At 44.8% G+C, this 72089-nt stretch overlaps 2 protein-coding genes across 3 annotated transcripts; one reads left to right on the top strand and one right to left on the bottom strand.

Annotated features, from left to right (window-relative positions):
* Positions 1 to 22219: 22219 nt before the first annotated feature.
* WDR54 (WD repeat domain 54) lies at positions 22220 to 47488 on the bottom strand. The gene is made up of 9 exons (XM_032950513.2): positions 47105 to 47488; positions 43646 to 43708; positions 43457 to 43523; positions 41665 to 41721; positions 40139 to 40266; positions 29266 to 29366; positions 26808 to 26970; positions 26041 to 26115; positions 22220 to 24522 (listed from the first exon to the last, which is right to left on the bottom strand). The coding sequence occupies exons 1-9, from the start codon at positions 47411 to 47413 to the stop codon at positions 24388 to 24390; spliced, it is 1098 nt and encodes a 365-aa protein (XP_032806404.1). The 5' UTR covers positions 47414 to 47488; the 3' UTR covers positions 22220 to 24387.
* Positions 47489 to 47580: 92 nt separating this feature from the next.
* Positions 47581 to 51508, top strand: C9H2orf81 (chromosome 9 C2orf81 homolog). Of its 2 annotated transcripts, none has more exons than XM_032950511.2 (4): positions 47581 to 47856; positions 48708 to 48950; positions 49345 to 49560; positions 49816 to 51508. In XM_032950511.2, the coding sequence occupies exons 2-4, from the start codon at positions 48711 to 48713 to the stop codon at positions 50986 to 50988; spliced, it is 1629 nt and encodes a 542-aa protein (XP_032806402.1). In that variant the 5' UTR covers positions 47581 to 47856; positions 48708 to 48710; the 3' UTR covers positions 50989 to 51508. The 2 variants fall into 2 exon arrangements, with proteins under 2 accessions (XP_032806402.1, XP_032806403.1); XM_032950512.2 differs by lacking the exon at positions 47581 to 47856 and adding an exon at positions 47895 to 48214.
* Positions 51509 to 72089: the final 20581 nt, after the last annotated feature.

The following is a 72089-nucleotide window of genomic DNA, read 5'->3' as shown; positions in this document are numbered from 1 at the left end:
GTGGAGCGACACAATCAGTGAACCAGTGCCCTTGACCGTGTCAGGCTACCACGTGGTCTGCTGGTAACAACCTCGCGCTGTCCTTTGCTCGCAGACATTACGTTTCTCAAAAATGTAAAAAAAAGCATTCAACGAAGTGATGAATTAATTCATTTGTTGATCAAATCAAATAATTCATGAATGTGTAAAATTGTATTAACCCCCAAGCCCCAGAGCCAGAAGTGCTGCAATCCCGAGTTGTAAATTTGTTTTCAGTCACATGGTGAATACCACACTCTCAAGCGTGGCTAGTGGGTGGTGTCAGTTTGGTTTTCACTTTATTTAGCTCTGAGAACTAAAAATATCGGTTTGATCGTGATGCAATAATTTTTTTGCTCTGTAGCAGAGTCACCCAAGTGTGTCGATGAGAAATAGGGCCCCTTGTAGGGATCCCAGAAGCGGTTCTATCACAGCTCCTTCCGCAGACCACCATTCTCTCTAATGCGTATAAAGCGCGACGCACGGCGAGGCGAAAGCTTTCCGCAAAAGACAAGCTAACATCTTGACCACATCGACGCCGATAGCCACATTTGTCATAAAATTAGAGGGCGGGAGGGGGGTGGGGAATTACCAAAAGCAAAATACATTTCCCAAGGAGGTAACGGAGAATTGCTGGACCGGTCTTCACGTGCGCACTGCACTCTCTCTCTCCCCTGTTGCTCTACGCATGTGCGGGCCTGGCGAGCGAATCGTTTACCGTGTTCGTCCCTCTTGGCTTCGGCTGCCGGCCACTGAAACGGCCCTCCGCCTGTGCTTTGCTTGGAGCGGCGCCAGTCGGCAGGGCACAGCAGAACCTCGTTGCAGCAACAAGAATGCACCAGAAATGTGCAGAAAATATGTACGCGGTCCTTTCTGTGCATAGTTGAGGCAAACGTCTGCGGAAAGAGCTTCACTTGAAAAAAAAGTCTGTATATATATGAAACGTTTGCTTTCAAGCATTTGGTTGATAAAGAGCATCCCGGCAAAATTGCGAACTGAGTAGATCTCACTGATGTATAAACAAGCAGTGGGGAAAATAACGGTAGCTCTCCGGGACTCTGTCCAACACAACGTTGCCGCGGGAGGTCTGTAACACAGACTCACCGAACAATCCCAACTCTTCGTCGTAGCCAAACCTGTCTGGAAATATTACCCGCAAATACTAAATATACGTACACAGCGCGATGGGGCTTGCTTGGCTCCATGGGATCGCACATCCGTGCCAGAGCGGTGAGTCGGCATGGCTGAGATCTTAGGTTCCAATCTGGGCAGCCACGTGTGACTAAATAAGATTCTCGAGTACTGTGCAGTGAGGGATGGCCTCAGCCTGGTCGCTGATCCATCTATTAAAATTGATGATGATGCTCATGATGCATGCATCGAATCGCGCATGCAATAAATGCTTATTGAGAATGTATGCGCGTACCTTTCTATTGTTTCACGACAATGGAAAGGAGACACTACAATTTTGAAGAAAAAAAGTATACATTCTCGAGTCAAATTTAAACAAGTCATATACCCATTGACGGGGCTTTGTGATGCAACAATAGTTTCATGTCGAGATATATCAATGCTATTGAGATTGCATAGCAAAACATGAACTAAAACGAAACAAATGTTTATTTTGCCATGTATAGTGACATATAATGGGTCACTACGGCGCCTAGCGCCATCTACCAACAGAGAGAGGAATTGCGTGTGTAGTAGCCCCCTCTGCCAGCAGAGTACACGATGTCATGGAAGAGGTCTCTCGGGGAGCATGGTTCTGGGGGCTGGCAGAGTAGGGGGCATTTTAAGATGTAGTAGCCCGAGTGGCTGGCAAGGGCACGTGACAGGACAGGGTAAGGATGTGAGCCAAAGGCGACAGAACGGTCACGTGGTGCATGGGCCAGAATCTTTTGGGAAGATCCAGAAGGGGGCGTGGCCGAGGGCGGAGCCAGGCCATGCTAGGGGGCATAAAATGGAGGTCCCGGGGTCCCATCGGGGCTGTCTGCTGGAATGGAACCCGCCGGGCTGCGTCTTCTCCTCGGTCTCCGGTCTTCGTGCTCGGCATCGTGGGTCAGGCAGTGTGCCGACTGACCTGACCCGTTTATATAGTTACCCCGTGGTGATTACTGGTTATGTAGTTACCCCGTGGTGGTTACCGGTTATGTAGTTATCCCGTTGTGGTTACTGGTTATGTCGTTACCCCGTTGTGGCCGTAGAATAAACGTGTTGCCTGCTGAATTTGTGTCTCTCTCAAGTGAACCCACTACACATGTAAGGCCCACTGAGCTATATATTTCTTTTTGAGAAGCGACCTGGCCACAAATTCTAACAAAAACCAGAGGACCCGGTGAAAAATGTACGCAACCGCGGGGAGAACATGCAGACTCCAAATATACAGCCATCAGGATAGAACCCATGACCTCCTGCATAACAGGCGAGGTAATTAACATCTCGCCACTTACGCGTCCCATATTCGGGTATATAGACAAAGATCTCCCGTGTAGCCTTAACAGACTGTTGGGGCAAGTGCTGTTAGAGAGCACTAATAAAGGCCAGCACGGCACACGAGGGGGTGGGTGGCCAACACCACGCCCGGCCATCTTTGTCTCCCTAGTGGTGATGTTTACACATCGCACCAGGTACTCATTTGAGGCTGAGTCGACCTAGGGGAGGCCCAGGACCGGTTCAAGATAATCATCACTGGTGCTGGCCGTGAGCGGGAATTGAACCCAGGTCGCCAGGTTCGTAGCGCAGCGTGCTAACCGCTAACCGCTACAATACCGCTCCTCACAATATATATACACACAGACACCTACCGAGATGCACATGCCCCACTGTGTTCTGTACTCGAGATGCGGCTGCATGCTGACGCGATATAAATAATTCCACATGGTATTGCGTCCCCGATTGCGTGACAATCCATACACTCCCGCTACGGAAATCACAATCGAATGCCAATGTTGCGGGGGTTGGGAGGGTGAGGGAAATGATGAATGAAAAATAAAGAAGAAACCAAAATAAACTACCGAAGCTATAATTGTATTTATTTTTAAAACATGGGCCAGCAGTCAAATCATCCGCCCAATTAAGCAGCGTTGAAGGGGGGGGGGGGGGGGGGGGGCTCGCGAGTGCGTGGCGAGGCCGTGGATGGCGGGGTTGGCTGCTCCACCACAAGACAGGAGCCGGCGACTCCACGTGGGACACCAGAGGTGGCCACGTTCCAGGTCGCACACAACACCACGCTCGCTTTCTTTCAAGTGAACACCAACATGGCTGTATCCAGGGCTTCATGTCTCGCTGAGTGTCTGCTTGGTTTGCTGGTGGACTGGAGAACGACACGTTCACTGGCAGCCACAAACGTATTGGGAGGTGTACTGGATGTGGTGTGCTGGGAGCGGAAAGATTTTCCGGGTCACTGACACCAGAAAGGCCGGGATTCAAGCATTAAGCCCCGCATGTAAACCTTATGTGACGATTACACACGAGCAGCCGGAGAACATCGTTCTCTTTCAACAATAACATGTATGGTGGGGTGGACTGATGTTCGTGTGGTTTGTGCAACGTGCTATGAGTTCAGCGACCTGAGTTTATTCCCAGCCTTGGCAGACACCAGCGGCGAGGCCTGGGCCACTGAGACTTGCTCGATTCAACAACGCTCACTGACCAGCATGGTGAAGTATCATATACAACTCCCAAGAGAGAGCACGTCCGTCCTGGAGATGGAGTGATACAATCGGCTCGTGTGAGGAGCTGAATAGGTTGCCGCATCGGAAGAAGACCGTCAGAGGAGGCGATGGCTTGGGGAGCCCTCATGCAGCAGTGGATTAGCATATTACATTACAATAATGTACATGGGAAGATTTAATCAATACAAAAATACTCCCAAAACGAATGGTCTTTTGGAAAAAATGTAAAGGTATCAGATGTCAACCAAAGTGTTCTTTTGAAGGTGAACCCAAGTTGTAATTAAAGGACAATCAAAAACAAAGACGGAAACTTTATGATTTACACTAAAACATTCCTTAAAAAGCTGTGCAAGTTGTAATGTTACGGCTGATAGAAAAACACAATAATTGATGGAAAATGTATTATATGTTGTCGGGCAAGCGCTGAGCAATAACAATCGGATTCTTCCATTTATCCCCTGACCCCCGCAGCTCCCTCACATTCCCACAACACTTTCCCACCCTCCTTGCCATGTAAAAACACCCATTTGTACAGCCCTTTTATTAATCCACTGCTGGATGATCCCCCGACCCCCACCCTTCACTGCCACTCTCCACGCCGTGGCGAGTCGTGGGTGGGATGAGTTGACCACACTTCACCGCACACCGCTCGATGCGGGTTGTCGTTGAAGGCGAGGAGCCATATACGTGGGGACGAGAAGCACAGTACGACAATTTGTATTGCCGCTGCAGTGTCCCCTGCTGACCAACGCGTAGCACGCAGAACCACAGACCGCCCTTCTTGTCGGGTCCGAGATATGACGAGGCTGGTGCTCTCCGGATGATTTTGTCATCGGTAACACAAACTGATGGAACGATAACAAAGCCGCAGCCCCGCGCGTCTCGGCACTTGTTGCTGGCGGCTCCCACATTGGGACGTTGGCCAATTCCTTCCCTGTGTTTGGCACCTGCGAGACGTCATCAATAAAACTTTCTAAACTGAAAAAAATATGTAAACTGAAATATTATTTGGGTCGTTCGGTAAAGTCAGGTAGATAGGTTCAAATAAAAATAGTTTTTTGGTAATTTTCTTTGAACCTATCTACGTCGCTTGACCGAAAGACCCAACGAATTTGATTTCCTGCAGTCACGAAATCTTTAATTCTAGATTTATGTCAACTGAAATAATGAACTCATAACAAAGGGGGTGACGCTCAGCACTGCCATGGTCGTTCCACCTCGCAGGCCTGCGCCTGAACACACCTGGCAAGCCAACGACGGTGGTCACCCGTCCCAGTACTCATCGGGTTCTCAACCCTGCCCTAGCTTCAGAGGTGCGATGAGATCGCGAGCGTCTGGGCCACGCCAACGTCCGTGTTGTGGCCGGCCGCAGGCACCGGGGTGTAAAATGCACGCGAGGCTGCACCTGCTGTGCTTGATGAAAACAACACGAGAATGGCTCTTTACCCTTTCCGGTAATGAAATGGGAAGTCTTAATATATTCAGACGCCAAATAGATACATTTTGTTTTGCAGGGCATCAAGTCTGCATTGGACACACGTACTTGTGGCGAAACGTGCAAATAAACATGCTCTGATAATGAATATAATGGGCATTGTCTCCGAAACTGATTGGCCTACACCAAAGACAGCCTTCTTTATGGCCCAGTCTCACAAGTGTCAGACCAGAGAAGAACGTCAAAAGGCGAACAGCACAAAGAGAATGCAAGAATCAAAACACTCATGGCTCAGATCGAGCAGCTATTGTTCCAAATGTTGAAACATTCTCATTCAAACACAACGAACAAAAACGGTCAACACTTGAGTTATTATAACACTTACATAAGTTCACAAGCGAAGGCCTCATGAAACACACACCAGTTTCGTTCCGTTATTTAATGGGGCACACGTTGCGGTGTGATTCATATGCGACGCGGCGCAGGGAAATGTTTTGGGCAAAGGTGACTTGGTCGCGTCATAAAGAGACCTTTTAAAAACTCTCGCAATTATTTTTTTTATTTTTTTTACAAGCTACAAGCAAGTCGCTGACTTGCAAATCCGGGGTTCGTCGCACGAGGAGTGTGGCATGTGCTGAGTTCTTCAATCCCAGAGTGGCTCACGAGGCCAAGTCGACGCTGCTCAGGTTTTCAACTTACGCCCCCGTAGTTTGGGAGGTTCTGCCGCTCTGTTAACTAAACTATAACACGTGTCTATTTTAATGTGCCAGGTACGGCTCACTGAGCTGCATAAGCTCTTTTCCAGACGCGACCTGGCTATCACAAATGACAGCTCAACGAAGTGGCTTACAATGTGTGGATATTTACAGCAGCCATATATTCTAAAGGCCCTGGGTGATGTTGATTCTAAATGTGGAGGGGAAAGAGCGGAGGACCCGGAGAAAAATGCACGCGACCACGGGGAGAGAGACACGCAAGCTCCAAATATACATGTTTGAGGGTCGGGATGGAACTCACGACCTCCTGTACACCAGGCGAGGTAGTTAACATCTCGCCACCGTGGCACCAACTTCCTCTGTATCCCGGCCACTGTTGTCAGGTTCTACTTACAGTAGTGAGAGTGGTGTAGCTGTCGAGTGTGCAGGCCACAGCGCAACTCAACCGACTGGGGCTCACAGGCTACACGTGGAACTTCGTTCGCACCGTACGTGGCCAACCGTGCTAATCGGAGGTTCGAAGCGATCAATCCACACCACCACCCCTCACAATCCTGCAATGCAATCATCAGCCGATCACTTGCACGCGGTCTCATTTCCACGCGACCATAAACTTCCAATTTCTGGAGATTGTCTCGTGATTTGCAGTGCATGCATTCCTCTGCGACTCCCAAAAACCATTAAGGAAAGACGCTGCCTTCCGACAGTTGAGCCGAGAGATTACACCTCTCAAGACGATCGCGACGACGATGACCGATGGATGGTTACCCCCCCCCCGACCCCCCACGTGAGTTACGCCCCGTTGCGAACTTGCGGATCATTTTTAACCGGCAAAGCTTAATTCAAACAAATAGCGCAATCAATATCGCGGGATATGAACACAAGGGCAAGACGCTCGGCTGGCGCGCCCGCGCGGCTGTATTTGACTTCTAGCCGCTGCTCTTAATCCCTCTCACTTTGTCTGCTTCTCTTGCAGCTCACATCAAGCAAACGCTCGATTATTAACCGCGCAGGGCTGATTTCTGCATCCCCTCCCCACGCTGCTGCCAACCTGAGAAAGCCTCCTGATGATTGCGCCAGCGGCAGGCTCCACGGGGTTCAGGGAGCCGTACCGTGAAGAGGCGAGGGCATTGAGACAGGGGCTCCCCTTGCCCACCACGCCACGCGCCCTGCTCTCTACGTGAAGGGTCTCATGAATATCGTTATCACGCAAGGCGCGCGCTCTGAATTAGGTTGATATTTTTGGGCAGTGGTCCTAAATTAAAATGCAAGATTTTTTACTTAAATGAAAATGTAAGAAAACACAGTTTTCTCAAAGCACCGCAGCGTGAGGTGCGTGATCTCTAACTCCAGGCCATGAAATTGTTCTGCCCTCAATCCTCTCTGCTCTGAAGATGGGCCATTTCTTGAAACGTTGAAACATCTGCCGACGCAGTCCTTGAAAAGTTGTTGCCCTAGACAGAAGATGTATCATTCCACTAATTATATCAACGCTCAAATTCTGCCGAGCCAAAACTACGATATCTCCATCTCTCTGGACGCAGCCTTTTTTCCCTATGACTTCATTCTGATGCGATTGTCAGGATGCGATGTATACATCAGAGACATTCTGCATTACATTATAGAACACATTCAGTACGATACCACATTTACAAACATGCTTTGGCACATTCATCACCCGTGGCACTCAGGCATGTTTCAAACATTTCCTGCACCCCCCCCCCCCTTTCTCCATCACCTCCCACACCCTTCCTCGACCCCCCCCACCCGAACCGTCTCACTTTAATGACAACGATAAGCACGCGAGGTTTAAAAGCAACCAAAAAAAATGCGCCCGGCTGCGTCCTTCCGAGGGCTTCATACGCTCCAGATGTCCTCGGCTGGCGGCGTCGATGTGTTTAGTCTGCTTGTTGCTGCTGCTGCTGCTGCCACGCTCAGCGTAAGGGCTCTTGCGAGCGAGTGACCTCTCGCTTCTAATATCCTCCGCGCCGCTGCTGCTCAGATGGAGCATTGTCCGCCACGTCGGGCTCCAGGCGCGCGTGTTTCTCGAACTGGTGGCAGCCTCCGTACGTCTGTCTGTGACTCGCAACAAAAAAAGTTTACGAAATGTTTGAACATTCCCCTAACCTTGTGCTGTATTATTGTTCTCCCTCTCTCTCTCTCTGTCTCCTCTCAGTCCTCGTGTCGCTGCCTCTCCGCGGATAGTGATGGATGTTTCGCAGAATAATAACGGCACTCGTGACCACAGACCTATATGCCGGGTGCGTGTCTGTACAACTTGCGATTTGCGGCTATGAGTTAGAGATCGAGACGAAGGTGGTGCTTGCGATTATTGGGAGCAATCTTCAGGAGGCAGTTACAAGTTGTTGTTGGGGGGGGGGGGGGGAGAGGGGTAGGTAGGGGGCGGTCTGTGGCTTAAGGAGGAAACTGTACAGTAAGCAGAACATGTGGTAACTGTTCCATGCATTTTCTCCCAATAAAGTATTGGGAAAGGATCCAGGGTTGTGGACGCACGTTGTTTTCCCTGCCCCCCTTACATTCTCGAATTAAAAAAAATCTCCGAGCGACAAGGCGCAGTTGTCTTAATGAGCAGAGCCAAGACTCCCCACAACGAACCGGAGCTGAGCTGGGAATGCGAGCAAAGCAACTAAATAGCCAAAATTTTTTTTATCTCCTAGCAAAGATAAATTGCTTTAAAATAACAATAATTATTTATTATTATTATTTGCAGACATTTGTCAATCCCATTGCTGGATGAAGACCTCCCCGATAGTTGTGGCGGTCAAAAGGGGGGTGGGGCGGTGGGGGCTGTTCGGCTGTTGCTGCGTGACGTTGGGTCAGTGCTGAGTGGTGAACCAGGGGTCAGCACTGGAGCAGACACCGCTCGCTATTGATGTTAAGTTGAACTCGGGTCAGCGGGTTCACAGCGCAGTGCGCTAACCGCTGCACCACTTCTCCCCCTCCACCCTCCCCCAAAATGTACTTTTCTGTTCAACCAAAACAAAACTGTCGAGTCACATGGCTTTGCACTTTTAGTTTGAATAACATCTTCGTAAATTAATGTCCATCAGCAAACAGCTGTATAATACTCTATTACAGTGCCAATTTTTGCCGTTGTAGAGTTGTTATTAGTTTTTGTTTTACAATCGGGTCCTTTTTTTAAAAAGTTGGATTTGTTATCTCGGCGATTGTGACGATGCTGACAACAGCACACCCTACGCTTAGCTGTCGTCAATATCAGGGAACGACAGCTTTCATAATCACAGCCAGCAAGCAAGCAGAGCCAGGCAATCCGGATCTCACTCTGTTTTCAAACGGCAGCACATTGCCTTGGAAGGTCTGGTCAAGGAATCACTCCGGACAATGGATTTCCAAGCAACCCACTTCAAGTCGAGGAGAAAACCCCGTTGCAATGCAATGCAACAAAAAAAAATATCTCCCAAATGTATGTACGGTCGTAAAATAAAAATGAGCACGTAAAGTCAGTTGAATAAAAAAAAACATCCTCTAGAGACGATTCTGAGATCCGGAAAAGCAGTTCCACACATGCGGCAATTTCACAGTCAACATTTTCACAATCATCCCAATAATACAAACGTGGTGTTGTTTTGAAGGTAATTGTCCATAGTTTTGGGGAAATATGACTTACTTACGGACTAAGTCAATGTATGTATGTTAAACTTATTTCCCACCGTACGTAGCCAACCGCGCTAATCGTCGATTTGTGTGAGTACGCCCAACACAAAATCATTTATACCTGAACTTCAGTGGAAACTTTTTGGGCACATTTTTGCCACAGTGAAAGAAAGCCACTTCACAATCCAACTAATGATTACTCGCACCTTCAACACCGTCTGGAACGTACGCCCACGCTCGCTACCCGACAAACAATCGCGTGCCGCTTACAGTACACGCGCGCTGAACGTCACCGCGAGCCCCACGCGCGGCTGCCATCGATTGCGACCTGCCAAGAGAATCGGAATCTGTATTTATACTCGAGAAATCCGATGAGCTGTAAAGCTCTTTTTTTTTTACACAGAACGTTACAACAACAAACAATACAAAAACACGATAGGAGAGTGCAAAATGTAGAAAAGGTAAACAAATTACTTTTAAAATATATATATATACAAATGAAATTAAACAATATTTGTATCTTACCAGGTAGCGCCCACTGACTTGTCTAGCTCTTTTCCAGGAGCGACCTGGCCACAAATAATAGCTCAACGAAGTTGGCTTATGAATGCGGAAATGTACAGCGGCCAAATACTCTAAAGTAGCCAAGATGCGGCTTGACCTCACTGGCAGCGATGATGGCACACGAACAGCCCCTTCTGTCAATCCACTGCTGGGCGAGGCTATCCCCACGCCGTGCCCTCGCAGCACACAGGGAGAACACAAACACAGTCGGTTCCGTTTAACACGTGTCAGGCTTTCGCGACCAATATCATTCGTAATAGAGGTTTTTTTTGTGGGTTAGATCGCATGAATCTATAAATGTGTCGTTAAACCCGCCACCACCCCCTGACACAGCCAACTAGTAAGGGTTGTCACGTAAACAGAACGTGGCCAATTCGTCACTAGTACAGCACACCGGTGTGTTGGAGAGCCAAGCCACAACATTCACAATCTGAGTACGACGTTTCGCCAGTAATTACAACTAGCTTCATCAGGCAACAGCCAGATTTGTGGAGAAGTCCACCTGTTTCGTTCCTTAAATAGAGGCTTCAATGTAGTTGCGTTCCTGAATAACACGGCGTTTCACACGCGCGCCGACATCCCCTCTCAGATCGAGCCAACGCCGTCCGCCCTGAGCCTCACCTATCAAGTGTAAAGCCAAGGCCACATTGAAAGTTGACGCTACGACGTCAAAACAAAGCGGCGCCAAAAAAAGAAGGGGCCACTTCTGTTTTTCTTCGTCCGATGTTTTTTTTTCTCTCTCTCTCTGCCCTCCTCTCTCACTCTCTCCCCGCTCTCTCTCTCTGGCCACCCGTCCCCTGGAGACGAGTAACGCCGCTCTCACAAGCAGCTCTCCACGCTACAGACAAGACACATCTGCTGTGACCTGCACCATTCGTACCGTGTGTTCTTCACCGATTGAGAAATGATATTGTGTTTTTTTAACACAACCCCCCCCCCCCCCTTTCACTCTCCCGTTCCATTAAGAGCGAGGCCCCTCACTCCTGCTACGATACGCGGTTGATGCAAGCTCACGTCTGCAAGTGTCAAGTAAAATAAAATTAACATCACATTCCTCATTAGTGTTAAAGATTAATGTCCCGGCAGCACGCACTTCTAATGCTCCCCATGGGAAAACAACGTGAGCTCTGATCGGCAGCAACCGAACCTCGCAGTATTTGTTCAGTCGAGGATGCGTACGTGTAAGGGATGGAGTGGTGGCGCAGTGATTAGCGCACTGCGCTCTGAACCCGACGGCCCGGGTTCAATTCCAGGCCGTGGCTAACATCAGCGGAGAGTGATATCCGACCCCATCTTGACCTTCACTCCATTCACCAACTCACACTGAACAGCACAATAAAGTACGGCCAAACAACCTCTGTGACCAACGTGGCCGTGGGGAGACCTTCATCCAGCAGTGGATCGACAAAAGCCTGTAAAGTATATACGGTAAAGTTTTGTGCCAACATTTTTTGTTTAACAGCGTTTCAGGCCACGGCCATCTGCCGAGGCCATGACGAATGTAATCTATTGGTGCTTTTCAATGGCAGTGGTACTACGGCAAGACAATAGCCGCGGCTGAAAGGCTGCCCTATCGCTCGGGACAGACCCCGCTTCTGATGCCATGAAGCTTTTGCGGTGCCCCCTTTAGTTCCGCTTCACAGGGACAGGGCTCAACAATGAGCTTATCCAGGCGCGGATTGTCATTACGCCATGTAATGATGACGATGATGAAAAAAAATGTTGCCCTTTGGTTAATCAGCAAAGTCTCACCGAGGCTGCAGATTCGTTTTAAGGGGGTCGTATGCAAGTGTGCGTATCGGGAGAAGACACGTGTGCAACGCGCTTCCTGTGCTGCCATCTCCTGGCCACCTCCGAAGAGCACGGTTGGCGACCTACGGTGCTAAATAAGTTCTACATACATCCCATATCCTGGCGAGTTTGGGGTTTAAAACATATACATTGTGCGTGTGTGACCCACCAACGCTTGCCTGTAAAGTGTTTGGATCACAAACGTGCGCACACACACACCAGCGGGATAGCTGTCGAGCGTGAAGGCGGCGTGCGAATGAATGAAGGGGACCGAAGCGCCAGACGACAAAGAGGGGGAGACAAAGTGGACCGGGGACGGGGGGGGGGAGGCATCGTTTACTTCTCCGCACCGAAGCCGAATGCCATCCACGCCACGCCATCGGTTTGCATTCACCGTTGAGAGACGTAGGAGAAGAAATGCCCGCATTTATTTCCCTTTCGACAACGATTACACGGCTATGCCGGATTTTTCGCTCATCACCCGGTCACCCACCCACCCAGCCCACTTCAGTGCCAACGGACTGCCGGGCAGGATGAGCGTCTGGAACGAGTGGAAATCCTCACTCCGCCACCGCTGCCGCCGCCGCCGCAAATGTTTTTATTTAATTTTCTCCACTCGGGAGGTGGTGATGAGGCTAGGCCTTTTGACTGCAGATTCGTTCTCCCGGGGCAGCGAATAAAACCTAACATTGGTAAAGAAAGAAAAATGAGAGTGAAACGTTCCCAATGATTAACGTTCCAGGGAAATAATAAAATAATACGCCAGAACCAGAACCTTCATTTGCCAATCATAAACCAGCTAAATTGATGTCCCAGACAACTGTTTAAGGAAATTAATTATGCGCGAGTCTGTGCGTGTTTAATATCACGTTGAGGCGTTTTGACCACCCCTTTGCTCAGTGGGACGTTTCTACACTAACATTTCATGTGAACCACACAAAACATGTCGACATATTAAAGTGGCATGTAAGCAATAGATACTGCCACAAGTTCAGAGATCTGGGGCACCTGTCCAAGGAAAGGGAGCCAGCCGGCCGTGAAGCCACCCCCACCACCACACGCCGTGATTCTGGGAAAGCACGAACGAGGGCTGAGAGAAGGAATGCGCGCCAGCGTTGCAGCAAATCTCAGCCCCCTGCATGCGGGCGGCGCGCGCAAGTGGCTTGGCTTTGCAGGCCAGCGGGATATACGGCTGCCCAGGGGCTGACTGACATTCAAAGCTGGGGAAATGTTTCAACGTTGCGAGCCTCACGATTGTTTTTCGCGACGCCGTTACGCACGCAATTGGCGTTCGATCCCCCACCCCCCCCCCCCCCCCCAAAAAAAAAATCACTCCGTTATGACGAGCCCACGAGGCAATGCCTCGCAGGATAAACGTCGGCCATAAATGCTGGGCATCATCGTCAACAGCGACGGTCAATCCACTGCTGAATGAAGTCCTCCCCGTAGCCGTGTGCCACCGTCTCACGTTCTTGCGATGCAACAATTCACTCGACACCTGCACACGAACCGAGCTATCACTGCGTGCACTGCACCAAGTCTACTGAGCCTTGTTTGTACACCACATGGGCCTGGAACCTGCATTATAAGAGGGGGGGAGGGGGAGAGGGGCGGGGGAGTAGAAATAAGCAATCAGGGGTGGGACTGACGTCTGGAAAACATGTGAGAATGGTCTAGGGTGGGCGAATTTATGATTTTGCAAAGTGAAATAGGCTTACACAGACAGGGGCATCATTTGAGATGTACATTCATCCTATTGCTGTACAGCACTTGTGTAAAGACAGCAAACTAATTGACTTGGGAAATAAATGAAAACAATGCAAACTGACATGATGAACGGACACTAATAGCCTTGCCAAATGCGCCTTCCGACATGCCTTAAAGACATTCCAGTGAGATGTACTGCATCAGTGCAATTCCAAAGTCACATTCGACTCTGAAATTGCACATGCTGCTATAGCAAACTGCTACTCGTTGGCTGTTTTCTTTTGATATTCGTGTAACATACGACAAGAACAAACTTTACGGCTTTCACCCTGTGTCAAAATCTCGTAAAAATGTTAAGCACAAGTTCCCACATTGGCGCTCACTTGCAATTACATTTATACAACGATACGCGACCAGGTTCACGAAACAGATATCATAATTAATACATCAGTCCATTCATGCGACTTGCTTTCAATGGCAGTGCTGCATTCTGTGAAGTAGCCCAAGAGGGGTGACGCCTGGGGAGCGCTCCTACCACCGTGGAGATGGAGCGGCGAAATCAGCTTCGTGTGCGGAAACTAAACTAGGATGGACTGTCGCATCGCGAGACCGCGAGAGAGCCGGGTGGGGGGGGGACAGTACCGGGAGGCCTTCATTGAGCAGTGGGTAGATCGTGGCTGATGCTTTACAGGAGCCCGCACGGCAGCCAGTGCGGGAAGTCCTGCGTGGCGACGTCCGGTAGCACTCTCGGGTTTGGAGCCGTAATGTCGAAACCACATTGCCTCCTCCCGGTGCGTTTACTAATGCCAAGGCGCAGTGCGGATATTTGTGGCTAACGTAAGGCCCTCCAGGCACGCTGACCCCCCCCCCCCCCCCCCCATAGCTTTCTAGAGAGGCATTCCGAATCCAACAACTACAACAACAGTCTCAATCCACGCGGAGTCTAAATGCGCTCGAATCTCAAGGGGCTTTGCACAATTTAAAACTACATCAGACTTTGGGTGAGGAGTCTGTGCAAGGGAAAACGTGGCATCGAGGAGAGAGCGGCAATATTGCCGTACAGCCCGGGACAAAACAACGACGAGTCTCAGGGGGTAGCCAGGGCAACACCAACTAGTCCGAGGCCATACATGAGGGACTACGACCCATCCACCGACAAATCCCAGGGCATCCATGGCATCCGAGCCTTACTTCATAAGTGAGCTCAGAGGAGAAGCTGCAGGGGTTTGAATGTTGACGGAGCTCCGAACACGGCACGTTTCCGCTGGATAGCATGGGTCTCCGAAAGCCACGAGGCCAACTTGGCTTTCCAAACGTGGAGACGCAGGACGGAATTCTACCGATTTAGAGCGGGGGGGAGGGGAGGGGGGCGGACAATGAGCACGGCGTGTGTTGTGTTGCTTGTCGTGGCTTTACGGCGTCTTCTCTCCCAGCGAGCGGCGGGGCAGCTGGCCCTGACATTCATTCATCGGCAGGAAACCGCGGCACAATCACGTGGTGATGGCGAGACGACCGCCGCGCGTCACTTTCACGACTCCGAGCGGAAGAATGAGGACAATTAAGCGCGATGTATAATTAATGACACGCGATACGTGCGGTGGCAATGGGAGACAATTGATGCGATTATACGGCTTTGGGTAAAGAGACCTTTGTAAATCTAAGCTAAAAATGACTGGTATTACCATCAACAGTAATTCTAATGTACTAGATGTGAAAAAGCTGCATTGTAATGCGTTCCATCTGTACATGTCTTGGCTACCCCTTGAAATTAAACTGAAACACATTTACTCGTGAAGGAATAAAAGCACATTTTTAGGCAATAGATGTGTTTTTTCCTTTCGTTTTTAAAATATTTTCTCCAAATGTTATCCCAATTGGTGACGCATCACGAATGATACATTGGTTCGGATCTCCCGCAGAGTAGTGCAACCCTACTTACAGTGAGGGAAAAGGGTATTTGATCCCCTGCTGATATTGTACGTTTGCCTACTGACAAAGAAATGATCAGTCTATAATTTTAATGGTAGGTTTATTTGAAAGGTGAGAGACAGAATAACAACAACAAAATCCAGAAAAATGCATGTCAAAAATGTTATAAATTGATTTGCATTTTAATGAGGGAAATAAGTATTTGACCGCTCTGCAAAACATGACTTAGTACTTGGTGGCAAAACCGTTGCTGGCAATCACAGAGGTCAGACGTTTCTTGTAGTTGGCCACCAGGTTTGCACACATCTCAGGAGGGATTTTGTCCCACTCCTCTTTGCAGATCTTCTCCAAGTCATTAAGGTTTCGAGGCTGACGTTTGCAACTCGAACCTTCAGCTCCCTCCACAGATTTTCTATGGGATTAAGGTCTGGAGACTGGCTAGGCCGCTCCAGGACCTTGATGTGCTTCTTCTTGAGCCACTCCTTTGTTGCCTTGGCGGTGTGTTTTGGGTCATTGTCATGCTGGAATATCCATCCATGACCCATTCTCAATGCCCTGGCTGAGGGAAGGAGGTTCTCACCCAAGATTTGACGGTACATGGCCCCGTCCATCGTCCCTTTGATGCGGTGAAGTTGTCCTGTCCCCTTAGCAGAAAAACACCCCCAAAGCATAATGTTTCCACCTCCATGTTTGACGGTGGGGATGGTGTTCTTTGGGGTCATAGGCAGCATTCCTCCTCCTCCAAACATGGCGAGTTGAGTTGATGCCAAAGAGCTCCATTTTGGTCTCATCTGACCGCAACACTTTCACCCAGTTGTCCTCTGAATCATTTAGATGTTCATTGGCAAACTTCAGACGGGCATGTATATGTGCTTTCTTGAGCAGGGGGGCCTTGCTGGCGCTGCAGGATTTCAGTCCTTCACGGCGTAGTGTGTTACCAACTGTTTTTGGTGACTATGGTCCCAGCTGCCTTGAGATCATTGACAAGATCCTCCCGTGTAGTTCTGGGCTGATTCCTCACCGTTCTCATGATCATTGCAACTCCACGAGGTGAGATCTTGCATGGAGCCCCAGGCCGAGGGAGATTGACAGTTCTTTTGTGTTTCTTCCATTTGCGAATAATCGCACCAACTGTTGTCACATTCTCACCAAGCTGCTTGGCAATGGTCTTGTAGCCCATTCCAGCCTTGTGTAGGTCTACAATCTTGTCCCTGACATCCTTGCAGAGCTCTTTGGTCTTGGCCATGGTGGAGAGTTTGGAATCTGATTGATTGATTGCTTTTGTAGACAGGTGTCTTTTATACAGGTAACAAGCTGAGATTAGGAGCACTCCCTTTAAGAGTGTGCTCCTAATCTCAGCTCGTTACCTGTATAAAAGACACCTGGGAGCCAGAAATCTTTCTGATTGAGAGGGGGTCAAATACTTATTTCCCTCATTAAAATGCAAATCAATTTATAACATTTGTGACATGCATTTTTCTGGATTTTTGTTGTTGTTATTCTGTCTCTCACTGTTCAAATAAACCTACCATTAAAATTATAGACTGATAATTTCTTTGTCAGTGGGTAAACGTACAAAATCAGCAGGGGATAAAATACTTTTTTCCCTCACTGTATGTGTGAGAGAATAACCTATGTATGTACGTTGAAATTATTTCGCACCGGACGTAGCCAACTGTACTAATCGGAGGTGCGGAAGTATATACCACAGAGCTACATTTGAGATGCCTTCAAGTGACCTCCGGTCTACACAGCACTTTCTCTCTGACATTGAAAGTCGCATGACAGTCAAAGTAATAGTTTTAACTCTCAGAGCTGAAATGAAGCCAAATTGAAGTGCAGAAGGAAACTTAACGTGATGAGTACGTTCCTGTGCATTCATTGACGACCGCACTGAAACCATCAACTCTCTATTTGAGAACTCAGTTTAATCACAGGCAGTTGCCTAGAATCGAACCCACGATCTCAGCGGTGCCTGATTATTAGCATTCTAACCTCTAAGGTTGTCTGAAAAACAAATCTCTTTTTGTTTTACAATTGGTACCATGGATATTCTCCGTCACCGTTCTTTTATTCTCATTTGCATGAATTTCCTTTACAAAAAATGCAGTTGTTTTACAGTTTATACATTTCCTCTTATATATCACATTAGTGGTTTATATCATATGCACATATTCAAGTGTTTGAATGGCACATTATGGATTATTATGATACAATGGTAGCATTAGCTTTCGTCTACAGGTAACATTTATCATATACAATAACGTTTAAGATTGTTGGATGTTAGGAACCAATAAGGTTCTTGTAAAAGCATACTAGACTGAGTAAATGAAAAACATTTTCTATGAAGGATGTCTTCCACAGTTATTGATTCAAACATCTGTTATCTCTTACCATGAAAGGAAAGTATTGCAGTCGACAAAGGAAAGCGTCTCTTTCAGATTAATAAAATATGCCCATCGGCCGTTTTCCTAGGAGCGATGCTCCCCTCTGATGGCCTTTCGTAAAATTGCATGTAACTTACACGTGTGCATTATTGTGAGCATACAATGTTCACAATACTGCACATGACAGCGTTATGGTAACTTGAATTGTACTATTTCAAACTGAACATGTGTTTTATGGGCCCCATTAAAAATCCCTATTCTATACTTGTACACGATGGCACTCGGTTTAGGAGCTAATTGAGAATGTCGAGGACTGCTTGCCACGAGCAGGAGACATTTGTCTTGCTCTTCCTCCTCTATTGAACAAGCGCAGACTAAACGTGGCAATTTGTCCCCATTTTATTTGATCACACTTTGACTTCATGCCACTGCGTGCACTACTAGTGCTTTCCAATCATCAGCAACGTTCACGTGATTCAAGAAAACACCTTAATGTAAAATTAAAACAACCCTCCCAACAACTCCACAGAGCAGCTAGATTTATGATCATAGATAATGCATTATTTTACCAGAAACTTACAACAACAAAATCTGCCTGGACTTGCACTCTAGAAACTAGGTTTAATTCCCGGTCAAGGTGGTGGAAACCCTGTCCATGTTTCTCCACTTTGCATTTGTGTAGATATGCAAAATAGGTACGTTGTAGTGATTAAAATAATGCATTCAAATGGGTTAATGTATCCAAGAAGTCCTCACTGAATTAGATTTTTTAAAGAGAGCATTACATTAGTGTCTTGCACCAATTCCATATTAAACTGTTATTTTTTATTTTAATGCGGGAAGAGATTGGAGTACCCAGTTGAAAAACCCCGGTGGATGTAGAGGGAGATGACTCTAAAAGGTCCACACCGATGGGTTAATGAATCAACTTGACGTCCTGCCATCTCCTGATCAAATTACAGCCCCTCAGGTGCGTGAGTTTCACAAGCCTGTGGTGACCCCCTAAACCCTCACCTCCAAATCATTTGACCATAGATGTTGGCCACTATGTCCAAGCTCCACCTCGTGAGCCAAATCTAGCCAATGGAGAAACGCAGATGAAGTTTCTCAACGGTAAAAATCCTCCACGTGCAATGGTTGTGGAGGACGACACTGGGGCGATTTATATTTACACAACTGTAAAGAGTAGTCCGGTTCATGTGTGGGAGCATACACACAGTGCGGGCAGCTTCCACCCTCCCGGTACTAACCCCTTGGGTCCAGTGCCGTATGAAGCTAGTGCGGGGCCTGTAGCATATGTTATAAATGGGCCCTGCATTAAACAAAATATTGAAACACATTATTTTTTACTTGCATAGTAAAGTAATTGCTAACCTCAAACACCCAGTCGTTCATAAAAGTTTAAGGCAGTATAGAACTATAGTAATAGAGCAAGTGCAGAATCACTGAACCGGAATCGATAGCTTAAAAGCATTTAGCGCGGGGCCCTTGAAAGTGCGGGGCCCGTAGCATATGTAGCAACTTGTGCTACTAGAATAATCCGGCACTGCTAGGGTCCCTCCTGGCGAAGCTCCCAAGCGAGACACCTTCCCATCTCCGAGTCTCAACAGTCACGGTCCGCTGTGATGACGCAGCCACGAGCCAGTGGCTGATTTGCCGGGTCAACCAAGGGGAAGTGAGGAGCGACACATTGCCCCAAGTGCCACAAGTTGGCTTTCCCGTATCGTGCAGGTTGCAAGGCCTCATCCAGGGGCGGAGCCAGGATTTTGACTTGGGGGGGGGGGGCTGACTTCAATATTCTGAGATATCCAGTGTAATGTTTTCCAATGGGCGCCACAAATGTATAAAACACATTTTATGAGTTTGAATGCGGAGTTTATTAATAGGTCGGAGCCGCTGATGTGGCTAATAAGTTCGAAAGGCTGCCGCTCAAGCAGCCTGCAGGGCAGCACGAGGTGGCAGCCTGCAGCATTTTGCAGCGGCCGGATCTCCGGCTATCCCGATTACCGACTTTCCCAAAATTTCAGGGGGGGCTGAGCCCCCCCCAGCCCCCCCCCCCAGCCCCCCCTGTGGCTCCGCCCCTGGCCTCATCTTAGCTTTCCCGCAGTAACGAATGGTTGTAACACAAAGTCATCCCGTCAGTACCCCCAAGAATAGACGAAGAGAACTGGTACTTAAAGAGTCCAGTCTTGCCCCGCAACGATCCCCAGAGGGGTTCAAGTCTCAGCTCTACAGAGCAAGGCAACAGGCGCATGAACCTTGAAGACACAGAGCTCTGTGCTTCTAATGGCAACACCAGACACTATGGTGAAGCGATTCCATTACTCCATAGGCCACCAACAGTCATTTTGAGACTTGCCATTCCGAACCTCTGTTGCTCTGGATAACACTACCAAGGTGTGTGAATCTAGAAAATACCTCAACACTGTCACCACACATCCATGCAGACTGAGTTTTAACCAGGAGACCTGAAATCCCAATAGCTTCGTCTCCACATCTAGGACACCAAAAGCTACCCCAAGGACATTCAAGAAACTATAAAGAGAGCCATCGTCTGTTATTGGTGCTGCAAAGTCTAGTACGTTTTTGTTTATATATATGTTTATCAGTAGATGCAAGGGCCCAGAGAACCAAATGTCAATTATACAATTACATTATTTTACAGACAAAAGATTACAGATAAGCTTAAATAGACTTCTTAAACTTAAGCTTAGCATGACGAAGACCATTTTATTAAAATCAAAATCAGATTCTTATTTTGATAAGGCGATTTTTTATTCCAATAAAAACAACCCTATCTGATAAATGTTTTGAACAAATAATAAGCTGGGCATTAAATATCCGGTTACTCCTGCTGTTGAAGTAGCGTGCTCACCAGGCAATACACATTTGTAGGAAAAGAAAGCAGGTCGGACACCACATACAGACACTTCGCAAAGAGAGAGAATAAAAACCCCACTGTGGTTGTGAAAATATCGATGGAAACCAGAGCATGTAAACAACTATCTTCCTTACTAACGGCGTCTCTAAATCAAATCCGACAATTGTGTGAAATAGCTTATAACGAAACGCAGGAATAATATTTTTCTATCAAGACATCTGCGACGGCAATTGGTTCGCTTTTCCGCTGCAACTCGCGCCGCTTTGCTGGGCACCATCCGCAACTAAAAAAAACCCAACACACATCAAATTCTTCCCGCCCCTGTGAAGTCCGACCCAGCGACGACGAGGTCTGGGAGCCGCGAGCTCCTGCGGTTTCGCCCAGAGGTCCCCCCCCCCCCGCCCCCCGTCGGCATCCCCGCCGCTTTGCGGTCTCGCTCTCACACCCCCCGGACACGTCGAGGATGGTGGTGGTGGGGGGGGCAGTGGCGGCGGCCGCTGCTGCCTGTAATGCCGTGTTTACCGATGGGGAATTATGTAATGGTCCCAGAGTCCTGGTGGGGCGTCAGCGGATCCTGCCATTAGCGGATTAAGCGGGGAGGGAGGGAGGGTGGATGGGTTGGAGTAGTGGGGGGGGGGGGAGATTGTGGCCGCCGACTAGGACCGTGCCCAATTACCGCAACGAAGGGCAGCAGAGTGGAGGCGCCACGCCTCCCGTTAACGCTGGGCCCTTCGTCCCCCCCCCCCCCCCCACCGGGTTCTCGTTAATTAGGAGTCTGCGTGGCAAGTGGGATGCTTTCTGGAGCCCAGTGACGACGGAGCGATTTCTGGGGGGCTTAAAGACCACGCCGTTTGATGTCCCGGTCTTTGCATGAAAAGGCACGCCAATTAGCGTGCCCCGCGCGCACGTTAAATGTCTATTCACACTTCGCGGAGTGATATTTAAAAGTAATAAACACAATTTCACGTGTAAGTTTTCAAAAAATAAGTTTTCGGAATTACTTTTGGGGTGAAACGTAACCGTGGAGTGGACACGGAGATGACTCGGGATGGGAACGACCACGAATTGTAGAGCAAAACTGAGTACGGAAAATTCCAGGAATAAAAAAAAACTTAAAAAATAAAAGACGTAATAGTCACGACGAAATATATTTCCGTCTATTTTGTTATTTGAAAACTCTAAAAGGTATGTTTGTTTTTTTGAAAATCCCATACACATATCAAGTAACAGCAGTTACATAAAATAATAAAATATGCATTTATAAAATGAATAAAGCATGACCTAACTACTGCAGCATATGGGACCCTCGTCTCGATAAGAATCAATACAACTTTCTTATGTCCCTGCCTCTAAATGATTAATCACGCAGGCAAAAAGTGGTCATGCCAAAAGTATCATTATGAAGCCATTTTTCTCTCTGCGCTACAAACCTTGGTCACAGATCCATAGCGAGCACATGCGGCATGAAAGTCACACAGAGATCACATCACAAGTCATTTATTTATAAAAGAATATGCGAGCTAGAGCCCCCTCCAAGAGCACTGAGCAAAAACTGACAGCAGTCTACTTTAGTACGCTAACCAGATGAGATGCCGACCAGTTGCCATATCGTCAACAACATACTCGCGTCAAGGAGATACTGTGCAGGCTGGCCGGTACACACAGCAAACTTTCAAATACTATAACACACACCTTAAAAACTGCTTTTAAATGCAACATTTCCCAAGCGTGTCTAAATAAGCACCGTGCAAATTGTTAAATGTTGTGATTTCTAAGTAAAAAAAAAAGATTGAAAACAAATTAATAGATTATACAATGTGTTTGTGATAAAATATTATAATTCATATTTTTTTAGTCTTTCGGTAAAGCTAAGTAGATAGAAAAATAATAATTTACGTGGCTTCACCGAAAGACCCAAAGAATATGAATTCCTGCAGTCACAAAAGCTTTAAGTCAAGATTATGATTATTCATTTCATGGTTTTTACATTAACTGCTGTTCCAACAATTTTCTATATTTTCCTTCCTGCCTTTATCAGGCATCAAATCATTTGTGTTCACATTTACCCAGTTTCCAAAATGTACACTATGTCCGAGTGAATAAGAACTATAGAGATAAAGACCAAAAACGTGGATATTCTCTACGCAACTTTTAGTGGTGTGTAAATACAAATAAAAGGATATCTTCGAAATGACCAAGACTGCTTCCCAACGAGCATAAGCAGATTGAAAACTCATTTCTTTAGAACTGCTTTTTGTGTGTTAGTTTGTTTAGCACGGGTTGGCTACGTACGGTGCAAAAGAAGTTCAACATACATACAAATGTAACATTATCAGCCAGGCACACAGGAGTGACAGGACCGTCAACTACAACCACATCAAAAAACATTTATATTTTTCCGCTTAGGATTATGGGGGGGATTCAAGATGGTGGTCTCAAGTTGTGAACCTTTGAAGTAAAAGCCCTGGAGCTCCGTGCCCACCCAGACACCCCCACACTCGCCAGATCCATATCGGCGTGATCTTGCAGAGACAGTGTGAAACGCACAATCCACTGATTAGAGGATTCAAGTGCTAAAACGGGAGTGTTACAACCGGTTTAAACAAAAAAAAACACACGTACGTACGAGAGTTAACGAATGCCCAAAGAGAGAATCTGAGAGCTGCACGCTTGGTCGACACCACGCACGTCCACCGCGGTTGCACCTTTTCCACAAAGGAAAGAAGGGAAAGGTCAGGCTTTGAACGCGAAAGGACTGCAGTGCCCCTTAGTGGTAGCCCAGCACGCCTGCACTGCAATACAATGCAGCGAGACGCAAGTTGTGACCTCCAAAGTTGAAATATTTAAAAAATATGCTTTATTGTATGAAAAGAGAATGGACACTATCGCTAGAAGCCTTGTGTTTAACAAAGGAGAGAAACGTTGTGTTCAACAAAGGATGTAACAACACCTGAGTCATAATGTACAATATTATTTCCTCTTATCACTAATACATCCGTAAACTAGCTTTGTACATGGACAGGACCTTTTGCCATTCCACTGTTGGATGAGGGCCTCCCCATGCCATGCTGGTCATGGTGGTTATTGATCACACTGGGGAGCGTTAGCACACTGTGCTACGAATCCGGCGACCTGGGTTCGATTCCAGCTGACGGCCAACACCAGTGACGATTGTCTGAACCAGTCCCCTGGGCCTCCCCTTGGTCGACTCAGCCTCAAATGAGTACCTGGTGCAGTATGTAAACATCGCCACTCGGGAGACGAAGGCGGCTTGGCATGGTGTTGGCCACACACCCCCTCGCGTGCCGTGCCGAACAGCACTTGCCCCAAAAATGTAAGGCTATACGGGGGATCTTTGTATTTGACCACACTACAGCACGCTGGTCAGTGTGTGTTGGTAAAGGTGGGAAGCATAGACGTGGGAGCATAGAAGTTACAGTACAACAACATATTTTGCTGCACTGCCATTTCCTGCCCACCAAACAGTCCCCAATTAGTAACTGGTTCTATTAATGTAACAACAACAAAATCAAAACTGGGTGGCCGTGGCCACATCTCGATGGGAGGCAACGGCTTCACTCAACAGTGAAAGGATGGCGGACTAAACCAGCAGGGACCCGTTGAGCCGGCGGCGCCGAGCAGGCCTTGGTCAAGCCGCCAGCACGTAGCGTATGATCTCGCACAGGTCGTAGCCCGTGACGGCGAAGGTCCGTCCCTGCGCATCGCAGAACTTGGCACCGCTTATCTGGACATCAGTCACACACTCGCTGTGCCTGTGCTCAATCTGCAACAAAAAAGGGGGAAAAAAAAGCCACCGGTGTGATGTAACACCGTCACCTCCTTGGCCCACGTCTCTCCAACAACAATTCCTCCAGCGCCATTACAGTCCAGATTTCCTTGTTGAGGCGCTTGATGTGCACTTCACCTACAAATTAAATCACCATCATCTTTAAAGCGTTGAGACTCGGGTGATTTTTTCCCCAGGATAAATCAAACAATTATTACATCTAATCTAATAATTTTGGTAAATGCGTAGAAACTGGACTGTGGTGGAACATGAGTAAAATATTCTTAAACTGAGTTCACACAGTGCGTGGCATTTACCACAACTCATTGTTTTGCCATTTAAAACAATGCAACCATTACAAGATATAAAACATCTTTGGGCGGAAATAAACTATTCTTATGAACGCTAACATGAACAAATGTACCTGTATATCATTGACAATAGACAATACTGAAACATAAAGTCCATGTAAACAAATTACACAGTCACAGAAGTAAAGAGCAAAAACCTTTTTGGAAACCCCTCCAGTTTGTTCAGTGCTAGGCATACGAGTAGCTGCGGAGAGTAAGCTTGACGTTCCGTTTAGTTAGATAAGTGTTCGTTGCAAATATTTATTTCAGAAAAGCACACGGTTCATTCCACAGCTCCCATTTGGTCTCGTGTCCCTCACTGGAACGTTTCGTCACCTTCACTCGTGCCTCTCCCGTGGGACATACAATATTTCCATTTCGCACAGCAGCCTCACGCACTGACGCCACTTGTCTTTGAGACAAACTAATTGGCCGATAAGCCACCGATACGCCAAGTTTAAATTGCGCGGATCGTCTTTTACCGAGCCACAGGAAGGTTCGGATCGCCGGGAGATACAACAACACCTGCATGTAATCCCCTTGGATAAAAGGGACATATCAGCTAGACCCCCCCCACCCTACCCTGACAAGATTGTTTTGATAAAACATGCAGGTGTCGCATGCTTTGACAGTTCCAAAGAACAACAAGCCGGTATACATATTTGAACCACTTTTATCTGCACCAGTGTCTCTCATCCGCTCGTCGGAAATGATTGGGAATTCATTGACATAACTTGAGCCGAACAACAGATGTGCCGAGCGATAAATGTAGGGCTCGTGATAAATACGGGCTCACACTTTATTTCAATGGTGTGAAACGCTCATTCTGGTTTCGTGCAAATGGTTGACATTCTTTAATTACAACAAAAAAAATGTGTAAGCATAAAAATGCTTCCATCACCTTTCATGTAAAATCAACACGCAGCTTTATATTTCACAGCACGTCTGTAGTACAAAGTGCATGTTCTAACGCAAAGATGAAAGAGGACGAAAAAATCCTTTGTATTAACGATTTCATATATATGTAGTATAAGCTTGGGAATATTTGACCACGTGGGCATGGGATATAAATTCAGTTCTAGATCTACAATTTGACAGCAATGATAGCCTATTTGATTCTGGTTGTATTACCCAAAGGTAGAGTAACACAATTGGTTCGCGTTACCTCAATAAGACCCGTGTCGGCTGCCCGCCCCAATTTCCACACTCTCACAAAGGAGTCTTCAGCACCTGAGAGAAGCTGAAACAGTCACAGCACACACACACAATAAGCACAGCATAGAGCGCAAGCCTTTTCAGTAAGCCTGACATAAGTGACCTCTGAATTCGGAGCTGATCATAGTGACCACTAGGCAACTATGTCTAACAATATGCATTTTAAATGTTTCCCAATTGTATCCCAATTGTGTTATCAGTGTCACTTCATACGACAAAATAAATATTCGGACCTATTGTAGAGCAGTGCAACACTGCTGTGATATCCACACACGGAAACGGATACAATAAAATTACGTCCGAGATCTGTTCAAGTGATCTCTGATCACCACAGTATGGGGCAGGACTTTCATACCCACCATCCCATGTTAAAGTGATGTTCTTCACAGGACAGTCAAACCAACATTTTAATTGTCGGAGCTGAAATGTATAAAAATGAAGTGCAGAAACAAATTGAATGTGTTGGGTTTTTTTTTGTACTGTCACATTGGTGATTGGGCTGACACCATCCACTTATTACACTTTAGAAACTGGTTAAATCCTAAGCAAGCAACCTGGGTTGAAACCCACAATCTTCGCAGCTCCAGCTCAGTAATCTTAGCTCTTAACCAACCGGCCACCTCGAGTCAACCAAATATTTAAAACAAAACACAAAGTGCAATGAAACTACGGACGGCGGTGACAGCTGCTGCCGCTGCTGCTGCAGGGCTCACTCACACGCCCGCTCTCCGGGGCTACATCGAGCACGTTGATCCAGCGCGCGTGGGCGTTGGCCTCGGCCGCCAGGGCCCCCGTGGCGCCGTCGTACACACGGATCTGGCCCGAGCCATAGCCCGCGGCCACGATGCCGTCCCACAGTGCCACCGAGGTGCACGCGCACCTGCAACCAACACGGCATGGCAGCAAACGCGAGCCTCCTCCTCATCCTGCACACTTCTCTCATATTCACGTGTTTTCCTTTAGAGCCCTGGTTTGTGAATTGATTGTGTAAGTGGGTCCCTGAATCTCCAAGTGTTTCCTGGTTGGAAATTAATTATTTTTATTTCCAAGCCCCAATGGGCTTCATCAAAAAGCCAACCAGGACCTATTTTCATACATGTACCAAGGTGACACTGGAGGTTCAGAACAAGTCAGGCCACCATTTAACATTGACAATATTTCAATGGCTGCCACCTAACAATTTCAATGGGAAGTTCAACATGCGATTTGATAACTTGTAACACAAAATAGTGGGTTATGAATACTGCTAAGTTACATTGAGAAACTGCTATTCACGTACATCACTGATTACTATTCTCATTTAATATAAAGTGACAAAGACACACATTGAGATGGCTTTTAGGCAATACTTTAGCAAACACAGAGGAATACCGTGAACATACATAAAATAAGCGCAACATACACATTTATTCGAATGAAGACATTTTGTTTATGTGCGTATGCATTTTTTAAAAGATTGATTGCACACAAAACTATGCCATAATATTTCAGTTGTCTGGACAACCTGAGGATAACTTATGTGTTTTAGAATAACGTATGTGTTTTGTGCATGTGCCAAAGGAACATTAAGATTGAGAGCCATAAAGGAAATATTTGTGTAAATGACCATATCAGACAGTAGCTCTGGCTGCTGTGGCGTTAGCAGTACTGAGATGAAGCCATGCAGCTTGCACACAGGTGATTGGGAAAAGTATGACCACAAGAAGCTATTTTACCATCTTTCATGGCTGTTTAATAATGCATATTTCATTAGAAAAAAAAATCAAACTCAACCCACAGTGCAGAAACAGTGACTCTGGGTGACCTTTAAAAAAAGTTCAAGATTACATTGGTATTCCTTTTTTGCCCAGTCAGCTTCATACATGCAAGAGAGCAAGAATTCATTTTGTCCTTAATTATATCTCGATTTGCTTCTGGCTTTAACAGTACGCACTGAATGCAAAATGACAGTATGAGCTCACAAAGAAACGTTTGTTAAAATACTGGCTCTTAGTTTCAACTGAGATTGGCAAACTACGAGTTCTGATGTGTGTGCAATTATCTCTACAAAGAGTTGGAAGTTGTGTTATCACACTGCACTATATTCTTGGCCGACCTGGGTTCAAGCCCTAGTCGTGCACGCGAGTAACAATGGATATGTGAAGCTAGCATATGCTTACCATGCATAAACTGAGCTCACGATGAAGTACCTGGTGCGGGTTTGTGAATGTCAGTACGGAGAAGATAAAGGTGGCCAGGTGTGATGCTGACCATCCCACTCCTTTTGTGCAGTACCAGCGGGCCTTACACCCGACTAAATGGTGGACCTTTATACACGTACATAAGTTTCTATCATGTGTACAAATATTAGTACAATGTTTTGGCACACTTAATTCCCTACACTTTAACCCTATAATAATCCGAGATTGTTTACTTGTTTCAGCCAACGACAATCATGCGTGTGAACTAAATGTGGGTCCAACTTATTTTTGCTGCAAAGGGCTATTGCACAACAAACATGGAATTACTTTTACTGCTAGTGCAAAGACCGTAGCGTGTCGATGGTCAAGCATATTACTATCCACTGATCGAAATATACAAAGTTGTCACCACAAGCGAGCTTCTTTTACTTGAATTTTGCGCATTAAAGTTAGCGACTTAGTCGATGCTTGCCAAAATCAGCAATTAGTGCTTTAAAATATCTGACATCACAATGCAAAATAAGGGAAATCAATAGTTTGCGTGAATTTAAAAGAGGGACTATCTTTGCCAAGCCACTAAATACACAGTCATCGCAGCCATTTCACGTCACCCAAACGGGCTCTCAGAAAGGCTTGAGAGATATTTTTTTGTTCAAACATTTAATAAAAAAACACCTTTTTCCCGAAATCCCCACATGATGTGTAAAAGTGTAAAAACATGATTAATTTGTCGTCCTGATTTATTGAACGTTGCAGAGCGCAGTTCCCCCGTGTGATTTTGGCTCAAGTAGAAAGCTGGCAAAGGAAAGCGTGGACTTCTCCCTTTTTGGAATGTGCCAGGTCCCTGATTTACAACCGCTATATATTAGTCTGCGCAGTCAGACCAATTTAAGCTAAGGAACCGCCGAGGACATGGAGTTTTATCCTTTAACACGCAACGGAACAACTTGGGTTTTGCCCATAAAGCCACGCCGTGTCTTGTGGCAATCACTCACCCATATGCAGGCAGCTTGTGCAGCAAGGTAAACTCCTCTCCCGATTTCCATACACACAGCACCCCGCTGTCATCGGCCGTGACCAGGTCAGGGACACAGTCCTGCGGGGAGAGTGGCAGCAGCTTAAACGTTAATGCTTTTAGCGCAAGGGGCTGCCTTAAAGTGCCAAAAAATCTGATGTGCGCATGTGGCAGACGAGCGGTAATGGCAAATGGACTATGGGCTTAGGCGCTATTACAATGTGTGTATCACTTACAGAAATTACGTTAAAACGACAATAATGTCCAACGGGAAGATGGTGACAATCATACATGAATTAAAATATGAAAGTGTGAAGAGTTTATGAAATCTAACAGGAAGTGTCCTTTTAAAAGTGAAAAACTAACTTGATTATTATTGAGTATGGATCCCTGCAGTCACGAAAACTTCAAATCAATATAGATTAAAATTTATTATTAGAAAAAGTTGTGTTCAGCTTACATACAAAAGCAAAGGTTGTATATAGTTGTGGAACTTATGTCGGGTTGATTAGTAAACAATTACAGCCAATCCTGTAACAAAACTGTAATTATAATCATACTAATTACAGATTAGGCTGTGGTAGAAATCTAGGCTTCCAGTTGTGTAATTAGTCAATTCCCAAAATTTCCAAATAATTGCAATTACCGATGCTCAAACCTTTTACCATATTTATAAAAATGGCTGTCGCAATTTATAAGCATCACCAAATAATACATCACACTAGATTTCAAAGGTAACATTTAAATAATATGACAGCACGATTAAAATAAGAATACTGAGTCCCTCAAATACAAATCCCTGATAACTTCAACACTTATAAGCTATACTTAGTTGCATTAATTTTGTGAACTAAATCACAGACATTTATTTCATCACACAGTAAAAGACACTTACAAATTATAAATATGCTGCGATGATTGCTGGCTGTCAACCAACGTAACGGTGGCAAAAAAAACCCCACACACACAAGCCGGTAGGTCACAGAGGTTAAAGCCAGCATTAATAAAACTGGGATGGTGTGAATGTTTGGGGGTTCCCGTGGCAGGGTTTCACATTTCAGCCCTCCGAGTTCCGGTCTAATGGCTGTCTGAGTGTCAGGATCTGTCCTCGCGGCAGCTCCTTGCTGGCAAAATTCCCAACGCGACTCCTCGAGTAGGGAGCATGGCACCGCCGCAAGAAGGCTCGGCCAGCAGGTTCCACCCCCCCCCCCCCCCCCGCCGTCTATAGAGCGCCGGCCACAGGGGCGTCGCAAACGTTAAGCAAACGTACGGCACGCTGTCGCAACCAAAACTACCTCCAGTGTCTTGATTAACTTGCACGGCGATCATCGTCCTACTGTAAAACCAAATTTTGAAGAAAGAAAAAACGTAATTTCTTTCACACCGCATGTAGCCAGCCGCGCTAAGCAACTGAGCGAGAAAACTGTTTTTTTTAGGGCATAACCAAATCTGGAGAGCGGGAAAAATTATGTAACGGAAAGACTAGTTGGATGCTTGTGATTGCTCGCTGCAGATGTCTATTGTTGCATGGTTAAAATTTACTTACTAAAATGTTTGTTTTCATCATCATCATACTATGACTATGATGTATCACACGATGTTTATTAATAATTCTACCTTTTAACTTGATAAGCAAATGTAGTGAGAGCATAATCTCGAGTGGTAACCTTCCAGGACACTAGCCTTCCAATGTACATGGCTGCAGTGGACAGACCGTGCCAAAGGTGCCGCCGAAGCCAATTACCTTCAATATATATAACTCTTTGTTATTCCCAGTTGAGATTTTGTATTATTATCAGTATGAGCTGTAAGGTACATGTTCCAGGCACAAAGTTCCCATGACACTACACAAAGAGGGCCCCTCCCCATCTTTTAGAGGCATAATGTGTGCCTACAACATAAAAACACGTGTCGACAAAAGAAATATATATTTTATATTGGGAAAAAAACTACGTGAAAAAATGTTGAACAGAAACGAATCCTCAATACAAGGCATCATGCTGTGGGCATGGCTTGTAAGGGGTCTCCCACCTTCGGCAGACAGAATGTTGGTGCGGCCGCCTCGATTAAAGGGGCCCGGGTAGTCAACCACAAAGAAAGTAGTCAAAAACAATTTCGTAGTCGATTAATCATCTTAAATGGCGAATCGTTGGTATACCAACATTCATGGTTTTGTGCAGAGAAGTGTGTGTATGGGACAAAGGCTGGTCCTAAAACCACACTGTAGTTTCTTCATTAGACATTACAAACCCACTGCTAGACAAAGGCCTCCCCGCAATGTTTTCCAATCATCACTATTTCTTACCACCTCTGTCCGGCGCTATTCTAAACTTAGCATTTTCAGAGATGAAAACTAAGCTGCAGCGCTGTCCTCCAGACAGTCTCGTCCCTTCACCTGATGAAGGCCGCTTGTGTTGTGGCCGAAACGTCGTGAGAATATTATTGTGTTATTTTATTTTATCAATTTATTATTTTATTCTCATTCTACGTGACTTTACCGAAAGAACCAAAGAAGCAAAAAGCGAAGACGTTTATGGAATGTATGTGAGGCCAGGTTAAACCCATGGCATGTGCTTCTTGGCTCCTTGGCTACTTCAACGGTGGCCAAGAAAATACACAAGGGGAGAAGCAGGGAGGGAAAAAAAATAAAACATGCTGGGAAGTGCGGCCAGGCTGGCAGGCATCATCCTGAAGCCCTCGTAAAGCCACGGCTGGCGGTGGAAGCGTGCGGGGAGTGCAATGAGTGACTCATACAATCCCCACTGAGCTCCTGTGGGCTTACAGTGCAGAAACCGGGAAGCATGTGGCAGGAGATGAGAGGAGCTGAAAGGGGGTGGGTGTGCAGAGAGGACTTGGAAATTGGAATCAGTCTTGCAAGCTAGGCCTTGGCCTTGTCAAACCGTGCTGATTTACGACTTCTTCTCCTTGCCGTCCATTAAGTCTGCTCCCGATAGCGTGCCAAGTTCAGGTGCTTTATCTCTTTTAAATGTTCCAGGACACTCCTACACCCCAAAAAAAACCCTACAGGGCTATTTCATGTCCTCCTTTGTGCAAACATTGACTCTTGCTTTACTTTTGGAAAATTATAACCCCATTCTTACGAACATTTGTTACATAAAACATATTTACAATCCATAAACACGACCGAACAGTACATGGAACGTCTGTGATTGACGAGAATATCTCAGTATTAAAGACAAATGTAAACTCCAAAGGAAAGTGCATTTTGAATGAATGATATAGGACTGGAATAATCAGTTTATTATTTAATCAAGAGATATGGAAAAAAAGATTCCCACACAGTGCTGCAGTTACACTGAACAGCAGCGAATGCGTATGTGTTTGCACCTCTACACCAGCAGGAGAGAAACACATTGTGCCCCATTATGATTTAAAACTCTGAGCAGAATCCCAGCACATGAGCATATATACTTCAAGACAAATATAATGAAAAGTGATGAAACAGCTCTGGAGCTAGCACAAGCTCGAAACTCCACAAGGAGCACACCAGGATGGGGGTGACGTGATGAATAGACGTGTCATGCGGCAGTGTTGCTGGAGAATAAAAGTTGCACAAACACTAGTGACCCACGGGCCAGGCCGCTGACCCCAAACCGCCTTTAATGGGCAAATCAGACGCGCCGAAACCAGCGCAGCCCCATGCCGCTCCTTTGATCCGCCTCCCAGGCGATGGTGGGATTTAGTAACAGACGGCTGTTCCAATGGGCAGACTGACATAGCGCTCTCATTCAACGCTTTAACAATGATACTTCCCGCTATGTCAATTAATGTTCGCAGGGAATGCCGTAAGCGTAAATCATGGTTATTTTTTCAAATTTTTTGTTTCACGAGTTGAAGAGTAAAAAAAGTTTTTTTATTTCCAAGTATAATGCTACGTTGATTATATAAATTTGGTATGTAGCAATGCATTGGTACAAATATTTAAATCGTTATGAACACGATACACAAGTCTAATCATGCTTATGAAAATGGATTATTTACAATTTATGTAAATTATATGCCCCGTATGTATGTTGAACTTATTTCGCACAGCAAAGACAATGGTGCAAGTGAGGCAGATGAAACAATTTAATCGAGTTGGTCAAAAGAGACGAAAACGATATTCTTCGACTGATTCGTAACTCTGAATCATGACGATATATCAATATTAAGAACATAAAGTGCATGTGCCTAATATACCATGTGCATTTATTGAAGACATTTTGAGAACAAAAATGTATGCATGAAGATGACCTGTATTTTTTTATTGACCCAAAACATCCAACTGTTTATTCAATTAAACATTACATGAAGGGTTGAAGAAAATAAGTCTAACAATAGGTTGCTTGAACTGGAATTCTTAATTTATTGTAGTTGCCCAGTGGTTTTTTTTTTCTAATTGTGTGTGTGTATATATGTACAAACACACACACACAATTAGAAAAAAAAACATCATATGACTAAATGATGAAGACATGTATTGAGAAATTATGATTACGTCAGCTATCTATCGGTCACAATACGAGCAATTAATGGTGCATATATGCTTGTCAGGTCTGCGATATTCTGAATATAAAACGCATGGTTCCAATAAAGCTGTCTGGATTCGTACAGCTGATGGTAATAAGAGTTACTGCTTTTCTAATAACTTTTCATATTGCCATGATTTCACGTAACTCTTCATTTCTTTTCTAATCACTTTCCTTCCCCATTTGATTTCTAGCTGTCCTTAATATTACAATATGCAGTAATCTAAAACTAATAAAATATACCAAATATTAATTTAAAAAATATTGCTGAAACTTTTATCCACTTATTATCAATTACTTTTTTTTTTCGATTTAAAGCTTTCGTGACTGCAAGGATTCATATTCTTTGGTTCTTTTGGTAAAGTCACGTAGAATGACAATAAAATAATTAATTGATAAAATAACACAATAATATTCTCACGACGTTTCGGCCACAACACAAGCGGCCTTCATCAGGTGAAGGGGACGAGACTGTCTGGAGGACAGCGCTGGAGTGTATATAATTTTGCAAACTTGGCTTACACCATTGTGGAATAATGGATGAAGAAAAAATAAGTATATAATACTTGTGCGCCAAAATAAAAGCTAAATAATATTGCAACAAAGATGTTGAAGAACATTCAGCAAAACATATCACACCTTTTTAAAACCAAGAACTGTCATAAAAAATCTATACAGACATAAAACTGTCAGTTGTTTATATTATTGTAATGACCATATGTAACATTTTTTTTTATTTTTCTCGCAATTCATTAACTCTTTGTAAACATTCTACAGCATATTAAATGCTCACTATTTTTTTAAAACCCAATGATCAATAAAAGAGCATTATCTCCTCCTACAGTTCACAAGCAGTAATGCAATATGTCCACATTGAGCCATGTCAAAGGCAAACAGTTATCACGACAGTATTTAAAATATACTATCGTCTCTTGTATCAAATGATGGCAAACCTGCAGACCCAATTAGTCATTCGATCAAGCCTCTTTAGATATGGCTATAACATCAATCTTCTGAAGAATTCAAACTGATGGCATGGTCTCTGCAGCCCATCTGTTCTACAAGCACGACCTTTGCCGAAACAGATTGCCTGTGACGGTCGGAATTTGTGAGTCGTTACCATCGTATCTGAGGCATGTAGATCAGTTACAACTTTTTGACGAGCTGAAAATATTCAGTCGTACACTTTTAATGCTCCAGACTTTAAACGCTTCAGTCACAGCTCAAGTTAACATCGTTCACAATTTCACTCCTGTCACGTTGCGTGAAATGTTTCACTATGTCTGCAAAATAGGTAACCGTGTCCGTGAAATTCATCAGCATGCATGAAAGCATACATTTTGTAAAGTAAATGGATTCACCATTGAAAACACACAATAAATTAGTTTGACCATAAAAAAAAATCACGTAAACTAAAATTCATGTAAACCAATTTTAACTCAAACCAAGCCCCTTGCACTGCGATAAAACACAACCAATTACAAGGCTTCACAATACACCAGAACCAATACATTGACTTGGATTAGTTGAACCAAATAATCAATGATATAATCACTTCATTCTCTATGGTTGATTGAGGCAAGACGACAATTGTGTGGCGAATGGCCGAGCCGCAGTACAGGTGTTTCAAATCAAGTGACTGTTTTTTGTTCCCCAAAGCCACGGAATGTCAAAATACGTAATAATTTGGGTTAGCTGGCCAAACGAAACTACGGTTGTTGTTCTTTTCCTGTGAAAGACGGTGGTCATGCATCTCAATCTAACATGCAGGGAATTTAAACTGCCTGCGACCAGTGCTCCGTGAAGTTCGGAATTACGCCTATGACACACTTAAATATTTCCAAGTGACCTACACGTGGCACCAGTCATAACTGTTTGCTTTGGATGTAAAAAGTTGGCTGCTTTCCACTGTGTATGCTTCCAAACACAAGACATGGGAATGTAAAACTTTTTCCACACTTGCCGACCTGAAATTGAACTCGAACTGAGAGTATATTTTCTATTTCATATTTAGGTCAATTGTATAAACATCAGCATAATATTGCAATAAAACACAGATATGCAGGTTGTGTACAAATATACATGAATTCGAATTATTTTCAAGTAAAAAATGCAAGGAGCTCAAATTCCTTGAATCACATGTACTTTGAATATATTCATCTCAGTTACAATAAAATACACAGAAATCTTCCTTAGACCATATCACCTTGCACGCGCCCAATCTCATCACATCTCAGAAGCTAAGCAGAATCTAAGCATGCCTAGTCCTTGGATGGGCAACCACCATGCATAACAGGTGTTATAGGCTATTGTAGAACTTATGTTGTGGTTATCTGAGGACAGCACAGCAAAATCTGTTTGTACTGTACTATGCTCCCATGTCTATGATCCCTGTCTTCACCAATCCGCATGGTGAAATATGATCAAATAACCTCGGAAACTGGGAGAGAGGCCCTCATCCAACAGAGGCTTGACAAAAAGGCTGTAAGTGTACACTAAAATATATCATGTTCATATGCTATACATGTATTCTAGGGATGAGTTTCAGATTGTAAAATGTTGCATTTTTAAGAAAAGTTTGTATATTTTCAGATAATTTATCTTATGTTATATATGTATGTGTTTTCGGGCACACAACAGTGACGTCCTTCTACACCATGTGACACAATTGTTGGCGGGAAAACAGTAGAAGTGACATGATATCAGTGACATCACTTCCCTTTTTGAAATAATTTGAAAAAAAAAACAGAACTCATTTTCAATCATCAGAAATATCATATGAAGGTCTGATTTTTTTATGTGTTTTTTTATTAATCCAAAACATCGAGGGCACAACCCTTCTATACACCTACATATACAGTGAGGGAAAAGGGTATTTGATCCCCTGCTGATTTTGTACGTTTGCCCACTGACAAAGAAATGATCATCTTCTTTGGTTCTTTCGGTAAAGTCACGTAGAATGAGAATAAAATAATAAATTGATAAAATAAAATAACACAATAATATTCTCACGACGTTTCGGCCACAACACAAGCGGCCTTCATCAGGTGAAGGGGGCGAGACTGTCTGGTAGGACACTCCAGCGCTGTCCTACCAGACAGTCTCGCCCCCTTCACCTGATGAAGGCCGCTTGTGTTGTGGCCGAAACGTCGTGAGAATATTATTGTGTTATTTTATTTTATCAATTTATTATTTTATTCTCATTCTACGTGACTTTACCGAAAGAACCAAAGAAGATGAATCATTGCAGTCACGAAAGCTTTAAATCGAAAAAGAAATGATCAGTCTATAATTTTAATGGTAGGTTTATTTGAACAGTGAGAGACAGAATAACAACAAAATAAAACAAGAAAAACGCATGTCAAAAATGTTATAAATTGATTTGCATTTTAATGAGGGAAATAAGTATTTGAACCCTCTGCAAAACATGACTTAGCACTTGGCGGCAAAACCCTTGTTGGCAATCACAGAAGTCAGACGTTTCTTGTAGTTGGCCACCAGGTTTGCACGCATCTCAGGAGGGATTTTGTCCCACTCCTCTTTGCAGATCTCCTCCAAGTCATTAAGGTTTCGAGGCTGACGTTTGGCAACTCGAACCTTCAGCTCCCTCCACAGATTTTATATGGGATTAAGGTCTGGAGACTGGCTAGGCCACACCAGGAACTTCATGTGCTTCTTCTTGAGCCACTCCTTTGTTGCCTTGGTCGTGTGTTTTGGGTCATTGTCATGCTGGAATACCCATCCACGACCCATTTTCAATGCCCTGGCTGAGGGAAGGAGGTTCTCACCCAAGATGTGACGGTAACATGGCCCCGTCCATCGTCCCTTTGATGCGGTGAAGTTGTCCTGTCCCCTTAGCAGAAAAACACCCCCAAAGCATAATGTTTCCACCTCCATGTTTGACGGTGGGGATGGTGTTCTTGGGGTCATAGGCAGCATTCCTCCTCCTCCAAACACGGCGAGTTGAGTTGATGCCAAAGAGCTCCATTTTGGTCTCATCTGACCACAACACTTTCACCCAGTTGCCCACTGAATCATTCAGATGTTTATTGGCAAACTTAAGACGGGCATGTATATGTGCTTTCTTGAGCAGGGGGACCTTGCGGGTGCTGCAGGATTTGAGTCCTTCACGGCATAGTGTGTTACCAATTGTTTTCTTGGTGACTATGGTCCCAGCTGCCTTGAGATCAACGACAAGATCCTCCCGTGTAGTTTTGGGCTGATTCCTCACCGTTCTCACGCTCATTGCAACTCCACGAGGTGAGATCTTGCATGGAGCCCCAGGCCGAGGGAGATTGACAGTTCTTTTGTGTTTCTTCCATTTGCGAATAATCGCACCAACTGTTGTCACCTTCTCACCAAGCTGCTTGGCAATGGTCTTGTAGCCCATTCCAGCCTTGTGTAGGTCTACAATCTTGTCCCTGACATCCTTGGAGAGCTCTTTGGTCTTGGCCATGGTGGACAGTTTGGAATCTGATTAATTGATTGCTTCTGTGGACAGGTGTTTTTTATACAGGTAACAAGCTGAGATTAGGAGCACTCCCTTTAAGAGTGTGCTCCTAATCTCAGCTCGTTACCTGTATAAAAGACACCTGGGAGCCAGAAATCTTTCTGATTGAGAGGGGATCAAATACTTATTTCCCTCATTAAAATGCAAATCAATTTATAACATTTTTGACATGCGTTTTTCTGGATTTTGTTGTTGTTATTCTGTCTCTCACTGTTAAAATAAACCTACCATTAAAATTATAGACTGATCATTTCTTTGTCAGTGGGCAAACGTACAAAATCAGCAGGGGATCAAATACTTTTTTCCCTCACTGTATGCATCCACACTTTTGATTATATCTACCAAATATGTGTGTTCAATGAACAATACATTAGCCTTTGGTATTTGCCATTCAATGTGACCTCCATAAATGCATGGAGCATGAGTAGCAGACAGAGTACTAACTATGGCACTATAAATCCACATCCATTACACTCATGCCACAGCAATTAGAGTGCCCTTTGATAAAGCTGCAATGAATTTGCTTTTAAAACTTCATCCTAGAGCTATTGTGCAATGAATTAGCTCTTAAACTTCATGCTTTATGGCCTTGGCAGATGAGTATGCCTTCCCTGAGGATGGCAGATGAGTCGAGCCTTAATCCTCCTTCCATCGGGGACATACTGTTTGAATGTATTATTGCGCCCATCATGTTTAATACATCCTCTATTTGTGAGTGACAGCCTGGAATGTTTCCAATTTGCCATTGTTTGACTGCAGTATGTACAATATCTCCAGCTATGAATTAGTGATGAGGAGTCATTTGCCTCAAGGTTCATGAGACCTCCAGAATGTCTGATAATAAAGATTTTACCTGCTGCCCAGTTTCATCATGCCATATAGCACGGTAATCCCCAAAGAACGCTGCCTCCGTTTCTTTAAAGAGCACCATGAATAATGTATCAGCACTTTGGCAAACTGCTTCTTAATGTAAAACCCACTAAAAGTCTCTTTAATAATACAGAGGACCTATCTTTCCTGCGGCGAATGGCGTTGGCCCGCTCTACTTTACCAGAAGGCCAGGACAGGGATTATAAATATTTCAGGTTAATATCTTCCAATGGGGATTTAATTACCATAATGTTCAGTTTAAGATCAATGATGTTTTAGGGAGATTGAAAGCTTTGTTCCTGCTCTCTTCATGTTAAAGTGCTGGCAAGATTCATACAGCATGGATTACTGCAGTGCATGCATCATTTTGAGGCTGATGGTCCTTTTTGTCAAAACGACAGCTATTACTGATCCATAATTTATAACTAAAGTAGTGAAATTGATATTTTGGTATTGTGCTGCCAGTTTCATAATCTGAATAAAAGCAAGGCTTCCGAGACAAATACCAATTAAAATAAATTAAGTAAGACTAAGTAGCTAAAGTGTTTCAAAAGCACAAACATGGAAGGATATTAAAAGTAATCTTAAAGTTGGAAGTGCATTATCCCGTTCAATCACGTGATATATTTTTCCTTAAAAACACAGTTTAAATTTTGGTAAAACTGGTAATTTATTGCTATATTTTGATGAGTCTATTGTGCAATGTTTTTCTGTAGACTGCTATTATTTATATTTAAGTAGAATAATAAAATGTGAACATTAAAATATAGACACCTGCTTATGTGAGTTTACGTTATGTTATAACAACTTTTGACTGGAGACAACACACTCAAATTTAATCTAACACACAGCAGCTCGCACACATCCAGGATAAACAACTACTGCTCAAAGATGCCAGACAGGGTCCACATTTCCACATCAAAGTGTCGCCCTAGTCAACTCACTTTTCTCATGGAGCACTCGGCAGCGATAGAGGTGATGGCCTCCGTGTGCTGTCCCAGCTCTTCGGACAGTGTGATGTTGGTGCCCTTCACGGGGACGTCAAACACTAAGATGCACCCCGAGGATGTCCCTGCCGAAACACCAACACAAATTCACGCTGAGCGCAGCTGCTCGTGCTGGCTGAGCATCAAGCTCCATACAATTTATGTCACAAGGCTTGCCAAGCCTGAATGAGGCAGAATAAACAAGGTCAGCGTCGTGCTGCTGTGCTGTTCCGATCATTGATAAAAGTTAATGTGTGCACAATGTGAATGCTTTCAAGTGGGTAAAGCATTTTTACAGGGACGGCATTGAAATGACGGAAATAGTTGACTTTGCATTGCACTGCATGACAGAATGTACCTTTGTCATCACCTTGGGGAGGCAATTCATAAGAAGACATTCGAAATTGCATGCATGCATGTGAACGTATGTAATTCAATATTAAGAATATAACAAATGCAACTGTATTTCAAAGCTAGAAAGACACACACCTCTCAACGATTTAAACATTTTAATCCAAGCTATTTAAAAATGTAGTTATTAAGTGCAAGTGCGATTAAATAAGTAAATATAATAGTTAAATTTCAATTTAAAGCTTTCGTGACTGCAGGGATTCATCTTCTTGGTTCTTTCGGTAAAGTCACGTAGAAGGGAAATAATAAAAATCAAACATAATAAAATAAAATTCTCACGACGTTTCGGCCACAACACAAGCAGCCGTCCTCAGGTGAAGAAACAGAACTGTCGGAAAGACAGCGCTCCACATTGGAGCTCCACAGTGGAGCGCTGTCTTTCCGACAGTTCTGTTTCTTCACCTGAGGACGGCTGCTTGTGTTGTGGCCGAAACGTCGTGAGAATGTTATTTTATTATGTTTTATTTTTATTATTTTATTATTTCCCTTCTATGTGACTTTACCGAAAGAACCAACAAGATGACTATAATAGTATACATTTACATCAATCTCTGATTTAAAAAAAGAGTTCTACATACAAATTATTCCACACATAAACCAGCACATGTCCATATCTGTTAAGGTGGCATCATATAACCCAAGTTGGTCAAGAGAGATGCTGACATTTGCAGTCAGTCTAAATTACACGTGTCAAGAGCTAATGATCCTGGCTGTGAAGATTTTAAACCCAAGTGAATTATATAATCTCAGAGGTCAAACTGGCTCTGTTCCCTCTAATGAAGTAAGGAATACGTAACTAACATGTACTACAGGGTAGAAGCGAGAGGAAACATTTCCTCTCTCTTTGGTGTGGTCAGAGCCATAATGGACAATGCCTCAACACATTTCACTTACCCTTCCTCAGTGACGTTATACTGCCACCTTCTGTTACAAACTAATACTACAAGAACTTTCTTCATGGTTTTCTTCACACGTAGAGTTCCAAGTGATGTACATATCACATAAAATACAACTATATGGATAATTATTTGGTAAGTTAATTTATATATTTTTATATACTGTAGTCAACTTACCAACACAGATGTAATGACCTCCCACAGCTGCTATTCCTCTTGCAAATATAGCCTGAGCTACATGCATAATAGAAACAAAGACATTACAAAAAAAATTACTAAAAGTCAAATTGATACATCTAAATTTGAAGCAGTTATTTACGCATCGACATATCGTTGCATTACTTATATTTTAGTCACTGGGTGGAGCAGTGGAAGTGGTCAAGGCACTGCACCATAAACTCGATAACCTAAGTTTGATGCCTGGCAATGACCAACATCGACAGCAAGTAATGTCTGAATCGGTCCGGAGCCCTCCACTTCACCAACCTGCACCGATCAGTAAGGTGAATTATTTATAAAGAACCCCGATTATCAAAATGGCGTGGAGAGGCCTTTATCCAGCAGCGGAGTGTCAATTGGCTGTAAAGTATCAGCACTCCCTGGGTCTACCTGAGCTGCTGCTCCCCGGGTCTACCTGAGCTGCTGCTCCCTGAGTCTACCTGAGCTGCTGCTCCCTGGGCCTGCCTGAGCTGCTACTCCCTGTGTCTACCTGAGCTGCTGCTCCCTGGGTCTACCTGGGCTGCTGCTCCCTGGGTCTGACTGAGCTGCTGCTCCCTGGGCCTGCCTGAGCTGCTGCTCCCTGGGTCTGACTGAGCTGCTGCTCCCCAGGTCTACCTGAGCTGCTCCCACGGCTCCCGTCACGCAGCGGTCGCAGCGCCACCGTCGAGAAGCCGGAGCGGCGCCTGGGAGCCATGGACGCCCTCCCATTTACAAGACACCGGGCATCTGGGTACAAGCTAGCGCTAGCTCCACACCGGGATAATGCCACCACTCCACTCCACCACCGACTTCCACTCAATCAACAACCACCTTCATTTGGACTCCATTGACATTCACCGAAGAACTGGACTAATTCGCCGTCCGCTTCACAGAGGCTCTGGTCGTATGTTCAATTACAACTACTCAACCCCAAACTCCATTCCATCCATCTGGTCCTGTGTGCGCCCCACAACTTCCTTAATACGTCATCACAACATACGACACGTGCACCTAACCAATCTCCGCCCCATCCCTCGGTCCTCTCAATTCACCACGAAGCAAAGTCACCTGAAACTAGCTTTGCTCAACACCCGCTGACTAAACAATAAAAGCCTCATTTTAAATGAATTAATTACTGACAATAACCTGGATTTTCTCTGTATCACTGAAACTTGGCATAAACCGATGGACTATTTCGCACTCAACCAGACTACACCTACAGGATATACATACATGGACAAACCCCATCTGAGGGGCGGGGAGGTGGTGTTGCTGCAGTGTACAGAAAGGACATTAAAACATCCACCATCTCCATCCCTGCTGTTCAGTCCTTTGAACGCATCACTTTCAAACTCTCTGGTCCCACTCCTCTGGTCACTGCCATAATCTACCGACCCTCCAAACCAAATCCTTCCTTTCTCTCTGACTTTTTAACTCAGTTATCTGCCATCTCACCTTCTGTTCTGCTCCTGGGAGATTGTGAACAAACGTTGGGTTAAGGTGAATATGCAAAGAAAACAATAACTCATCGCAATCATTAACAGTGTCTTAAAATATACAATATACATTTCAGGTAATGACTTTTCTTCAGAAAATTCCTCAAAGTTTCAGCCCATTACAAATATATTATGCAATAAGGCAGTGTCAATGATAAGTGTGGAACTTTTTTTTAATTCATGCAAGTGTACCACTGCCAATGCAGTCCACTTATTTATATGCATATAAATACACACCTCAGATTGTTACTATTGCACGCTCATAAGCAGGATACCTGTTGGAGTCTCGGGAATTTCCAATGCATGCCAATACACCATTATAGAGCCATCCGATTCGTACATCTGCAAATAATCATGCATAATATCAAAAACAAGAAGAAGACACTCTTGAGAAAAAGCAAAGTTGGTGGCTTGAACTGCTCTGTGTGCAACGCCATTATATCTGCAGCACCGTCATTTTTCACCTGTATCCCACGGAGAGATGTGAGCACCAACAGCACCCGAGATGGGAGGATGCACCAGCTGGCCTGCAACGGCGTTCAAAAAGCCACAGCACGTAACACATGCAGTTCATTGTTTGTTGTGATCAAAGGAAATAATATTAAATACATGCATCGCTTAAAAATAGGACAATTATCAGCCATGATATATTCACTGATGGATGAAGGCCATCCCATGCTGTCAACATATAAGTCCTGTGATGCATCAAACCATCTAGCTCCCGTACCTCTGCATTGTTCTTGCCAAGTGTTTAACCTTTTATTCCATTTTCTTTCCGAATGTGCATGTTTATGATTTATATGTTACAGCAGGTGATATAGAATAATCCCGCACTAGACCACTAATCTCTTCACCTTGGGTCACCCAGCCCTTACCTCTATTCACTCATCCAGTGACGATTGTCTGAATCCAGTGACGATTGTCTGAATCAGTTATGGCCTCGCCTAGGTCGATCACTGTCACATTGTTTTCATAGCTTTATTTTGGTGATTTTTAAAACGTTTTGGTTTAGCCATGTTTGTTTGTTGTAGTACAGAGTTAGCCTGATAACTTTAATCTAAATTGTCTTATGGTTGTTATTGTTTGACTTGCATCCCACTGGGATTTTTGCACACAGCGTTGAAACACGGTACTTTATCTGGAGGACTTTGCTGTTTTTTCCTGGATTTTCTGTTGCGTGTAGTCACTTTAAGATGTTTCTTGTTCATGTTTTTATTTGTTGCGGTTGCACCCGAGTCAAGAGCCGCATGGCTCACAAGGCTATATACCTAATAAATGAAACTGAACTGAATCCCTGACACAATTTGTTTTTATACATGAGATGCGACAATGCATCGATAAATAGTTATAGTTAAATTATGACGTTCATGACACTTACATTACAGCGTATGTGAAAATACTGTATCTGTTTTAGATGCATGCTCTCTATGGCGCCCTCTAGTGCCACGGTGGCGAGATGTTATCTCCCTCGCTAGGTATGCAGGGGGTCGTGGGTTCGATCCCGACCCTGACGCCTGCTGTATGTTTGGAGTTTGCATGTTCTCGTCGTGGACACATTAGTTTAGAGTATTTGGCTGCTACAAATTTCCACGTGATAAGCCACTTCGCTGAGCTATCATTTGTGGCCAGGTCGCTTCTGAAAAAGAGCTATATAGCTCAGTGGGCCTTACCTGCCAAAATAAAACATTGTGTATAGTGTCTCTCGTGGACGACCTTCCGTCAACATTAACGCAATAAATGTCAGGCCTGCACCTTTTGCCTTTTCTACAAAGTAGGTACATTATGCACACTTGTCAACCTATACGGTTTACCCGTATTCCTGAACAGGGAAATACAAATTTCAGGTCCATTACTTTAGCATAAATACATGTTGATTTTGATTCATGTGTTGTTTTTGTCTGACTTTATTTGAACGAAAATACACAAATTTGCCCATTTTTTCATTGAAAATAGGTACATTTCAAAATATCACTGTGTTGGTCATAAAAGCAAAGTATGTGGGGAATAATAGCCATTTTCTATACTTTTTAGGCATAAGCAATTACGGGTTAACACTTACTACCCAAGAACAAAAATTGTGTTACATACATTGAGGGAAAAAAGTATTTGATTATTTAGTACGTTTGCCCACTGACAAAGAAATTATCAGTCTATAATTGTAATGGTAGGTTTATTTGAACAGTGAGAGACAGAATAACAACAAAATCCAGAAAAACGCATGTCAAAAATTTTATAAATTGATTTGCATTTTAATGAGGGAAATAGATATTTGACCCCCTCTCAATCAGAAAGATTTCTGGCTCCCAGGTGTCTTTTATACAGGTAACGAGCTGAGATTAGGAGCACACTTTTAAAGGGAGTGCTCCACAGAAGCAATCAGTCAGATTCCAAACTCTCCACCATGGCCAAGACCAAAGAGCTCTCCAAGGATGTCAGGGACAAGATTGTAGACCTACACAAGGCTGGAATGGGCTAAAAGACCATTGCCAAGCAGCTTGGTGAGAAGGTGACCACAGTTGGTGCGGTTATTCGCAAATGGAAGACACACAAAAGAACTGTTAATCTCCATCAGCCTGGGGCTCCATGCAAGATCTCACCTCGTGGAGTTGCAATGATCATGAGAACGGTGAGGAATCAGCCCAGAACTACACGGGAGGATCTTGTCAATGATCTCAAGGCAGCTGGGACCATAGTCAGCGCCCGCAAGGTCCCCCCTGCTCAAGAAAGCACATATACATGCCCATCTGAAGTGTGCCAATAAACATCTGAATGATTCAGAGGACAACTGGGTGAAAGTGTTGTGGTCAGATGAGACCAAAATGGAGCTCTTTGGCATCAACTCAACTCGCCGTGTTTGGAGGAGGAGGAATGCTGCCTATGACCCCAAGAACACCATCCCCACCGTCAAACATGGAGGTGGAAACATTATGCTTTGGGGGTGTTTTTCTGCTAAGGGGACAGGACAACTTCACCGCATCAAAGGGACGATGGACGGGGCCATGTTACCGTCACATCTTGGGTAAGAACCTCCTTCCCTCAGCCAGGGCATTGAAAATGGGTCGTGGATCGGTATTCCAGCATGACAATGACCCAAAACACACGGCCCAGGCAACAAAGGAGTGGCTCAACAAGAAGCACATTAAGGTCCTGGAGTGGCCTAGCCAGTCTCCAGACCTTAATCCCATAGAAAATCTGTAGAGGGAGCTGAAGGTTCGAGTTGCCAAACGTCAACCTCGAAACCTTAATGACTTGGAGAAGATCTGGAAAGAGGAGTAGGACAAAATCCCTCCTGAGATGTGTGCAAACCTGGTGGCCAACTACAAGAAACGTCTGACCTCTGTGATTGCCAACAAGGGTTTTGCCACCAAGTACTAAGTCATGTTTTGCAGAGGGGTCAAATACTTATTTCCCTCATTAAAATGCAAATCAATTTATAACATTTTTGACATGGGTTTTTCTTGTTTTGTTGTCATTCTGTCTCTCACTGTTCAAATAAACCTACCATTAAAAAATAGACCGATCATTTCTTTGTCAGTGGGAAAACGTACAAAATCAGCAGGGGATCAAATACTTTTTTCACTCACTGTAGATTTAAAGCTTTCTTGACTTTACCGAAAGAACCAAGAATGTGTGTTACATAGTGTCATGTAATGGGTTCACGTGACCCCTTCAGCCACGAGTCCACCCGCTCACTCGCCCCTTGCCCCCAAACACCGCCCGTAGACTCAACCCTCGCGTTCATCGTCCAACCTGGCGATTCACATCACTTTACCCCTGGCCACGACCACGCCTGGGCAACAACCATGTCCCTCACCGGAGTTGTCCATCCAGCAACGCAAGTAAAAAAAACAACACCTACCCCCCGCGTGTTCCGACTCCCAGCCACGTGCCTCGACTCACCCGCCCGCCTCACCCTCCCTCACCTGCAGCACGAGCGATGCTCCCTGCGCGGCGGCGCCTCCCTCCTTCGCCTGCAGCTGGCGGTGCGAGAGGTTGAGGCCGTCGGCCGAGGCGCTCACCATGCACACGGACGAGCGATGCACCACGGCCAGGTAGGTGAGGCTGCGCTCGGGCACGCACAGCACGCTCAGGTTGTTGTAGAGCGCCGACGCGCTGTTCTTCATCTGTATGCTCTTCTCCTTCTTGTACACCGCGCTGTTGTTGATGTTGCCGCCGCCGCCGCTGCTTAACGACGACGAAGAAGAAACGGCGGCGGCTGTGGTGGACGTCATGGCCTCGGTGGCGTCTCTTTCTCTCGTTGAGTTGGTGGGGGGGGTGAGAGGTAATGACGTCAACGCGCCGCCGCTCGGCGACGTCATCACGCACGACCGAGCAACGTTGATTTGTAAAGGAGGTGACGACGGCGGCGGCGGGTGACGTCGCCGTCGCCGAGCGACGCCCGCCCCTCCTACGTCATCGCGCACGCGGAAATGGCGACGAGACGCGCGACCGCGGTCGCATAGCGACGCAGCCGCCGCGGCGATGGCGTCGCCACGGTAACCACCACGCGGCCCTGGGCACGGAACGTCTCGCGGCATTTGTGCTCAACACTCTCCGCGTGTGTTTCGTTGGCTTCCCTCCTCGACTGCGCCTTCGTGCACCCGTCGTTGCCTCTACTTCTGCGTCGTTTCGTACGCGCCGCCGCTCGGCGCCGCGCTGAAGGGACCGCGAGACGGTGAGCCCGCCTCAAGATCGCGCCGGTGTGAATTCTTGAGACCTCATCTTGGATCCACCCACCCCTCATGGTTGTAGTTTTACGGTCCTGTCACTCCTTTGTGCCTGGCTGATAATGTCACGTGTGTATGTTGAACTCAGTTCGCACCGTACGTAGCCAACCGTGCTAATCGGAGGTGTGGGAGGCGGGGTGGGGGTGGTGTGGAGAGGTCTTCCTCACACGCATTGGAAATGTTGTCGCTCAAACTGCTCAGAACAGTTCGGCCTGGGCACGACACGACGCTTAGAAGGGGCGATGGCGAACGGACGAGACTGTCGGCCACGGGAGGGACCTCCACCGTGGCCATTGGAGTTCTAAAGTGAGCTCGTTTGCGGATTATTATACATCGCAGGATCGTGAGAGATTGACAATGACTTGAGAAAGCGGTCATCCATCAGTGGATTGATCATGACTGGCCATCGAACAAAGACGGCCATTGCATCGCGCGCTTTCAGATGCGCGCTTATGTGGCCGTCTGGAACGCTCTTCCTTTTGACATTAGGAAGCCACTGGAGCTGGGCACTTTGAAATCGAGAACGAAAACGAATTTCTTTAGAATTGTGTTTTGTGTTTAGTTTGTCCTTCCACCGCACCTCCGATTAACACGGTTGACTACGTACGGCTGCGAAAGAAGTTCAAAATACATGTATGTATGTATGCAGACCTGCCCCTACTGGACATCTACGAAAAATAAATGTATAGTTCATTGGATTCCTCTAGTATAAATAAATATTCAGATTCTGATACATGTCTGCTGCTCATGATGATGATAATGACTATTGCAAGTGACGTCTCAACATGTGGCTTTGCAGACCATGTCACGCTCTGGCGCCACGAGGTCTCGGACAGAGAAGGGCCGCAGCACGGCTGTTCCCCCGCCGGTCGCCCCCGCGCCCGTGGTCGTGTCCGACGATATCATCCCTGGTCGCCTCACCGAGGCCGAGTGGCTCGCAATACTGGACCTGGAGGATGGTGAGATGTACGTGAGGGACCTCCTTGAGGAGCTCTTGGAGTGCACCATGGAGGAGTGCCACAAAATATACATCCAGAGACAGGTTCGTCTCGGCGTTGGTTAAGGTTCACCGTCGTTGACTTAAGTGTGCGTTGATCTTAATTAATTGGCTTTACAAAAAAAGGCAACAACTACCCCAACTGGATTTAAATAATTTCAAGGAAGTGTATTTTTGTGATGTTTTTGTTTTTTTTTGTATTGAGATGTATACAAATGTTACAGGTTCTCTGCATCCAATGTTTATCTCACTTACCTGATCTAGTAATTAAATTTTAAATCGAGTCAAAAGTCTGCACCAACCTATGGCAAAGCCACCAAAGTTGTTTATAGTGTATTGCATTTTTATGAATTTAACCACTTCACTGATAGACAATGTAACGTTGTTTTTTAAATATAATTTCGTTATTATCTCTCTCATTCTCTGTCACGTACACCAGCTGATCCCATTCACAGTGAGCCAGGCAAAGGAAGCATTTTTGAATGTAATTGAGTGCCGCTTCCTGGCGCGAGACGAGGGGCAACTATCGGTGGAATGTGACTCCAGCTGGCAGGAGGACCTGGAACCCCAGCCATGTTCCATCGACACCTGGGCACAGGGATCTGTCCCCATTACAGATGCTGTCCCCTCTGGACTGACTTCTCGCACTGCCCCGGTTAGTTGTTACTGGGCCTCTGGTTGAGGCGAATGGATAATACACTTTTTCACTTCCTGTATGGTGCTTTTGCATGTACCAGATCTCTCAGTTCACTTTAGTTCAATGTCCCTTTCGTGCTTGGTATAGTCTCACAAAAATATCTCTAGCAATAATGAATAAACTTGCGTGAGATGTGCGATATACATGTATGCAAGCAAGTGTTTTGTTTTATGTGAAGTGTACCGATATTGATCAAATGTCATGTTTCCACAGGAGCCTGAATTATTTCCCAAGGAGCCTGAAGTGGATCTTGAAGAAGAGGAGCAGGTTGACAGTGTACAAATTGATAGTCCGAAAGAGGCCGACCAATTGAAGTTGATAATGGCATTAGAGGATACTATAGCTAGTGCTCAGACATATGAAAATCAAGTGGTAGTTCGCACACCATCACCACCGACCAAAAAATTAGAAAAGCCCAAGAGAAGCAAGGTAAAGTTTAAACCTCACATCGGTCCACTGAATACCAGCAGTTTCATTGACCTTACAAAATCCTTGCAGGAAACAGAGAAAGAGCTTGCTCAAAAGGAGCTGAAATCAAAAATGCTGCACAACCAATCACAACCTCGGCCGATGCCCAAGCATGTTACTCTTTTGCCAGCCACCTTCCAAAATCTTTTAAAGATCCAGGCTGGCCGGATCCAGACTGGAGAGAATAATGGTGGCTCTCTTCAGCTCTCCAACTCTGCCGCAATTGGAGAGTTTGACGAGTTGGGTCGACTCGTGGCTGTGAGTAAAATTGACCCTGCTCACATTCCCAGTCGTCGTGTCTGCCCGAAAATCCACGTGACAGAAACCCAACAAGACACTCCACATCGGCTGGCCAATCGACCCCTCCGCAAAGACAAAGACTCTCAGAAACCACATCCTAGGGCTGATGCAGCCACTGCAGCTAGTCACATGGCAGTTGATACTTTTTTTATTGAGAGCAAGAAAGGCCAATTGAGTTTGCATCCTATGGCACGACTACACAGCTCCAGGTTATGGCAGGGTGCCCAAGGCACACAAGCATTAAAAGTCAAGCCCATTCTTCCATCATTGCTTCCTAGTCTGCCGCGCAGTAAACAGCTGGATGCTCATAAATTAAAGCCAGTAGAAGCTGTCGTGACATCCAGCTTTGAGCGCCTCGATATGGATGAAGTCCTGCCTTTCACGCCATCTGTGCTTAATCATATTCAACCATCGCCAGGAGTGGTGGTGCGAGAAGGAAATCACGTAAAGTCGGGCACTCTGCACCATCAACCAGAGTCTGAACACACAAACACGCTCACATTTCACTCCAGCTTGCGTCCCGTCCTCCCAAGCGTGCCTCGCCCTTACATTACTGTGGACCAACTCATACAAAACGCTGATTTACAAATCCACCCTCTGCCTGTTAACCCCGAATAAGGTTAATTCTGAAAGATAAAAAAAAATGCACAAGAAGGTCTTCAATACACACAAATTATGCTCCATACACAATTGACTGTTTTACCACGGTAGCTCTGTTTTATGTGACATTTCACATTTCCATACCGTCAATATGTAAAAAAGAATAGTCAACAAAGATGTCATGGCACTACACACCTCACTGTCACTTCCTTCCAGTAGACTTGGTAGTAGTTGCAACATCCAACTTCCAAAGTCCACTCTTAAATGAGCCCACCATTGGGTCTTCAGGTTTTCCCTTTGGTCTCCGACCTCTGGGGGCCACATTCCTGTGCTTGTGCTCCTCATCCTCTAAACGTGTCCCCCTCCATAATTACATCTGCAACAGTTCCTTTCCACATTCTATTCCAAAGTTCCAAGTTGTTTACCCTATATTCCATGAAATGTAATTGCTTTCTGAATGCACGTATTAAACAAAGTACAGTACCTGCAAACAATCAAAATGTTATATTTACGTGAATAAACTATGTTAAAACATGAATTATATAGGCACATGCGTTGTAATTTATGAATGTCTTTAACCTTGGCTTATAATGTGAAATTCAAGAAAACACGTGAAAGGGATATAACATGTCTGCAATAATGTTTTGTTCAATAATTTGGCAACCTTTTTAATAATCTGCAAGAAGTAGCTTCAAAGGAGCTCAATGTTTTTGTATTCTCTTGACTTATTCACGAAAGTTTCTGTAAAATTTGCAATTTTAAAGGATACATATTCCAGTCAAGTGCAAGGGCATCATTTTCAAACGACTGCTAGATGAAGGCCTCCCGCAGCCACATCATCTCTCACAGTCCCGTGATGTAACAATCCCTCCAGCACCTACACATGAGCTGATGTCATCACTCCATCCCTTCGGTAAATGCCTTTCAGCATATCCCTTGACCACCAACCATCATCCCGTCCAGCGATGTGTCCTGCCCCAAGCCCAATTTTACTAACAGTCAATATAATGTTTCCAACGTGTCCATGTTTTCCCATTCATGTATTCCACTTTATATTTATCAGTATAATACCATGCATTGCATCTCTCCACGCTTCTTTGGATGCATTTCAATGTTTTTTTTCTTTGTGAGTGTCCATATGTCTGAGATATTCCGAAATAGGCAATATTCACTGATTAATAACTGAATTATTTTGTCACATTTCAATATTGATTTTTGTTATAGCACTGTTTATTTTCAATGGCGACTTTGTGAATGGTTTGCAAGAGACATGTTTTCTTCGATATCAAGTGCAGTGGTTGATATGCAGTGCGTGCACTGATCTCAAATGATTCATTGGGGTTTTATATTTTTAGCACAATTTTGTTCCTGGGAATCATACAGCTTTTACATGGCATTAAAGTTTATTAACGAAAGTCATAATGTGTGGATTAGAGGAGGATGGAGATTCTAATGAATAAGTTCAGGAAAAAAATAAGCTCCGGATTGGAAGGTAGGCGTCTCTCCTTTACACAAGGCGGCGCAAGAGAGTTGTTCAAAGAATTCCACTTGCGTGAACTTTACACAGTGTCCAATAGCCATAAACGGGATAGTTATTGCCAACAGCGATTTGGTGAAGGTCTAAGCACAGTGGTAACTGTGCCTTTATTGCCATTTGTCTCAACTGTTTACATTTCCTCCTGTCACTTTTATGACCGTGTTCACGATAAACCTACGTACATTTTTTTTGTAGATCACGCAGATTAAAATAATAAAATAAAATATTAAATAATTTCGTTCACCAGTCAGTGGCGGAGTTCAGTTATATTTTACAGCAGCTGTAAAGATTTCTTCGGTCCTTGTTTGAGATAATCTGAAGTCCATCTGGGGTTTTCTGAAATTAAGATTTTTCTTTCGGTTTTTATTAGTTTTAAAGCAGTCATATATTTTAGGACTATCGGCACTGTCAGAGATTAACACACCCAGTGCCTCTAGGTCATGGCTAGAACTAATGTCATAGTTATTCATTACTCAGTGGCTCAGTGGACATTTGATGCTTTGTTGTTATAGATATGAATGCTGGTCACGCCCGTGCACTTATTTTATATTATTTTGGTCACAATGGAGCATCCAGTTTTATGCGTGATGGGAGAATGCCGACAGCAAGATGATGCATTCAGACTTCAGAGAGACAGGAATGTTTTACAATGTTATATGTGTAAGCTATCATGTTCAATTAAATACGACGATAAACAAGCGCACGTGTTAGTGCAAATACCAAATCAGGTGGGAATCGCTAAGTGGTCACTGTTGTTTACTTAATGTGAAGTTGGCTAAACATGAAAAATCACATTTCGTCTGTCTGTTCTTTTGTGGGTATATTTGTCTGTCTCAATTAGAACAGCTCTTTATAGAAAAGGCTCATCTACTTTTATAAATTACACAAGATATGCCAGAGTAATCACGAAATAAAAACAGGCTGTTCTCACTTTATATTAACTTTAGCATCACATTCTTCCAAAAAGCACCTGACAAATTGCATGATCAAAAACATGGATATATTGGGATTCAGCACTCTTCAAAATCTTAAAATGCAAACTTTCATAGGCTTTGGTTTTAAAACAAAACCGTTTAAAAGATTCACTTTAAAAATTTTGCGGAGCCCAAAAATTGGAAATGTAGGTTTTATGATGTTTATAGTTATAAGCATACACTGATTATTTCAGTGCCAAATGACAGCTTTATAGCCCTTCTTGAATAGCATAAGCATTTACATCGCTCACCCATTACTAGTTATACCAACAATTTATCCAATGTGATCCTCATGTCTGAGGGTCGATGGCCACGACATATGCTTTACATCTTTTTACGATCTTGAACATCTCACAAAGTCCTATAAACTCATCTATTTTCCTCCTCTTCCCCACTTTTCTTCCATACACTGCAAAAAAAATCATTAAAATTAACACCTGTTTTCTTCACAACTCTTCTAGGCAAAGTTACAAACTCTGACCAGATGGCTTATAACCTCTCACCCATAATGCAAACTTTCTATACGTTTGCATGTGTGTGGGTTTGTAGTACCTCTTCAGAGGGGACACTGAATCATTGAACTTTGGACTGAGAGTTGAGCATGCACTGCCACCCAAATGCAGGGCTAAGCAGGCTGCCCACCTCCACAAACTACCTGGATATTTGAGAAACAATACTCCGTATAATTGTCTACAAATATACCAAAACATTATCAACGTGACTTTACCGAAAAAACTAAGAATATGAATTACTGCAGTCACGAAAGCTTTAAATCAAAATTATCACAGTTGTCATTTCAAATGGGAAATACAATATATCTTCACAATATTAATTGCTGCAGAGATTAGATGAGTAATATATATGTTTAAAGTATTATACGTAAGCCGGGTATGATAATTTTAGCCAAAAATATGAACTTCATCATCATCTATTGCGTATCCACTGTTGCATGAAGGCCTGCTGACATCACCAATATTAACTTACGAAGGTAGTATGTTACATACACCATGGATCAACATTAGGATAACTAGCAAAGCGCATGTCCTTTGGACGTGACCATCCATCCGTGCCTCCCTCCAGCAAGCCAGCCAGCCAGCAAAACTTAAAAAAACAATCAGGATAACATTGACATGTGCAATTTGATCCATGTACCCATGGCTTAGCAACTGATACTAAAGGGTCAATCGGGACATTGTCAAGCCTCTATTCAAATTATGCAAAGTACTTGCTTATTCTTATAGCCCAATAAATCAAGTGTCAAGTTGGAGCAGTGGAACAGTAGTTAGGGCATTGTACTATGATCTTGGCAACTTGCGTTCGATTCCTGGGTGCAGTGGCTAACACACTGTCCTATGAAGCTGGAAAACTAAGTTTGATTCCTAGGCATGACTAACATTGGTCATGCAAGAGTGATATTTAGTCCAATCTTACCCCTCACCCCAACTTTACCAATCCGCACTGACCAACGTGGTGAAATATGGTCAAAAACCCCCCACTAATGACATAGCATTAGTACATGATTATTCAATCAAATGACAGAGAAGCTACGTAACAATACCAAATCGATAAATTGCAATAATGAATTTTATCGAAAGAACCAAAGAAGATGAATCCTTGCAGTCACGAAAGCTTTAAATCGAAAAATAAAATTGTAACCTAGATCCAATTCAAATATAGGGCTCTCTTTAAAAAAAATACTGCATTGCGACGCAAGTCATGGGAATTCTACCCCATTAAACCGCTATTATTTACTACGACAAGGATGCTTTAAATGCCTGCCTGTGATGCGAGCACATAACAGAATAATTGTGTACACACGCCTAAGCTATCTCATGTTGACATTTACTGCCCAAACAAGCAAGCTTTTGGGAACGTACTACTTCAACGTTTCATAAATTCTATACCAACAGCGTAAAGAAAGCATGCATGGCCGATTCTTTGGTCATCTGCGAGCTGCACAGATGACCCTCGCTTTGTAAGGGTTTTTCTTTATTTCTACTCCTTCTCTTCAGAGGCTGTGTAAACATTGTTTGGAACTCTGTGGAAGAAACTGCAGTGCTGCGGCATGAATAATTAAAGCAAAACAGCAAGTTTATTTTTTCTTTCTTTTCTAAGAGCGAAGAAGTATAGTAATCATGGTGTTCCAAGTGAAAAACTATAAATAAAATTACATATGGCACGTAAATATAGGGAAACATTTGTACTCTGTAAGGTCTGTATTTTATACACTGCATTGGTGGAAACTTACAGTATGCATAATACATATTTTTATAGACACACACATATATATTTAAATAAAACAGCTCTGGTGGATAGAGGTCTCCCCAGTTCTGAATCTGTTCGTATTTATTTTGAACTTCCTTCGCACCGTACATAGCCAGAGGCGCGGGGGAAGAACAACAAACTGTCATGGAGGTTCATATTCTTGGTTCTTTCGGTAAAGTCATCACGTAGAAGGGAAACAATAAAATAATTAAAATATAAAACAATAAAATTATCACGACGTTTCGACTGCAACACAAACAATCATCATCAGGTGTGAAAACCACAGCAAGAAAATTTGAAAAAAGTGGCGTTTTTTTATTCTTTTCAAATTTTCTTGCTGTGGTTTTCACACCTGATGATGATTGCTTGTGTTGCAGTCGAAACGTCGTGAGAATTTTATTGTTTTATATTTTTATTATTTTATTGTTTCCCTTCTACGTGACTTTACCGAAAGAACCAAGAATATGCATCCCTGCAGTCACGAAAGCTTTAAATCTAAATTTGTCATGGAGGTTGTTTGACCTTACTTCACCAGGCCGGTCAGTGTGGGTTGGTGAAGAGTGTATGTTCGCCACCGATGTTAGCCATGCCCAAGAATTGAACTCAGGCTGCTGTGCACATGGTGCACACTTCGCTGGCCACTGCACCGCCTCTCTCCCATTTGTTTATATATCTTCATGAGCATACATTTATAGTCTCATAATTTCAATATATCATGATTTTTAATAAAGTTTATGGGGTTATCTTACGTAAAAAATACTTGTAGTAAACCCTCATCCACCCAGCAGCCAATTAATAAAAGCATCACATAAATAAAATATACCAAGTTTAATTATTTATTTATTCCATGACCTTACACAAAAACCCAATTCTAAATCATAATATTGGTGGTAAAAGCCTACGTATAAAACATTTTTTTTTATTACAAAATAATTTCTTAACTCCAAATGCAAATGGAAAAATGATAATACTGTGGTTCAAATTTGTGCACATTTATAGTCCACAAATATAGCTGTGTTAATGTATATCTGTGTTTAAATGTATCACTGTCATCGAATTACCAATTTGATCTTTTCGAGTGATTTTTACAATTTGTGCCTCATTCATTCAGTGTTTGTTTTCTCATATTACACCATCCATCGTTAATCGGTTGAAATGTATATATGAACAGTGACATGTCGTGTGTATAATCTTCTCATTTTTATTTTTCACTTGGGCAAACTAAAACAGTGCTACATTTTACATAGTGAATTTGCTTTTGGCATTCTTTTCTCCCTATTCCCGGTCCAAATATTAGCCGAGTCGAGTTGTGAAAGGTCCTGAAATTTTGATGGCTCTAAATGAACGCTTGCTGCACAGGTCAAATGGGCTCTCTGTGAAACTGAAAATGCCCTGCCAGAATCGGGTGCCTTATTTTTTGTTGTATCCTTCTTGCCGGTAATCGCGCGGGGCGGGGCGGGCGGGTTCGGAGCGGGAGGTGTCTTTGTCCGGGGCCAGGTCGTATTACCGCATTCCGGGGGGAAGATCTTTGACAGCGGCCAGGCCTGCTAATCCGCAAAATGTTCCAAATTGTTGTTACACGAGAATTGCCGCGCCGAGGCCACAACATCAAAGGCAAAACAAAATGCGCGCTTGGTGAAAAAAAAAATCAGAGAAGTAGACGGAAGAAGGGAGAGAAAAAAGTGATTTTGTTCATTTGTTACGAGTGAAGGGGTCTTAAACATAAACGTTCTGGCATTTCTCGAGCTCTGTGATTATGTTGGGAGGGAACGCTAGGGCGTGGAAATATAAAAAAAAGAGTGAAATAGGCCTTTATGTGGGTCGGTGATGCACCTCGGTCAAGTTTCACCTTCAAATGAAGTTGTCCGCTTTCAAAAATCCGTGATTTACAGCAAAATATAGAATGACATTTCAATACTCCTTCCCTTTCTTGAGACACGCGGCTTAAATTGTGCAGTACAAAGGCAACATGCACCGTGGTTTAGATGGCTAATATACATTTAGTGGCAATTCTTCTCTTGATATGTGAAGTGCCCTCACTTTCTTTAGTCTCCACCTTCAAAGTCGAGCAATTAAATCTGGTCCCATCCGTGTCATCTCACCAGGTGGAACTCATTTCACGAAAGCTGGGAGGAGGAGGACGATGACCGAGTTGACCCAGACCAGGCCTTAAATCACGATATTACAATCGGCGACACCTTTCCCTTCTACCAAATTAGCGATTCCCCCAGCGCTCGTAATGGCAGCTCTTAAATCCTAACAAACGTCTAACCCTGCCGCACAAAATGTAAAATGTATCTCGACGCAATGGATGGACACGTTCAGAGAGAGCGCGGCGGCGACGGCGTGAGAGAAGAGCGCGCGCGCGCTGCAGTGGACAGCGATTAGATTGACTGTCGGGTATTGTGCAAGGGTCGTGTTGCACGTGTAAAGCCGGTGATGAGTGCTAAGTGCTTGATTACTGTCCCGCCGCTCCAAACTTTATCTCACCCACCGGGAATCGCCCCGCTTGACCGCAAATTCTAAACCACAAGCGATTTTCACACACCTATCCCTCTCACGCTCTCTCTCTCTCTCCCTTCACCTCTCCCGCCCCCTCCGTTGGCGCGAGCCCTTCCTCCCGTTTGTTTTCCCTCTCGGCCAACCCTCGCCGCCCACACCTCCATTCTCATCCCATTCGCCCTCTTCTCTCTCTCTCTCTGTCGCACGCCGGTTGCATCTACATTCAGCAACGCGGTCAAAGCACTCCCTTTCCCACAGTGTTTCACTGTGTCAAGCCCACCCCCTTCCAATTATGATGCAAGCGGCTCAGAGGCACCTTTGCTGACGAGAAGCGAAATAGCAGCGCAAATGCATACGAGGATGAAGGCACCACACCGATCTTCGTGGGCACAGATTTGCTTTCATCAGCTCTTGTTGGGCACGTGTGCGGTGTGTATGCTTTTAACCCCATTGTCTATAAAACAATAACGTCTAGGTCACCGTGGTGATGAAATGGCATTCAAACTTCGCTCGTCAAATAAGATGCAGCTCGGTTCAACGATTGCTTCACTGCGATGCGATGAAAATCACTGACACGTAAACTGATATGGAAGAGCTATGCGCTGGATAATGAGACATCTGCAACTTACAACAATTTAATGAAGGCCATTGTATCTTCACGTCTGAAATGTGTAAGTGAAGCTTTGTTGAGACACACACACATGCACAAATGCGCAATTATAGCAGACACCTCCTTGAAAGCCACTTTAAACATTACACCCGTGAACTGTATTGCTTTTAACGCCAGTAAATACTTGCTCGTATAACCATCATGCATCGCTTACGTGTGGCACTATCAACACAAATGCTACGGGAGATCACATAGCAAATCATTATATTGTTTTGGAAACTAAAAGTGTTAACATTTTTTTTTTAAGTCGGCATCAGAGGAACCTGCATTTTTTCCTTAAGTAATTTTCTTTTCAAAAGCCTTGGGCTAAAACAGCCCGGTGCTGTGAGGTCCAAATTTCAAACCCAGATGGCACATTGTGAAAGCCCTTTCATGGTTCGTAAACTTTTTAAGAGACAAACGCGGGCCTATTTTCCCCTCCTCCTCCTCCACCTCCTCCACCTCCTGCCTCAGCCCACTTTGATTCCCTCTCTCTTTGCTAATGTTGTATCAACCTGTCTTTTCTTTTGCCCAGCCTTGTAAAAGCACTTACCGGACCCGGCAGGCCCGGCTGGCTTTCAAAAAAGGCAACAAGTTTAGAGCTGACCGGCTAATTCCGGGCAGGTGCCTGGCGTTCCTGACACGCTCGGGTGAGCAACATCAGCAAGCCCCCTTCAGGAACACCACAGCAAACGTAGCTCCCCGCACACCACGTCGGCGACACAGGGTGACATGTCCTTTCTCCAAAAAGGCACCTCGTTCCGCTCAAAAAATAATTGCGCCACAACGCCATGCAGTGGGAAAGGTTTCCACGGCGATGTAAAAATTCCGATCCTCAACTTGTATGTGTGTATGTGTGCTGAAACTTCTTTCACACCGTACGTATCCAATCGTGCTGATTGGAGTTGGGGGGAGAGCAAAACAAACTAAACACAAAAAAGCAGCTGTAAAGAGATTCGTTTTCAATTTAGATTTTAAAATGCATAACTCCAGTGACTTCCTGATATCAGAAGGAAGAGCGTTCCAGATGGTCGCAGAAGCGCATCTGAAAGCGCACAATGCAGTGACCGTCTTTGTTCGATGGCTAGCCAAAAGCCGCTGCTGTGAGGACGACCGGAGTTTGCGTGACGGTTTATGCTCCATGACGAGATCAGCAAGGCATTGTGGTTCATTTGCAGCAAGCACTTTGTGTGTAATGAGCGCGACCTTATAATGCCTCCTGAAGGGATTTGGATGCATCCTGCTTTGATTTGGATACATCTGAACACACTCGGGCGACATTTAAATGCGATGGTTAGCGCAGTGCACAATGAACATAGCGACCTGAGGTCAATTTCCAGCTATGGACAATTACAGCGGTCAGCGATCTCTGAGCTGGTCCTGAGCGCCCCCCTTCACCAAACCACACTGACTGGTGGGGTGAGGAATGGTCTCGTAGTGACTTGACAAAGGTCTGAAAATAATTATACAATCATTACAAGATGCTTGTGTCAAAAGTTACTTAAAATGTTGTTTTAAATAAAATTAATTAACTTTACTAAATTATTAAAATTGGACTATCGGCATCATGTCATGAGATCTCGTACAGCAGTACATCGCCGCATGTCAGTGAACGGACCCCAGAAAGAGATGTCACAGATCCACTTCTGAGATCCCATGCAAGGTGCTGCGCATGCCCTGCTGTCAATAAAGTAATGTAAACAATAAAACAAATTTAGAGACTTAATTTTACTAAATTGATTATAATATAAAAATATATATAATGGGGTTTTTATTGGGTGCAATCATTGGTGACCAGTCTCAGACCAGTTTAACACGAAGGCTTTCGCGACCAATATTATTTCTAAGAGGTTTTTGGGTTAAATCGCGTAAATATAAATGTGTCGTTAAACCCACCACCACCCGACACAAACAATTTGTAAGGTTGGTCACGTAAACAAAACATGCCAATTTGTTGCTAGTACAGCACACAGGTGTGTTAGAGAGTAAACCCACACCATTATGAGACCTCCTTTGCCAGTAACAAGATATAATAATAGGTTTTACCCTTTTAACTGGCACAAAAAACTGACACCTTTATTCAAGGCATCATGTCTGCAATAACCACAACACAAGCAGTCAACATGCAAACATAAAGACAACTCTGATAATAATATGCACTGTCCTTGAATTTGATTGGTCCACACCCGAGACGGCTTTCTTTAGAGCCTAGTCTCCACTGGTGTTGAACCAGAAGACGCCAAAAGGCGTACAACTCAAAAACAGCACACGATCAGAGTATTGAGGGCTCGGGGTGAGCATTTACATTATGAGACCTCCTTTGCCAGTAACAAGATATAGTAATAGGTTTTACCCTTTTAACTGTCTTTTTGTTTGCATTTTGACTGCTTGTGTTGTGGTTATTGCAGACATGATGCCTTGAATAAAGGTGTCAGTTTTTTGTGCCAGTTAAAAGGGTAAAACCTATTACTAAACCCACACCGTTTACAATTCAAGTACGACGTTTCGCCAGTAATTACAACGAGCATTAACATTCGACAGCCAGAGTTGTAAATGTTGTGGGTTTACTAATTGGCTGTGTGGGTGGTGGCGGGTTTCACGACACATTCATATTCACACAATCTAACCCAAAAACCTCTATCATAGTCTCAGACCGTCAACTCATTACACTGGAGAATCCAGTTTAACCACAGGTGGTTGATAACTGAATTTGAACCTAAGTTCTCGGCAGTGCTGACCCAGCCACCACTGTGTCCTCAAATATTCTGAATAAGAACCAGAAGGGCGTACATACTCCATCGTGTACGTACTTTGTTGAAAAAAAGGAAATTGTATGAACTCGTGGCTTCAGCAGTGGTGGCCACTTGCAGTGATGTGGGGCCTGTTTGTGTCAGCTCTTGAGCTCAGGCCTCATCAGAGCTCAGAAGCTTAGCAGTTTTGTGGCTGGAAAGTACTCACATGGAAGGCTGTCTGGGAGTAACAGATGGAGGATTGGACTGCGAGGTTGCCTGGGGATGGCAGTGCAGCAGTTGGATTCTTGAATCTTGGATTCTTGAATCTTGTATTCTTGAATCTTGGATTCTTGAATCTTGGATTCTTGAATCTTGGATTCTTGAATATTGGATTCTTGAATCTTGGATTCTTGAATCCATATGTATTGTCCCCTTCTGCATGCCTGAGCTTTCTCTGGGAACTACAGATTTCCCTCGCACATGCCAAACGCTCAGTGAATGGAATTTTTCAAACATCACACTGCAGGACGATCCTGAAGAAGGGTATTGAGGCTCAATCGGGCTCTGTTGAGTAAATAAATGATATGATTCCCAAAACATGACCAAAAATATTATATTCTGCAGGACTGTATCAGCCTGAAGTATAACAGAGCCAGGTGAAAGTGTACTTTCAAACCTGAATTTAATATGGGTTGGTAAAAAAAACGGATTTCAATAGACTAACGTGCCCATGGCATTGCAAACATGGTAGGGATATATTAATACACACATTGAACAGGAAGGACAAGATCAAAGGGCTCGCATAATGCGCATGCATAATGTACGTTGACTCATTAAGCCCCACCCCCCCTCCACACTTTTCGCAAAAACGCAGAAGTGTGGGGACCACATCTACACCCCTATATAAGGAACGAAACAGGTGGACTTCACAAATCTGGCTGTCGCCTGGTGAAGCTAGTTGTAATTACTGGCAAAACGTCGTACTCAGATTGTGAAAGTTGTGGTTTGACTCTCCAACACACCGGTGTGCTGTACTCGTGACGAATTGACATGTTCTGTTTACGTGACAACCCTTACTAGTTGGCTGTGTCGGGTGGTGGCGGGTTTTAACGACACATTTATATATTTACGCGATATAACCCAAAAAAAATCTCTATTATGGCCAACCAAACGTTTTACTTGATTGACATTGCCACGATATCTAAACAAAACTGAACATATAGAATTAACCTGACCACGATACCTAAAATGTAATCTATTTGACTTACATGGCCCGATATCTAAATAAAACTTAATTTAATTGCCTCATCTGGCAATGACATAATGCTGCCACAGGCATTGGCTTCGGTTTGAAATAAAAACGTGAGAGCACAAAGGTGTACCGGTCATATTGCACATAACGCAGGAGACGGAGCGATGAAAAGGAGGAGATTAATAGCTTTTTCTACTATATCATGATTAATGATCAGATGTCGAGACTTCTCATCCGGTACGCATTTTGAAGCAGAAGGGTAGCCAAACTTAGCATGGAACTAGTGACAAATGATAAACCTTGAGAATACATACTGGTGTACATTTTAATTGCGTTTTATAAGGGCTACAAATGTATACATGTATGACAAATGTCACTAAGTTCGGGCCCTCAATAATTGCAGCCCAGAGATTGATACGTTTCACGTCAAGTGCAGCCTAAGTCGACACTGCTTCAACTCGCACGCTTAAAGGCTCTAAATACCCTTCTCCCTCGTCAACAGTGAGCCAAGTAACTTTCCACGCCGCTATCAGTTAGCATCACAGAGTACTGCGTTACACACAGATATAAAGATCCCCCGTATAGCCTTAACAGACTGTAGGGGCGAGTGCTGTTAGCGAGCACCTATGAAGGCCGGAACGGTACACGAGGGGGTGGGTGGCCAGCACCACGCCCGACCGCCTTAGTCTTCCCAGTGGCAATGTTTTTATCCACCGCACCAGGTACTCACCTGAGGCTGAGTCGACCTACGGGAGGCCCAGGACCGGTTCAGATAATCGTCACTGGTGTTGGCCGTGAGCGGGAATCGAACCCGGGTCGTCAGGTTCATTGCGCAGCGCGCTAACCGCTACACTACCGCTCCCCACTGCGTTACACAGGCTCACACACACATATACGCGCACGCAGAAGACATACTGTAACACAATAGTAGAACACGAAAGCATGCGGGGTGGGGGGGGGTGGAAGTTTGTGATTAAACACACGAGTCAGACACAAAAAGGGCACCACTGAAACTCATCTTTGCGTCTCCTGAAAAATAAAAGGAGAGAGGAGCCATTTCAAAGCCATTTCCTAAGGACGTAATCGGATACTTGTTAATATGTGCTCAGGAGAGCGCGTCTCTTTGCTCAACATATTCGTGTTAATGAGGGTGGGTGAGCGGGTGTACTTTTCACCGTCGCTGTCACAAACGCCGCTGGTTTTCTCCTGGGAATGCCCCGCGCGGGACATTCCCTGGAACCTTCCTCGTCCCGAGTGCCCTAAGTGTTCTGTAAAGCTTAAAAAGCGCAATTGTTCGACATCTCTTGAACAAACACCCTCATAACAGCCGCAGAACAGAAAGGAGGCTTCATGCACCTCCATAGTTTTCGTTCTTTTTTTTCTTTCAAAAATCATCCAATTACTGGGTAGGATCCGAAAGTTTACTTAAAATGCAACTAATCACTGCGGATTCACTCAAGCTCCTTTTCTCGAGGCCCTTTTGATCGCACGGTCTTCTCTTTGCTTACGCGTCTCTTGCCAAGATCAACACGACGATGGTCCTCAAAGGTTGTGACGGAGGGGGGGGGGGTGTGGTAAGCGGTGGGGGGGGGGAGCGACACTGGGCTGGCTCGCTGGCTCGCTGGGCTCACGCGGCAATACCCCAAGAGCAACGGAGCGGCTCTTCGCTCCTCGCCCCGTCGCCCGCTCCTCGCTGGCGAAGAAATCCCTTAAACAAACCGGCAGTGCCCACGGGTGCCTCACGGGCCGCATTCCAGAGGGCCGCTGTCCAAGTTCAGCAAGAGAAAACAGCGCCGCGCTTGGAGCACCTCTCTCTGTTAGCACAACAGTCGGGTCAGTGCCTCGAGTGCTGCACCGTGCGGTGCGGGGGGAAACAACCAAAAAAAAGTGCGGTTCAGGATCGAGAAACGGAGGCTTCGTTTATTTCAAGGAGATGAGAGCTTCAGTCCTTTCGCTTGAAGTGAATTACACCCCGCCCCCTCCTTCCACCCCCCCCCCCCCACCTCGCCGCCCCCCCCCCACCCCCAGGAGGCTAAAACACATGACCATCTAAATTTATTTAAAATTGTAAGTAATGATTTAGGGCCAAAATGTACTTCATTGAGTCACTATATATTTAGTTCTGTAGAATTGAAAATCTGTGAAGAATCACCGATGGTCAAAGAGTAACGATTGAGTCTGAGCGTGTGACAATGGAGGAGATGGAGCAGAGGAGATGGAGCAGAGGAGATGGGGCAGAGGAGATGGGGCAGAGGAGATACACTGAGGGAAAAAAAGTATTTGATCCCCTGCTGATTTTGTACGTTTGCTCACTGACAAAGAAATTATCAGTTTATAATTTTAATGGTAGGTTTATTTGAACAGTTAGAGAGACAGAATAACAACAAAATCCAGAAAAACGCATGTCAAAAATGTTATAAATTGATTTGCATTTTAATGAGGGAAATAAGTATTTGACCCCTCTGCAAAACATGACTTAGTACTTGGTAGCAAAACCCTTGTTGGCAATCACAGATGTCAGACGTTTCTTGTAGTTGCCCACCAGGTTTGCACACATCTCAGGAGGGATTATGTCCCACTCCTCTTTGCAGATCTTCTCCAAGTCATTAAGGTTTCGAGGCTGACGTTTGGCAACTCGAACCTTCAGCTCCCTCCACAGATTTCCTATGGGATTAAAGTCTGGAGACTGACTAGGCCACTCCAGGACTTTAATGTGCTTCTTCTTGAGCCACTCCTTTGTTGCCTTGGCCGTGTGTTTTGGGTCATTGTCATGCTGGAATACCCATCCATGACCCATTTTCAATGCCCTGGCTGAGGGAAGGAGGTTCTCACCCAAGATTTGACGGTACATGGCCCCGTCCATCGTCCCTTTGATGCGGTGAAGTTGTCCCGTCTCCTTAGCAGAAAAACACACCCAAAGCATAATGTTTCCACCTCCATGTTTGACGGTGGGGATGGTGTTCTTGGGGTAATAGGCAGCATTCCTCCTCCTCCAAACACGGCGAGTTGAGTTGATGCCAAAGAGCTCCGTTTTGGTCTCATCTGACCACAACACTTTCACCCAGTTGTCCTCTGAATCATTCAGATGCTCATTGGCAAACTTCAGACGGGCATGTATATGTGCTTTCTTGAGCAGGGGGACCTTGCGGGCGCTGCAGGATTTCAGTCCTTCACGGCGTAGTGTGTTACCAATTGTTTTCTTGGTGACTATGGTCCCAGCTGCCTTGAGATCATTTACAAGATCCTCCCGTGTAGTTCTGGGCTGATTCCTCACCGTTCTCATGATCATTGCAACTCCACAAGGTGAGATCTTGCACGGAACCCCAGGCCGAGAGAGATTGACAGTTCTTTTGTGTTTCTTCCATTTGCGAATAATCGCACCAACTGTTGTCACCTTCTCACCAAGCTGCTTGGCAATGGTCTTGTAGCCCATTCCAGCCTTGTGTAGGTCTACAATCTTGTCCCTGACATCCTTGGATAGCTCTTTGGTCTTGGCCATGGTGGAGAGTTTGGAATCTGATTGATTTATTGCTTCTGTGGACAGGTTTCTTTTATACAGGTAACAAGCTGTGATTAGGAGCACTCCCTTTAAGAGTGTGCTCCTAATCTCAGCTCGTTACCTGTATAAAGGACACCTGGGAGCCAGAAATCTTTCTGATTGAGAGGGGGTCAAATACTTATTTCCCTCATTAAAATGCAAATCAATTTATAACATTTTTGACATGCGTTTTTCTGGATTTTTTTATTGTTATTAAGTCTCTCACTGTTCAAATAAACCGACCATTAAAATTATAGACTGATCATTTATTTGTCAGTGGGCAAACGTACAAAATCAGCAGGGGATCAAATACTTTTTTCCCTCACTGTAGAGCAGAGGAGATAGAGCAGAGGAGATGGAGCGATAAAGCGGAGGAGATGAAGAGAAGGAGATCGATCGGAAAGGATGGAGCGGAGATAGAGCGATGGAATAGAGATGGAGCAGAGGAGCTGTTGCAGAGGAGATGGAGCGATGAAACGGAGGAGATGGAGCACAGGAGATGGAGCGATGAAAAGGAAGAGATGGAGTGGAGGAGATGGAGCGATGAAAAGGAAGAGATAGAGCGGAGGAGATGGAGCGGGATTGTCGGAGGTGGTAGCTGCTTGCGAAGGCCTTCATCCAGCAGTGGATGCTGCTGGATGAAAACTGGCAAATGTTGTTGCTTTTTCTCATGGGAAAAACTCGCACTCTGATTTTTAAAAAAAATCACGTTGACAGTGTCCATGTGCTCCAATGGTCATCTCCACTGGCATTTCCGAGCCAGTGAAGGAAGCTCCACATTCTTAAGCCTCTATACAAAACAAGCAATGTTGAAAACCCACAATGCATTGATAACCAAGTGGAAAATGTATATTTTTGGAACCATGGAATTCTTCAAACATTTCACGTTATACACTGTCAATTCAATCGGCGAAATGAAGTGGCCCCCGTATTAGTATCGATAACAAAAGGTGGAGTGGCTAAAGAAAACATGCAATAAGTAAACATCGTGACAACGCTTCAGTATGCAAATGGTTTGTCAACATACACCACATGCCTACACTCAAACTCTTAAGTTCAACCCATTTGGCACGTAAGCGTGCTTCATGTTTTTTGTTGTATTTGTTTTTTTTTCCCCCTCTCTTAATTTATACGAATGGTACCATCTTCACCACGTCAAGAGATGTGGCATATCCCAAGTAGATTCCGGGAGCTTCATTCATCACCTGAAGATGCATTGGAGGAGCGAAAAACAACGGACATCACGTGGGAGGCACAGCGTGTTATCGGGGAAACGGGCAGCCACGTCGAGTTGCCCGTGGAGTTACACCGCTAGCAAGCAAGGGAGTGCATTTGTTCCCTGGGCGTTCGCACAACACCGCGCGCCATTTGCGCAGACAGCCTGCCCTCTCTGTCCTTCAAAGGGTCCTGGCCTCACTCCAAGCCGCAGTGTTTTCATTTGCCTCCGCATTCACTTTAAGGTCCCTCCCTATGCGAGACGGAGAATGTTTCTACCGCGCAAATCCAATGCTGCTTTCATCATCCCGTGCCCCCCCCCCCCACTCCTACTCTCCCCTCCCCCCGCGCCCCCCACAGCAACCACTACTCCCAAACCAACACTGACCCATGCCAGACTTGGGTATCGGAGGTAACTTTGAAATTCAGAGATATTGAAAATAAATGCAAAAGCATGGTGCAGAATAAGTATATTTTTGAAGAAATCTTGCACACGTCGGTGAAAATTATATGCAACACAAAATATTGTTCTTTAGTTACTCAGCAAAGTCTCATTGAATCTGAAGATTATATATTTCAAGAGGGTATTGAAATTGAGTACGGCAAGTCCACCTTTAACGCGGTAGATGCGTTCCTGGATAGTGTCGCGTGAAAGTGAAAAGAAGCGTGAAGTGAAAATATGTTCTCGTAATTAATCGGTAGGATAAAGTTTGGCGAGTTATGATGCCCTGCGCTCGCCCAGCTAGATGGCGGGACGAATAACTGCGGGAATACCGCCACGTTCCTTGTTTCATTCCACGTACTGTACAGCCACGCAACTCAAGAAAGTAGTTCATCGTCAACCGCTCAGAAATCGGGTTATAACGGTGCGCGTTCCACGTTATAACGGTGCACGTTCTGTGTTATAATGGTGCACGTTCCGCGTTATAACGGTGCACGTACTGTCTTATAATGGTGCGTGTTTCGCGCTATAACGGCGCACGTTCTGTATTATAGCGGTGCACGTTTCGCGTTATAACGGTGCAAGTTCTATGTTATAATGGTGCGTGTTTCGCGCTATAACGGTGCACGTTTCACGTTAAAACGGTGCTCGTTCCGTGTTATAACGGTGCACGTTCCGCGTTACAACGTTGTGCACGTTTCACGTTATAACGGTGCGTGTTTCGCGCTATGATGGTGCGCGTTCCGCGTTGTGCGAAAATTGTTACCGAATGGAAGAACCGCGTTATAGCGAACATACGTTGTGTGAACACCACGCGTTAAGCGAAGACATTGCCGCACTGCCATCACCCAGCCACGTCGCAGCCCAATAATGTTTAGCGCTACAATGAAATTATGTAGTTGGAATTAAAATGTAAAAAAATAAGCACGTGGATTAACTCAATTCATGAATGTATAAATACAAATATGATTAATTTATAACGTGGGTTTCGTAGCCAAAACAATTATCCATATTTGTCTCTGGGTTCGTGCAATCTAATCGGGTGGTGCAGGGTTCATGAAAAGAACATTGGCAAAAAAAACTACCAGAATCAGAATATGTATTTATACTGGAGGAATACGATGAGCTATACAGCTCTTTTTCATAGATGTGCAGTAGGGGCGGGCAATAACGTTACAACACACAACACAAATACACGATAGGAGTACTACTACGTGGCCTAATCCAAAACCAAATATAAGATCAAAAACACGATTGTTAAAAGTGGACTTATAAATTAAACAGTAAATATTTAGAGCCCAAACCCAACCGTGCGAGCAAGCGGGGTGCAGGAAATATTTCTCTCCCCCATCGACCACGTGCAAAGTGTCAATCAGATTCAGGCGAAGACTACTAAATCGCAAGCACCATTATTGCTCAACACTGTCGACTGTGCGAAGGCATTCGGCTCAGTGTGCATTGATGCCGTTATCCAAGCGGTCACAAACGGAGACCTAAATGAATCCATTCTTTGGTTCTTTCGGTAAAGTCACCGAGAAAGAAATAAAATCAAACATTAATAGAATACGACGTTTCGATTGCAACACAAGTAACCATCATCAGGTACAAATGAATGAGTAAAAAAACAAACATAGTAAACTTGGAACTATAATGCAATACAACGCAGACAGTCGGCCAACACAACAGTCAACACCCCACCAGATTGATTACGTTCTTCCAAAGATTGCTAATTTTGAGAGAGATAAAACATAGACACGGAGACAAACAGTCCTGTGTGCCTATGTGTGTCTCTCTCTGTTTGTCTCTGTGTGAGTCTCTCTCTGCTTGTGTGTCTGTGTGTCTCCGTGTCTATGTTTTGTCTCTCTCTCAAATTTAGCAATCTTTGGGAGAACGTAATCAATCAGGTGGCGTGTTGACTGTTGTGTTGGCCTACTCTCTGCGTTGTATTGCATTATATTTTCAAGTTTACTATGTTTTTTTCTCATTAATTTGTACCTGATGATGGTTGCTTGTGTTGTAATCGAAACGTCATGTTCTATTATTATTTAATTTAATGTCTTTCTACGTGACTTTATCGAAAGAACCAAAGAGTAATTCCTGCAGTCACGAAAGCTTCGAAGCTAGTTTAAATGAATCCATGTCTAGGTAGTGAATCCAGCTGCTGGCTTCGGGACACAACGAGTGAATCCCACTTGTGCTGTCGGACATCACTCGCAGTGGACACGAGGTCACACCGACTCATAGTGACCTACAGACTCCCACAGATGCATAGACTCCCACAGAGACCCACAGGCTCACATAGACTCCCATACACTCCCACAGAGACCCACAGGCTCACATAGACTCCCATACACTCCCACAGAGACCCACAGGCTCACACAGAGACCCACAGACTCCCACAGGACCGCAGACTCCCACAGAGACCCACAGGCTCCCACAGAGACCCACAGGCTCACACAGAGACCCACAGGCTCACACAGAGACCCACAGACTCCCACAGAGACCCACAGGCTCACACAGAGACCCACAGGCTCACACAGAGACCCACAGACTCCCACAGAGACCCACAGGCTCACACAGAGACCCACAGACTCCCACAGAGACCCACAGACTCCCACAGAGACCCACAGACTCCCACAGAGACCCACAGACTCCCACAGAGACCCACAGGCTCACACAGAGACCCACAGGCTCACACAGAGACCCACAGGCTCACACAGAGACCCACAGGCTCACACAGAGACCCACAGGCTCACACAGAGACCCACAGACTCCCACAGAGACCCACAGACTCCCACAGAGACCCACAGACTCCCAGAGAGACTCACAGGCTCACACAGAGACCCACAGACTCCCACAGAGACCCACAGACTCCCAGAGAGACTCACAGGCTCACACAGAGACCCGTAGACTGCGAGGGGACGTTGCAGTGCGCCGATGTTGCATTTTGGTTACTCTTTTATTTTCCATTCGGGAAATAGTTGATTGTGTCCGCCGTGGCCAGTTGGAATACGATGATTTGAGACGTGAATAAACCTGTGTTCTGGTAGTAGTAGTAGTAGCACAAATGAGATGCGGCGAAGACTGGCAGATAGGCGCCCGGTTCGTTCCGTTTGCTGCGCTGGCACGTCGATGCGTTCGCTCGCCACATCAGGGGAACTTAAGAGTGTCCCTTGCGCCCGTGATCGGGAAGCGAGGCTCAAAGTGCACGGAGCTCAGGCGTCAAGGCAATTCACAAGTGATATATTTACAAGCCTGACGCGCCTATCAGCATGCAAACAAAACCACTGTAAATCTCTTCATGCCGACGGCCCCCAGCTGGTGCCCCTGCGGCCGTATTCACGGAGATTTAGTTACCAGCTTCGCGAGCAGAAACAACTTCTTGTCAGTGTATATTATCGTGATGTATAACACATACACGCTCGTAAGAATGCCAGAGAAAATCCTGTTAGCATTTCAACTCACGTGATATGTTGCGCGGTCGGCGAGGGCGCTAATTAAATGCCAATTGCTGTTGGCGAGATTTAAACAAAAGTTTACTGCAGGCGAACGCTGCCGTCAACAATAAATCGGGGGGTAAAATTGGGAGCGCGTCGTTCCTTAAGAATCACGAAACACGCGTCGAAGCGCGTCTGCACGATTTGATTTTTTTTTGCAATGCGGTTACGTTGCACGCAACGGGTTCACGTTGCCCGTGTAGCCAAGTGGCGTAGCGTGGTTGTCACGGGCCCGAGCGCAGGTAATGAAATGGGGCAAAAACCCGGTCCAGTTTCCTACCTAACCCCCTCCCACACTCCTCATGGCCACAAGGAACCTAAGGCCCCCTCCGGCCCATGGGCTCCGGTGCGGCCGTGTCACCTGCGCACACTTTGACAGCGACACCGCAGGTGGTTGGCATAGGCACTGGTGCAGGGAATTGGTGCCGGATGCAGTCACGTTTGCGAATGTGATTTCGTAAGGTTGGTCCTTGCATGTGTATCGATCGTGCAATGTTAGTGTGCCATTTTAATGAA

The sequence above is a fragment of the Petromyzon marinus genome, chromosome 9 (assembly GCF_048934315.1).
Source record: "Petromyzon marinus isolate PM22_M1 ecotype Great Lakes invasive population chromosome 9, UKy_Petmar_22M1.pri1.0, whole genome shotgun sequence".
Taxonomy (NCBI): domain Eukaryota; kingdom Metazoa; phylum Chordata; class Hyperoartia; order Petromyzontiformes; family Petromyzontidae; genus Petromyzon; species Petromyzon marinus.
This window is presented reverse-complemented; position numbering and strand designations above follow the sequence as displayed.

Coding starts and splice junctions, on each gene's coding strand:
- WDR54 (XM_032950513.2), bottom strand. CDS start 47,413: ATGACGTCCACCACAGCCGCCGCCGTTTCTTCTTCGTCGTCGTTAAGC. Junction 41,722..43,456: donor AATTCCCGAGACTCCAACAG/GTATCCTGCTTA, acceptor TTATGCATGTAG/CTCAGGCTATATTTGCAAGA. Junction 29,367..40,138: donor CCGAGTGCTCCATGAGAAAA/GTGAGTTGACTA, acceptor CTCTCCCCGCAG/GACTGTGTCCCTGACCTGGT.
- C9H2orf81 (XM_032950511.2), top strand. CDS start 48,711: ATGTCACGCTCTGGCGCCACGAGGTCTCGGACAGAGAAGGGCCGCAGC. Junction 48,951..49,344: donor AAATATACATCCAGAGACAG/GTTCGTCTCGGC, acceptor CACGTACACCAG/CTGATCCCATTCACAGTGAG. Junction 49,561..49,815: donor TGACTTCTCGCACTGCCCCG/GTTAGTTGTTAC, acceptor ATGTTTCCACAG/GAGCCTGAATTATTTCCCAA.